The 62,151-nt window shown below is 41.1% G+C and overlaps 1 long non-coding RNA gene across 2 annotated transcripts; it reads left to right on the top strand.

Moving 5' to 3' along the window:
* Positions 1-16,087: 16,087 nt before the first annotated feature.
* Positions 16,088-39,768, top strand: LOC141417468 (uncharacterized). Of its 2 annotated transcripts, none has more exons than XR_012442032.1 (3): positions 16,088-16,399; positions 18,330-18,419; positions 39,637-39,768. It is a non-coding gene; the product is annotated as an uncharacterized lncRNA (long non-coding RNA). The 2 variants fall into 2 exon arrangements; XR_012442033.1 differs by lacking the exon at positions 39,637-39,768 and adding an exon at positions 22,060-22,179.
* The last annotated feature ends 22,383 nt before the right edge of the window (positions 39,769-62,151 follow it).

Here is a 62,151-nt window from a genome sequence, read left to right as displayed (position 1 = left end):
AATAACATGCCAGGACTTCCATCACTCATCTGTTCATCTGATTAAATGGCTTCAAAACTCCTTATTTGGACAATCCTGGCTTTTGCAGTGGATATGATTTCAGCCCACTCCAGTTAGCATAGCCTCCGATCCTCGTTTTTAACTTCCACTGGACAATGTGAAATAACTCCAGTTCCTGCCATGATCAAGATCAGGGAGGTCTACATGGCCTTCCTCCCAGCTCCATTCTTTTCTCCTGGTTTGCCCCAATTGCTATCATTCTCTGTAGGATTTTTCATGCTGTTTAAAATCCTTCATGTAACATAATTCAACACATGACTGGACAAACAGAAACAGACACATTATTCCAGGCTAAGAATGGACCCCGAACCCTTCTTTACATAGTACCCTTCCGTGTTTCTTAAACTTCTGGTGGTGTCTCTAGCCTACTCTCCAGGCATTTCCATCGCACCTCAGACACCAATATACAGGAGAGGTCACCACTCCCTTCGCATAGCTCTTCATCGAGACAAGTTCCTTAACCGTTTGGACATCTTTCCATCATTACCAAGTGATCATAACAAATAAATGCACTACTCATGAAAAGCTCCGGCCAGGATGGCTGGTTGATTCATCAGTGCCCGGTAAACCTGAGTCACTGCTGTGGAATCATGGTAGAGGGAATGGTATGGTTTCACTAATCCCTGGCTTTGCACCCACATATTCTTCTGCCTAAACATTTGCCTTTCACCCAGTAAATTTCTATTTATTTTTCCTAACCCTTATAGAGCAACTAAGCTTTAAACACTTGTGTGGACACAAATCATTTTCTAATACCTTGTACTCCAGTGATGTCAGACACCTTCAGTATTTATATTCCCCACTAGACTGGTAAAGTTGGGGGTCAAAGTCCTCTTAAGGATACCCTTGACATTGAGCACAAGAGAGATGGAAGGAAGAGGAAGAGAAAGGAGAAGAGGAAAGGGGAGAAGAGGGAAGGAAGGAAGAAAAAGAGGAAAGGAGCAAGTAAACAAAGGAATCCATCGTTTGGAGGCTCTTCTGTCCCTGTCATTCTTGGAAGCTCCCCAACAGTGATGCAATGATCTCATTTACAAATTCTGTCAGTGCACTGGCAGTCGGTTCCCAAGTTTATCACTCAAGGCATAAATAACTCTGTTTCTGCAAGATATTAATTCATTTTCAGTGACTGATTTCCTTCCCATTGGATGGTAGTGGCAACTGTTGACTAAAGCAAAATCACTCAACTTGGAGCCCCTGTCACTGACTCAGAAAATGACTTGCAGAGGAAAGAAGCAGCTGCTTTTGACATTGACACAGATGAGCCAAAATTTGGTTCTTTAGAAAAAAAAATTTATTCCAGTGCATCATTTAGCTTCATTGGTCAGGTTTTGGTGAGAACAAGAATGAAAAATGAGCCCTCGACTTTTTTTTTGGCCACCTTATCATCAAGCGCTCAGCCTAAACACCACTGACTACCCAACATAAGCAGCTCCTTGGTCCCTGTCACCACACCTGGCATGGTATTTATCTCATATTCCTAGGGCTGGAGACATGGCTCAAGTGGTAGAGCACCTACCTATCTCATATTCCTGTTTGGTCTTCTTTGTCACTCCTTCCTACTTTTTTTCCTCCCTTCCCTCCTTCCTTCCTTCTTTGCTTCTTTTCTTTCTTCTTTCCTTCCTTCCCTCCTTCCTTTATATATTGCAAGAACTCTTGCAAAACAGTTGAAGTTGCTGAGATACAAAAAACCATTACACAGCTTAGGTGATAACAAGAATTTGTTTTAAATAAGAACAAGAAAACTGGGATAATTGCAACTTGCCCACCACCTTCCTGCATTCATGACTGTTGACTTTCTGGAATAATATATGCAACTAGCAAACAAGTCCATATATTAATTTGCTTACTTGCAAAATAACATTTTCCTTATTACATAATTTGCTGCTTGCAATTTATGCCAAATGTGACCTGATTTTCATATTAGTGTGTTGATTCCTGATAAACACATAAAGTTATCCTAAAGAAGACATATATTGTGACTGCTGCTGTGTTCCCTTTAAGAATACACTAGCTTTCCTTTACCCAAACAAAAGTTTGTTAAACTTTTACTGCTTAACAAAATCATTTTATGCTGTTTTCTTTTTTGAAATTAGCCCTTTTCAACCTAAGAAGCTTGAAGGCAATAAAATATAACAGATCAACATTTTTTTCTAAAGGTTCAACACACACACACGCACACACACACCACACATACAACACACACCACACACACACACATCACACACCACACACACCACACACCTTCAGTGTGGTCACAGAAGAAAGAGTGTGGTCAGTTTTTCCTGGAGACATTGGAACAAATTCCACAGTATTTCTTTCTTTCCTGCTGTGAAGAAATTGCTCTAATAAAAAAGTGTGTAGTATGTGAGATGTGGTGTGTATGTGTGTGAGGTGTGTGTGTGTGGTGTGTGTGTGTGTGTGTGAGGTGTGTCTGTATGTGTAATGTCTGTGTGTGTGGTATGTGAGGTGTGTGTGGTGTGTGGTGTGTGTGTGTGTATGGTGTGAGTGTGTGTGTGTGAGTGGGTGTCACTTCTTGTCTGTTTTACATGTGGTCTCCTCCTCCTCAACTAGATCATATCTGCCTCAGGAGCTCTGGCTGATGTATTCATTTCTGAATCCACTATACCTAACAGTGTCCAACAAATAATGGTGGCTTAATAAATATGTTAGTTTGAATGAAATAAATAAATAAAGACAGAGGTGTACTGACTGGGCATGGAGGCAGAAGAACTGAGGAACAGTAAGAGACATTCCCGGGCTGGAGGGAAGTAACAGGTGACAGTAAGATCTTCAACACCACACTGAGAAAGTTTGGATCAAGTTTTATTCAATTCTGATGCATTGCAGAAGCATCTTCTTGAACCTGAGGAAACTGACTGTGATGAGGACAGAGACGTTTGTTTTAGTAACCACTACAAACCCAGTACCTAAAAAGCACTGAACACAGTGGGTTTGCAATAAATAGTTGAAAGCATAAATGAAAAAATAGACATGAAGCCAGGCGCCTGTAATCCTAGCTATTTTGGAGGCTGAGATCAGGAGGATCAGGTTCAAGGCCAGCCTGAGCAAACAGTTCATGAGACTGTCTTCAACAGCACAAAATGGACTGAAGGCATGTCTTAAGTGGTAGAGCACCTGCTTTGGAAGCATGAAGCACTGAGTTCAAACCCTAGTCCCACTGGGGGGAAAAAAAACAGCCATAATCTAATCTCCAGGGCACATTATTTGGCAATAGTTTATAAGACTGAGTACAGACAGAAGACAGCAGGACAGAGTTCTTCAGAATGTGGACCGGGGAGTGAATTACATTTAAGTAACTTAGTAAAATTCAGTTTCCTGTGCCTTTCCTGATAGCCACTGACTCATCTAAGACCAAGAATCAGGAAATAATGAAACTTTGAAACTGACTGCCGGACAAGTTATAAGAGATGCTAGTCCCAAAGTGGGATGTATGGTGGAGGGACTTGAAGTTGCCAGAACTTTACAAAGTAGAGGAAAGAGCGGAAATGATGACGTTCCCCACCTGACTGGCAGAGAGAATGATGTCACCAGTGCTAGAACACAAGAAGCATGTGCACTGGTGGAAAACGGCCTTGTCGTTTAAAAAAAAGTATATATATATATATATATATATATATATATAGTACTATATATATATATATATATATATATATATATATATATAGTAATGGATCCCCACCTTTTGGAAGACATCACACAGGCACATGTGAAGGCGAAATGTGAGACCAAGCCAAGAAAACTGTTCTGTAATAAATCACAAAGGTGTCTCCACTACCACCATGGTGCCAGGGTGCCAGAGACAAATCAGCCTCGCCCCCTGCCGGGCAGCCTGTATTAAAAGCGTGCAGGCCTTGGCTCTCATGGAGAAAGCACGGCATTCGTCCCAGTAAATGGCTATGTGCGATGGATTCCTGAACTTGGCTCCCTCCCAGCCACCAAACAGACGTGGCGTTGGAGCCATGCTAGAAAGCAAGAGAGGAACGCCAGGGATCTAATTTGAGGAAACATCCCATGCAAATGTCTCTGGTAAACAGTAACGTTTTAAAAAGTTGTTCACTTTCCCATAGTTCAGACTTTATTTATAATTCTTAGGCTTTAGAATGTAGAGTCTGCGCTTAGAACGAGATTTTTTTATGTAAAGATGGGCTGAGGCCAGTAGATGCTCCCCACAAGGAGAAAGCTTTAAACATGGGAGTATTTTTGGGACTCATTTGTCTCTGTTTCCGTGTTTTGGGGAACCTGACATTTAGAATACCCAGTGAACTGGGCAACCCGAAATAAATTATCCCTTCCCACCCCGATGAATAGATGCTCAATATATTCCTATAGAGTGTTCATCAGAACCCAACCCCCCTTGCCAGTTTCCAATTAGTCACTGTCACATGAGAAAAGCAGTGAAAGAAGGAAGGTCAGCTGATAGTAGCCACAGTAGAGCGAGCAAGCGAGCGAGCAAGGCTGCACCCACGCCACCACCACCACTTTGGAGGCTCTTGCTTTTATCTGAATTTGACGCAAAGCTAGACGCAATGTGTTAGGAGACGCCCTGTGGATTGTTCTACACACAATTCTGCTCTCGGCTCTAAGTTGATCAAGAAAAATGTTGACCTCAATTTTCTTAAAAATCTGAAAAAAATGAAACTCTTGGTAGTAAATTTATGCCACAAAACTTGGGTCACCCGACGATTGAGTGCAAGCCATAATGACAATGATTTGATAGTTCTTGTCAAGGAAGCTAAGAGCTGTCTTGCCAAAAATAAAAGTAAGTCAGCACACCTGACAGTAACAGTTGCATCCCCCCATCCCACCCCAAATGTCATGTTGGGTAAAATGCACACATCAATGAAGAGAACTCATTTGAACACTAAAGACAATCAGAGTTTGTGTCATCTATAGCCCTTCTCAGAACATCTTCCTTAAAGGAATTCCAGGTGTCAGCTGCCTGATGTAAGCTGATAAGCAGAATTGGAAAAATCCCACAGTGAGTATTACGAGAAGGACCTCCACGCGACTTCTTATGCACTCAGTGGACACGTGGCTGTGTCTGACTTTGTACCCACCTGTGGAGCCAGGCTGAGCTTGACTCCTCTGGACGACCTCAGGGTCACAGGCCTGGAGCACTAAGTAGAGCACAGCTGCCAGCTGCTGTAGCTTGGTCCTCTCCCTGCCCACGCATGCGGTTCAGGAGAGGAAGGAAGATGGGCCCCATCCAGGAGCTCGGGGACAATGTGAGAGTGACGGAAAGGCTGAGAAGGAAGGCCTTGCACTGCCCTTGGCTTGTGGAGGAGCTGACTTTGAGAAGATGAAGATTCTCCCCCTTCATCTCACCACAGACAACACCTCCATCATTTTTATCACTTTCTCCCACGTGGATAAAGACCTAGTCATCCACTAAAAGGAAAGAGTGTTTCCTTCATGAAAAGATATACTTTTGTGACTTTTCTACATGTCAAGGACAACCGAGCTCAGAATGCATAAATTAGATTTATTTAGAGTCTGAATTCATCAAAGACTAAATTATGATATTTTATTTCAATCAAGCTTGGCCTTAAAAACATGTCATTTTGTTTGGAAGGTACATTTTTAGTTTCGTAGATTACAAACCTTTTTAAAGTGATAAATAATATTTTAATCTTTTACCAAAGACCTACGAACCAATGACATGTCATGAATGGTTTTTTTTTTAAAAACTTGCAAATTCAACTCTCTTTAAATCTTCCATGAGATCATTTGCTCTTATTCATCAGAGCGACTGTGCTAGAATTCCTGGAAATAAATAGCCCCTAACTTACTTTTCCATTGTCCAGTCCTTCTTTCAACAATAGCTAATCAAATATGTTTAGACAGCAAAAATTAAATTTCATTTTTTACAGTCAACAACGGCACAAATACTTTTGTGTGCAGATGATCACAATGCTTTTTATAAGACATTTAAAAGTACAATATCAGAGACGTAGATGTGGGAGCCCTATCACTCTCTCGCTAATTTAGTTTAAAAACAATTAATCCTGGTCACTTCTCAAAGTCAATCTTCTAGGTCAGGAAAATTGAGAATGACTTAGAGAAGCATGATCCCTTTTACTAAATGTTTCAAATCCATGATCCATGCTTTCAGCTACCAGCAAGTGAAGAGGGAATTCTCTAGTAACAGTTCAGATCTCTCTGAGCTGTGAGACCCTTCTTGCAAACATCAAAAACTTGTGAATGAAAGGATGCCCACTCTCCTCACTTGGTGCCAGCAAATTAAATTGTAGCAGTGTTGGAGACTTTTAGCTGTCTTCTCTTCACTAGTCTTGACTTTTTTTTATTGTCAAGAAGATGGAGCAGAAATTGTGCACAGCAAGGTAGCAACCATCACTAATGGAGATCCCTTCTCAATCATTGGCCACTGTTCATTATTGAGGCTCCTAGTGTATTAAGAATTAAAGAAAGGTTACCTGCGTGGTGATGCACACCTGTAATCTCAGCTACTTGGGAGATGGAGGTAGGAGAACTACAGTTCAAGGCCAGCCCAGGCAAAAGTACGAGACCCTGTCTGAAAAGCAAACTAAAAGCAAAAAAGGAACTGGGGATGTGGCTGAAGTGGTAGAGCCTCTGCAAGCATGAGGCCCTGAGTTCAAACCTCAGTACCAAAAAGAAAAGAAATGTTAAAGCAAGGCTTGCAAATCGAGTGTGTATTTTTAAAGTTCAGTGCTGATGTTGAATCTGCACGATTGTGATACACTTATGAGCCAAAAACAAGACAAGTTTAAATTCTAGTCTGGTGACAAGGAGCCCAGGCCACACATCTCCCAGGTGGGCCCTCCTGTAACTAACTAGCTGTTTCACTCCAGTCCCATTCTTGCAGGTTCCCAGCAAGTTTGCCTGTCTCATCCGTGAATCTAAAATGCCCATGGGATGGACCTGCTGTCCACATGCCTGTCGCCCACTCAGGCCCCACAAGCTCTGGAGGTGAAGTCAGGGCCCAGCCCAGCTCTGCCCTAGTCCCCAGATCCAGCCTTCCTCCTTTGTCACGCGGCCAGCAACCCCAGCACTCCCCTTTGCTCGCTCTGTTCCCTGTACCTGGACTGTTCTCACTCTCTCCTGCCCCTTTCAAATTTCACCCAAGCCTTCCCCAGCTCACTGTGCTCTGGCCACCTTCTTTTCCGTCTTTCCACTAAGGTGTTTGTGAGTTTGCCTCTCGTCTTCCCTTGATGTCCCTTGTGCAGATGTCACTGCCTGCAAGAGGGGCCTCAATGGAGATCCACAACATTTGCATCTGTGTTTTTCCTTCACTTCTTTCCTTCCCCGTCTCACAGTCCCATTTTGGAACTTGGAAGACTCACTTTAATCTTGACTGATGAGCATTAAAACATGTCATCAAAGTCGGAAATCGTTGATAAGTACAATTATGTTTCAATGTTTTTAAAAACTCAACAGCATTTAGACTCCTGAAGAAAATAAACCTGTGGGTCACAACTTCCCCCAATCTCCCCATCCCTTCTCCTGAAATCTGTTTCTGAACACAAGATTAAAAGTGCCTTTGACCTTTGATTCAATTTTATGATTTGTCTCTTTGGTCTTATTGCTGCACTGTTTGGTTTTGGGTTTTTTCCTGCTGCTTGTTCGTTTCAGATTGGGAACGATGGGATTTTCCTGAGCTGGCCTGCCAGCCCCGGCACCAGCCACAGTACCTTAACTGTGCAGAAAAACATTTCAAGCTGCAATCTGCCTCAGAATGCTTTTGGAACCAGGCATATTTTTTATAATTGGAATGCTTTTTTTTAATTGTTGTGCTGAGTGGGGTTCATTGTGGCACCCACAAAAGTTCTTACAATATATCAAATGTGTCACACTTGAATTCACCCCCTCAACTATTCTCCTTCATCCCCCTCCCCCATCCCTGCAATAGTTTCCACAGGTCTCATTTTTCCATTTTCATACATGTATACACAGTATTTGCACCGTATTCACCCTCCCACAGCCTTTCCCCACTTCTTCCTCCTCCCACTGATACCAACCCCACCCACCCAGGCAGGACCTGGTCTCCAAATTTGTAAAAGAAAAAAATGACATTGTTTTTTGTTTAAGATAGCTATACATGGAGTTTCCTTGTGGCATTTCCATGTATATATGTATGTATATATGTGTTACAGCCCAAATTGGTTCATCTCCTCTATTTTTCTTCTTTCTACATTTGTCCCTCTTCTTATGGTGATTTCAACAGGTTTAAAAATTCTATATTCATTTTTTTTTTTGTCTTTTCCTTTTTGGTACTGGGATCGAACCCAGGGCCTCACGCATGCTAGGCAAGCGCTGTACCACCAAGCTACATCCCAGCCCCTATATTCATTCTTGTACAGGAAGTACATCAACCATATTCACCTCTTCACTTCCTGGAACCTAGGATATTTTGTAGGTTGTGGATTTTCCTCTGAAATTAGGAAACCTGATATATGCAAATTTGAGTTATTCATTCAGCATTTATTGAGTAACGACACTTCTCAGTATCAATTTCAGCTCTGAAGATGGAGAGTAAGATGAATTACCTCCCTGCCTTCAAGAGGTCTACCATCTATGTGAAAATTTGGCTGAAAACCAATTTCTCTTTCTGCTTCTCCAGAATTGCCCTTGGTGAAAACAGATAAATTCTGTGTATGATCTGAATTGTGCAGAAAGTAGGTATAACGAGAATAACAAATTAACTTTTGTCCTGAGAAGCATCTTATGGGTAAAAGAGCCATTTTTTGTGTTCGGCTCTTTAAGCATTCACTTGAGATCATCCCCCGACGATAAGTTTCTCGGTAATGAGCTTCTCCCGTCTCGGGATCAGTAACACCGTTATTTCAAAACGTTTTTACTGACCCTTGAAAAGTCCCCTGAAAATAATGTGCTAATTTTTCCGACTAGAAAAGGGAAGATTCATCCACTACTTGGGGTCTCATTTGCTGTCTTCTACCAAGAAAGAAAAAGATAATGAGCCTGGAAGTGTAAGGCTTTAAGGAGGTACAGTCCCGAGCGTTTACTATGAGAACCGGTGATCTCAAATAGTTATCTGTTGATAAGATCAGAATTATTCTCCACAACTAATGGATGTATCTGCAAAGTGGAATTTGTCTGTTAATGACAGAAAGACGTCTAAAGGTCTTTTAACACAGATAAATAAAGCAGTAGATCAACAGAAGAGAGCTATATTTTACAATAATCACTTGAAAGAGCTATTTCAGGTAATAATTACCCACTCAGGAGTGACAGGGGAGTTCCTAATGGTGAGTGCTGTAACACTTACCATGTAGCACAGCAAGCCTGCTCTTTTCCCAAGATAAAACCCGGAGTGTTCTTTAATGGGAAAGTGATGCTTTAGTTCTCTCTTTTAAAGTTTTATATTAAGTTAATAAAGTAAAATGTTTTCATCTCTAGAGTTTCACTCATTATTTTTCTAAGGATGATTTTTTTAAATCTATCTATTCTGCAAAAAAAAAAAAGCAGGCAAACAGTGGATCTGTTTTTTGTTCACATGGAAGTGTTTCTTCTCTGGACGTATTTCACTTCCCCTGGTAAAGTCATATCCTTATCACCATCATTTCAGCTTTTGGTGATCTTTTTTCCCTTAAATCTCTGATTTAAGTCAGTTTATATTTTGTGGCTTGTCTGACTATAGAATATCACTCAATGAAACTAGTCGCACAACCCAGAAAAAAACCCTAAAAATTATTTTTTTGGAACCAGTCCAAAGGAACTTAGAGGTCAACACCTACTTTGAATTGAACAGAGGCAGATGTGTCATTTTGCTTGTCAGTTTATTTACTTATCTACTCATTCTTCAATTTGTATTACCTGGCATCTACCCCACACAAACATTAGCTCCAGAAGCTGAAGTAAAGCTGACATGTCCACACGCAAAGAAACTCTCTGCATAGTGCAGAATGAGCCCTGGAAGGTTCTGTGTGCTGCCCTAGGGGCTGGGAAGGCTGCTGTGCCCTACAGCACTGCAGCAAGGCCCACTGAGTAGATTCCATTCCTCCTGAGATCCCATCCCTGTGTGTCTTTTATCAGGGAATTTCTTGACTCTACAGCTCTGTACAGACAGAGCTGACTTCTAAAGACAGCCCCTGGCATCACTTTCTGGTTTCTACGTGTTGCGAGAATCTCAAGCTGAGATAGGGGACACTGAGGCAGTTTAACAGAAAGCAACATTTTATGTTTATTGTACTGACACAGACCCAGAGAACTCATGTCCACAGGCTGAGCCCCCAGAACAAAGGGGTCTCCCCTCATATACCCTTGCAAGCAGGTTACAGAAGCAAAAAGCAAAGCTCAACCCACATAGGGCTGCATGTGACTTCACTGGCTATTTCATTCCCCCAGTGCTATGTGACCTTCTTCATGTTTCAGTTCTTTAAGTTTTATCTCTCTGCTTTGCCATCCCTTCCCCCTGCCTCATTATCAGAACACAGCCTGTCTGTTTCTCTTCTGGCCCTCTTCCCTGCAACATCATTTCCCCTTTTGATCCTCTGCCCACCTAGGGTCAAAGATCATCATCTTGATTTAGGGGTTTGTATTTTTATAGCATCATTACATGTGCGGCCATTCTGGGTTTGTTTTGTTTTTTATCGTGGCCTCCCTAATGGTCCTCATAGACCACAACACCAGGGGGACCAGGCAGAGTAACATCAAATATACTCCCAAGATGAGACCCATTGCCCCACTTTTCATGACAAATATAGCCTGTATTGTTTTTCTTTTACTCTGGGACTTTTAGTATCACTTACCAGCAACCTTGCTGACCTGGGAGTATATGAGCCGGTATAACATCTGACCTGTTGGTGGGTGATGATAACAAAGTATGGCTGTGCAGAGGTCCCAACAAAGCCTCTCTTATAACATTCAGGACATGGGAAAAACCTTGTAAGGGCCAACCCAAAAGGTAGGAGTCCAAGTGTGTAGAGGAGAGCGGGGGTGTGTCCCATGTTTTAACTTCCTCCGTGTGTAGACTAGTCAGCTTTTGGAGTGACTAGAGTGGGGCCGTCGTCCTGTTTTCCATGGTCCCCTCTTGTCTCCTGGGAAGCAGAGTCCTGCCAAGAAGGGCGCAGGTGTTCTAGAGGGTGATCTTGGATGGTGAGGCTGAGTCAGGGATGCATTCCCACTTGGGAGAGGCTGGCTTTACTGACTGTGGTGGATCCAGGGAGTGATTTTTTTGTTATTTTAACTGTGGTTGGGAGACACAAGACAACAAAAGGACCCCTCTAATGGGGGTTTTAAGGGTTGGACATTTTATTTTTTTACCCAGACATTATCAGTATATATGTCTAAGAAAACTCATTGTTTAAAGAAATTAAAACCACCATCTTTAAGTATCAAAGGACATGTTTAGAGCCAGTAAAAATAGTCATTTTGTCTCTATTTAAGTAGAAGATTCTGTTTTAAATTACGAGTTTGTGTCTCAGATGGCCACATGTGTATAAGAACCACTTCCTCAATCCTCTCAGCCTTGGTTATTTTTGAGAGGTCTGGCATGAGTGACTACATTTGAACTTTGACATCACTTCCCCCTTGTCTCTAAACTGCTTGTCTCTGAGCAGTCTCTTCTGCAGACCTGTCTCCCATCCAAGTACTAACCAGGCCCAACCCTGCTTAGCTTTTGAGACCAGATGAGATCAGGTATGTTCAGGGTGGTATGGCTGTAGACTGAAGATCTTTCTTGATTGGCCATTTTCTTTCTTCATCATGAAGATTTGCTCTTTCCTAGATTTTGTTTGTTTGTGGTTTTGGTCCCACATGGTGTGTCTGTGGGGAATAATGAGCAGATCAGGTGGGAGTCAGTGTCAACCAGACCCTTTTGACCAAACTTAAGCAACAAAGAGGCTTAGAAGGAGTGGCCCTTAGGCATTGGGCTTTGAGGCAAGGACAATATAAAATAAAATCCAACAAAGGCAGATGTCTAAAAAACTAAACTGGTTGACACATAAACACTTATTAGAGTCATTTTTTATGGACTTGATTATAAATGCCCCAGAAGGATCAGAACTGTAATGACAAAAACTTAAAAGAGCCATGGTTAAAATTTTGATGAACAATTTAGCAACAAATATAATAATATGTCAGTACCATTAACTTTTTGTTACTGTGTTTATCTAAATGTTGTATTTTAGAAGGCTTGATATACTTGAAAAACATAAATGTATTTAGTATAAGGAACAAGCAATAGCATCATAGCTCTATAGAGGTTATATATACATTTTAGTTTAGTTGTTCTTGAAGCAAAATCTTAGATTTTTATCAGTTGTAGGAGGAGAAGAACAGTTTTAGTAAACTCAAATAGCCCAGTCACAGACACATATAGGGTACCAACTATATTAGAGTCACCCAAGACAACAGTTGTTTAACCATGAGGTCATCTAGAAAGTTTTATATAAACTGTTAGAAAATAAGAGGCATGGAAGAGCCAAAGAGACAGCTCAAACATCAGCACAGGCTTTCTTGTTCAGGCAGGATCCCTGTGGAGGGGGACCCCAGCAAGAGAGCTAGAGCTCATTGCCATATACAGGCTCAGGATAGATATAGGGGGGGCTAGTGGAAAAGTACCAGGAAGGTCACTAAGGGATACTGTTGCTGGGCAACCAAGAAAGATAAGTTGTAGTTAGGTCACTATCTGCCCAACTGTCCTTGGCATCCATCCAGGGAGGTAAAGGTTACAATTGTCCCTTTGTCAGTCTTTGGGGTTGGGTGGGGAGTTTCTAGTAAGCCATCTGCAAGGGGGGGAAGGGGTCTGCTCCTAACATGGCTATCCTCATTGTTAACCCCAACATAAACCAACTCTTAAATGAGCATGACTCAGTTACCTTAGTAGTTAAAACCCTGACAAAAAGTACCAGAGAACATAGGTAAATATTTATGGAGACTAAGTGTGGAGTTAGGAAACCTAATGGCCAAGAATCGTGGCTCAGATGTTGATAAGGAATCACATTCCAGATTGTTGACATTAACAGATGGCTCATGACAGACAGCAGGATCCCATCAACCTGTAGTTAATGGAGTCCCTGCTAAAATAACAGGCGCAATTGGCCCAAAATTCCCTCTGCCTGCCATGTGGAAGGAGTAGGACTAACATCTCCACTCTGTTGACTCCAAAAAACACTGGAGGTCTTTACCTCCAGTGTAGTGCTCCTTTTTGAGTTGTTTGTTTGTTTTACATAAGTAAATCTGTCTCAAATCTCATATTAGTGCAACAGTACTCCCTGTGCTCAGATGTCTCCTGCTTCTCTGTGTTTTAATAAACTTATTGTTTTGATAAATTTGTGGATTAACCTGTATCACCAAAAATTTCTCACAGTTATGTTGACAAAACAAAAATCATTTTAAGACAGTTTTTGCAAATGTTATTAAGAGCAATATTTTTAAGATAGTCTTTTTGTTATGAGCTAAGAGAATTAAGTTTTAAATTTTGACCTTACAAAACCTTTAATGTAACTGGATTTTAGTCAATTTAATCACTTACATAAGCATTTATAAGCTCCATCTTTTTATGACAACTTACTCTGTACCTTTATGACAACTTACTTGTATCCCCTGGGGGAGCTTGTCTTTATTCTTTTTCTTACTTAGAAGTATTTTTTAACCTTTTATTTTTAAAAACTGTATATTTAATACCATATATATAATTGTTACTTGTTGAAAATAACTCATAAAACCTTTTAACTTAGAACTTTATATTTGTATGGAAAAAAACAGAAAGAACCTTAAAATTATTTTTGTATAAAAACAATATATAGAAAGCCCATTTGTTAATAGACCCATGTATTGTAAGAGAGAATTAAATCCCTGGTTTTATTTATGACAGAATGAAACAGGCTAAGATCATTTTTAACTACTCAAATTTTAAGATTCCTGTTAAAGGCTGTGGCCCCCATTTTTTTCTGTATTTTTTTCCTCCTCTGGTCTAAAGCAAAGTGTTAACCCCTGAATGCCTGCATCCTAGTGAGACCTGATTGAAATAAGTTTGAAAACCTGTTTTTTTAAAAGTAGCAGTAGAACAGAGTAACAATTTTTTACATTTACTTTATAAGAACCATCCTCAAGATGATTACATATTATGTGTAAAAAGCTTAAGCAGTTTGTAACAGAGATCTTTATAACAAACACCCTGGCTTTTTTTGTTACCTTGAATATCACATTAACGTTATAACAGCAGCTTAAGAACCACTTTGAAGATGCTTACACATACACACATATAAAAGTTTTATAAATTAAGTATGCCAGAAAAAAATGTCAACTTAAGTGTGCATAAGATGAGCTGGAATTCTAGGAGCAAATTAAATTTTGCCCAGTTCTTTAAACAAAGTAACATACACACACATACACACAAAACTAGAGTGCACTCTCAAAAAAAGAAAAAACTTGTAAATTGTACCCAGAGGGCTATCCAGTGGAATGGTGGATGATGCATCTGTTTTCTTGGGAGTCTCCCTCTTTGTAACTGAATTGGTACCCATCCCTTAACCTCGGTTGTGACTATTTCCCGGGAAAAGCTCAACCCCCCCCCAACTTGTGGGGGTGTCTCACACACTTTCACATAGCACAGTACTTCTGCCCTGCTCCCTGAACCTGAGAGACATGCTTCACCCCAAAAGGCAGTTACTAGCAATCTCTGGGAGGTTATCAGTCTCCCCTTCTGCCTCCAGAGGCAGGCCTGAATTTGAACCCAGGTTCTTACATCTGATGAGTGGTGCTTCCCTCCCCTCATTGGTTCTTGTGCCTCACTGAGTTCCTTTGTGCATTCAAGACCTTCACTCTGACTCCAGGGGAGAATAAATCCCTCTTCCTGATCAAGCTGTCCATTGCTACCTGGTGGGATCTTCTCCTGGCGGTCCAGGGGATGCACCCCAGTGACAAGTGTGGTGACAAATCACCATCTCCACAATCCCAGACGAGGCCCCAAGAAATGTTGTGGGAATCTCAAGCTGAGATACGGGACACTGAGGCAGTTTAGCGGAAGTAATGTTTTATTGTGCTGGCACAGACCCAGTGGACTCGTGTCCAAAGGCTGAGCCCTGAAAACAAAGAGGTCTCACCTTATATACCCTTGCAAGCAGGTTACAGAAGCAAAAATCAAAGCTCAACCCACATGTGACTTCATTGGCTATTCCATTCCCCTAGTGTTATGTAACCTTCTTTGTGTTTTAATTTTTTAAAGTTTTATCTCTCTGCTTTGCCATCCTTTCCCCCTGCCTCATTATCAGAACACAGCTGGTCTCTTTCTCTTTTGGTCCTCCTCCCTGCTACATACAGACCTCACCTGCTTCCCAGGTGAGGAAGTCCTACCAGTACTTCTATGGTAAGAAAGGAAAAAGCACAGATTCTCAAAAATCTTGGATTAAATATTGTTTATTTTTACTGTCCCCAGGTAACTTCTGTTACAAGATACCCACTAAAATTTCAAGCATGCACACGCATTTAAGACATTCATCTCGTAACTCTAGCCTGCTGGAGTGTCACACAACTCAGCCGCACTTGTCTGAAACCAGGTTCTCAGTACTGGATACTGTGGCACCCGAAGATGTTAACAAAATGTGTTGCTGTCATCTCACGGCTGTTCAGAGACCTGGACTCAAAATGTCTGTCTGTCCCTCTCCTATGCCTCCTTTTTGCCCTACTTCTAGCCCTTTAATGTCTGGTCTGACATTAAGAGGAAGGGGAGGAGAGAAGGGGAGGGGATTTTCATTTTAGCTATGTAACCCCCTCCTCACCTGTCTAGCAACACACACTTTGACATATTCAGCTCTGATGATTTTCATGCTTTGATTCTTACATGCCAAAGATACATAATATGTAACTTTGTACTTAAACTTGTATCATATGCACTTTGCCAATATAACCTTTATGAATACTGACTTGTAATTTTTCTGAAACAAGAGTTAGAGTCCTCACAGACGCTTTTTTAACAGTCTTCATTTAACCAATGAAGGAATGTAGCTGACAGTTTCGTGCTCCTCTCTCACCACCTGGCACTTTCTTCACTATTCATCTTTGGTTCTTTTTCGTTTTCTTTTTTTTAACTCTTTTCAGTGGCAACTACAATGGTGATTTATGAAAAGAATAACTGAAGAAGAAAGTCAAGGGCTAGAGCTGAGCTTAGGGAAGAAGCAAAGATATTTGGAGAAATAAGGTTTCCTGGCCAGAAAGCAAGTTTTCAATAAGTTAAGTTGTGCCATATTGAATTTGATGCTGGATCCCATGTACAACATGAAAGAATTCACAGAACTTTCCACTACCAGCAAAAGAGGAGCACTGCAGAGGACGTCCCATGTCCAAGCCAATCAATGATTGCACACTGGGGAAGAAGGTCAGTAAAAACTCAATCCGATTCCTTGGTGTTCAGAGGACATGTAACAAAAAGTATCAGTGGAAAGGGAATTGAGAGGCCAGAGGTCAGAAGAAGATTCCTGTATGTGTGAACTTGGAATTCAGAAAGCTGTCCTATAACCTGTAATCTTGGCTGAAGCGGGAGGGTCATGAGTTCTGGGCTAGCCTAGGCTACATAGTGAGACTCAATCTTAAAAAACAAGAAGGAGGAAGAGGAGGAACAGAGAAGGAGAAGATGAAGAAAATGATCTCAGATCTGTCTTTGAAAATGTCAGCCATCTACCACACCATTTAAGATGCTCAAAGTCGTATAACTTTAGTTACTCATTTTGAGTATTTCTTACTTTTATTGTGGAAAAACATAATGGAATTCATTTTAAATGTACAGTCTATGGCACGCAATGCATTCACACTGTGTACAGACCTCGCCATTGTCCATCCCCAGAACTTTCCATCATCCCAAACTGAAGCTTTGTAACCGTTAAACACTAACACCAGGTTTCCATTTCACTCTCCCTGTAGCTACCATTCTACTTTCTTTTCTATAAATCTGACTACTCTGCATACTTCATATAGTGGAATCCTAACACTTGTCCTTTTGCGTCTTTCTTATTTCACTTAGTGTAATGATTTCAAGATTCATTCATCATATAACATGTCAGAATTTCCTTCATTTTTAAGGCTGAGTAATGTTCCACTGTGTGTATATACAGATTCTGCTTATTCATCTTTTGGCTATTTTAAATAATCTTGCTATTAACATGGATGTTTGAATGTCTGTTCAAGTCCCTACTCTCAGTTTATACGCCCAGAAGTAGAACTGCTCAGTCAGATGACAATTCTATTTCGCACTTATTGAGGAATGACCATGTTTCAATATGATATTTTTGTAGGACAAATGTAGCTTATGTAATTATTTACAGCTTAAATGCAAATAACCATTAACTTAAGACTGTTATACTGGTTTTAGTAAAATAATTGAAACAAAATTCTTATCACCCTTGAACAGCCTTATTTGCCAGTGCAAACATCTCACGCAGTTCTGCTATTTTTAGTGCAGGATAGCTATCACCAGGGCGAGTGACGTTTGTGATGTCAGGGGGAGTGATGTAAGGGGGAGTGACAGTGACATAAGGAGGAGTGATGTAAGGGAGAGTAGTAGTTCCATTTTAAAGCTTTTTTCAAATCCTTTCAGATCAAAGTCTAACTCAAATATTTAGCATTCACTAAAGTTATAGGTTTATGACAAATAACTTTGCACATCAAAGTTATACAGGAATAAATGCTAGATAAGCTGTTTTGCATGTCTCATTAACAACAAAGCAGGTTGACATTGTCAGTGGTGAAAAAAATCATTGAAAAACCAAGAATTGAAGTAAAATTTGGTGAACATTTTCCCTAACTGGTTTTATTTATGCATCAAACTGCAACTCAGTAGTGACCCAGATTCGTGTAGTAATGACCTAATTCTGAGAAATATGCAGCATTATACTTTGAGATAGTGTAATCAGATTAAGAATTATATTCTTATGCTGGGGTCATGACAGGACCTTCTTCCAAGTTTAAAATCCGCCCAAGTTACTCAGCTTCAGGCTTTAAATCAACTTGGATGTTTAGATGGATAATTACATGTGGTTTGAACCAAATGTAATTTCACTTTTAGAGGACCTCAGTAATAAAATCCTAATGAGGTATCTGAACTTGGGAAAACACTTGTGTCATTTTTATGAGTGTAGGACAAACAGATACAAAAATACAGATAAGATTTCCTATAAACAGACAAAGGCTGAGTAGTGCTGGCAAGTCAGAACATTCTAAAATCCTGGAAAACTTTTCTACTGCCTTTGAAAAACACTGAAGCAATTATTAATGCTGCCTTGTGAACTGAAAGTCTTATTTTCTCATTGTAGATTTGGTCCAGCTGGCATCCCTCGAGAAAGAAAAATCGGTACTTCTCTTTAGAGTGCAAGCCTGAATGGCCTTTCTCCTTTAACCCTGAGGTGAGAGTCTACACCGCTGTAAGTACACAAATAAAATGGATGCCAACTTATAAAGCGAAAGGACTCATTAAATAAAAGTAACTGTAGTATACAAACATTAAAAGGAATCCAGGGTCCGTAATGAATTCAAGACTTGAGAATGAATCAGTGGGTAGCCATCGCAATAAAAGCAGAACTTGAACACAAGACCATACACATTCCTAAGGCTCGTGGTTGATGTGTTGAGGGTAATCACGGGAGGAGACACACAAAAGAGCTCACAATCATCAAAGTCAAACACTTTCGCATGTTTCGTGACAAACTCTTCTCCTGCTAGTAGCTTTATAGCCTGCATAACCTCAAGTTGCCAGTTTTCTACACCCAGACATCTGTAGTACTGATGGATAAAGGGCACAGAACAAACGGTCTGCAAAGAACCTCCAGAAATGACCTGGTCTGTCCCCAAAACAGAAGGATTTCTAACCACAAACCATTTTCTAATGACAAAGCCTTGGTTCTCTCACTCTGGAGCCCCTCAGCTCAGGAAAACCACCGTGTAGCTCCTTCTGCTCAGAGGGGCTTAAGTGCATTTGTCCTGCTTTGCTTCACGCATTCAGAACACAAACTACAATTTTAACTTATACCCACTTAGAAACTATTTCTGCTTATTTGTTCCTCAAAACTGTTGCGTTGGTTCTAAAGTATAAAATAAACAGGATTGGAGGTGTGGCTCACACAGTAGAGCTCCTGCTTTGCAAGCTCGAAACTCTGAGTTCAAACACTAGTCCCACCAAAAAAGAAAAACAGAAAGGAGGGAGAGAGGAAGGGAGAGAGGAAGGAAGGAAGTTACACCTAGGCTGCACCACTGCACAACGAAGTCCAGCCCAGGCATTGAATCCTGGACAAATGAGAGCACAGTGGTGTTAGCTGCACCAGGGACACACTTTGGGTTCCATGCAAACCACCTGAATAAGGTGTTCAGCCATAAAACCCGACTGCACTTTCCTTTCCTGAGTTGAGCATTTGAAAAAACTTCTAGTTTTGTAATCAGGGCCAAATGTATTTCATAGCCAGGGCTTACAGTAAAACTCAAACAGGGAGCGGGGGAGATCTGAAGCAAGTTTAAGCTGAAAGGAGAAATCCCCCGATCTCGGCGTTTTTAGGGCATGAGTTTGCACTCAGCAACAAATCCTTCATTATTCACACATGGAAGTATTTAACGATTAAGTCTCTAGGGTTTATTTGATAGAACGATATAAATTTCTCTTTTTAAAGGCACACAGCTTTTTAATTCTTTAAAGGACAAGTTACAAAGCATGTAAAAATATAACACAGTCTTTTAGTTTTTAAAACCTATCTATGATTTGCCTGTCCAATGGTTTGTTCTTGTGGCTATCAGTAACATGCAGACTTATCTGCTAATGGCTAATTACGCAGTTGTTTATCAGCTCATTTGAAACATTTTGAGATTCAGTCTAGCTCAGCAAATTACTGTGCTTAAAGCAGCTCTACATTCTAGAAAATTATAATATCCCCAGAGGGCCAAGAATTAATAATAAAAATCCTCTTTTGTAAAAGATTATCATTGCAGAGCAAATGAAGCAGATCTCCCCTGCCCTGCGCAGCTAATATTCTCATCCCCTGCAACTCTGAGAGAGGCAAGGGGAGCTCACTGTGCTATTCACTTATTAAGAGGTGCATTTATAGAAGTCGTGCCTGTATTGATTCCCAAGGATGCGCTGCTGAGAGCCATTGATCACAGCAGAGCGAGAGGACTCAGTTCCTTCCCCAGCACTTCAGAAACTCTGGGGAGTTCGAGTCTCACTCACCTCAGAGAGCCTGGCTACTTACCTGCTCTCAGCTTCAATCTGTCATCTGAAGAACAGGAGTAGCGACAAAAGGCAGCTTTGGTCATCTTGAGGATTCTCTGAGATAATGCCCGTAATGTACCAAATACAGCGCTGAAGATATTGATCACATAATTGGGTTATTATTATGCTTATCGTTATCATTGTGACCGCTTGTGGGTCAGGAATAAAATGAAGACATATGCATTTCATTAACCATTTGTCTAAATAGTTATGAAACTTCAATATAGATGTAAGATTAAGAGGTACTCCCTGCCCCAAAGCTTTCAGCCAAAAACGGTCAAAAACAGGTGGCCACCAGCGTCCCCTGTGAAATGACTGTGACTCACAGCAGCCAGCTGGACAGCATCTCAGTGACCGTGCCAAAGGGCTCCAAACTTTGCCTTCATGACTCAGATTCTGCCATAGGGTTCTCCCTTCCTTACCAATACATGAAATCATTGCATCACACTTTAAGAAAAAAAATCTTTTTTTTAACTGAGCAGATTCTTGGCTGGAGCACATGAGACTATTTGCTTTATAAAATTGTTTGCACAGAATATACGTACCAGTTCATTAATTTTGTCAGCTAGACCTGCTTTTTGACTTCCCAGTAAAATTTGATGTGTTATCTTTAGCTGATAAATATGGTTGAGGTCCTCATTTTTTGGTACAAACCACATTTTTCTCTATATATTCAAAGAATTTGGTTAATAAGCGCTCCCCAAACAACCTTAATAAACTTGCACCCTCAGCTGCCCTTGCAATGCACGGCTTCCAGATAGCTCTGCTTCTTTCAATTCAGGCAAACAACTCCCAGCTGCAAGCCACTTCATCTCAACGGGCTGCAGGCAGGTGGGTAAGCACTCTTTGCCCCAAAATGCAAAATCAAACTGTAAACACTGGGACCAACTCTGTGAGTTAGCCGCTTGGCACCTGCTTTGTACCCATTGTCTGACTTGTTTCTATTTTAAAACGTGCAATTCACTTTTTCCTGAACTTAAAAACACAAGGAATAACCTCGTCACCTCTGACATTCCTCAAATGTTTCAAGGGAAAATGAAATCTTTTGCAGGGGTTACATATACAGAAGAGTAAGATGGAAACAAAATAAAATTTCATGTAGGACATTAAAAAACATATCAAAATTTCATGTAAAATGCAGAAAGTAACAACTGTAAGGCAGAGACCGGCTAAGAAGAAATGACTCTGGACCGAACCCTCACCCCACAAACTGTGCTGGAGAGAGTGTTTTGAGCCCTGCTGTCACTAGATACTGTTGAAATGGGTTATTGTCATTCTGCTTATCACAGAGGTGGTTTAGACAATGCTACTGTAGAAGGAAGAGTTTCTTTCCCCAAAAAGCTTTCAGACTCTCAACCAAAGGCATCACCACAAAGCCAAGAAGCACCATCTTTCCATCACCACCATCACAGCTGGGGTTGTGCGGTTCGTGGTTTAATCTCTGTGTTCAGACTGCCACCTTCGTCCCAATGTCGTGTGACTAGCAGCCCCTGCATGGTGAGAGTTAAACACCACTCACCCAGCATCCACGACCTTTCCCCTCAGAGGTAAAATCCAGACACTGACACGGCTGGGGACAAGTGGGAAACTTCACTCCCAGCTAAATGGGTCGCTCTCTCAGCAGCCGTAGGAGGAAAGTTCGATTCCTTCACCCTCCTCAGAGAGCTAATTTATTCTCATCCTGGGAAGATTTATAAAGGATTTCATAAAGTGTTGCTAAACTGTGTAAATCTAGAAGGCAAAGTGACATTGTTAAGAGAAAGGTAACAGTTCACAAATCTCATTCGCAGCTTCATCAGTACATTAACTGCATGTTGGATGAAGAAGGAAGAGGAATGGAGAGTTGATGGTCTCTGTCTTCCACTGAAGTCAGTCCAAACTGACACGGCCACCAAATGACAGCATTTGGCAAGAAAGTACAAATAACTCGCCATTCCGTTCATCTAAGGGACGCGTTTCCTTCCACGCTAGTATCCTGAGTTCCGTGAGACAGGGAGGCCTTCTGATCAGTTAGTAAGAATATAAAAATCTCCTCCCTAACAACAAATATGGCAGGGTGGAGAGCGATAAGCACTTGATTTAAAAATACACAAAAACACAGGCATTTATAGGATGTGGCTCTCTATCACTACCAACTTTTGATGAGATTGACAGTGTGTTGATGACAGTGTGTTGATAAATTTCCTCAGCACAGTTTTTCTAATTACCTTTTCCTAGCAGTCAGCACAAAGAACAGACTCACTCGGTTCAGCTCAATTCCATAGCCTGACAGACATTGATATCAAAATTAATTCTAAGATGAAACTTCCTAAAAGAAAAACCTATTTGATCAAAGAACTATTGGACTCGAATCTCAGTTGCCTTTGCCTATGACATCCCATTTTTATTGTATATAAAATAATGCCTAGGGAGAGACTGAAAACCACAGAGAGTTAACTGGAAGCACCCGATAGTATCTACCCAGTGCCAGGAAAGCAGAAGATGTTTTTATGACATCTTCAGAACTTGAAGTTTGAATTACAGTTTCAGTAATCCTCAGTCCCCCTTTCTCCAGTGTCACTTTTTGGTAATATATTGCATACAAAAGACTTATGGTACCAGTTTTATAAGCTTGCAGCAAAAAATATTTTATTAAATTATTTATGTTGTAAAACCACTGTGAAAGAGGAGAAAAGGTTTTATCCACATGGAAAGCAGAAACCTGATTGTGATGGAGAGTAAGGTGTATTGTGCAGATTCCACCCAAGTTTTTCCCCTAGTTTAGCATATTGTAAATCTTTAGGATACCTTTCAAACCAAGGTCTGGGTATGTGAAGTGCCTCTGTTTATTGATTATTTAGACCTGACCAATGGCAAGAGAAATATGGAACCTGCATAGCATAGTGAGTCAAATGCAAATCAAATAAGAAAAAAAAAAGGGGTGGTATAAACTTAAGGTTAAGTAAAGATATGGATAAATGTAAAATGACTATTTTCCCCCCGGAAAAATTGTACTCTAGACATTGTCTGATCTTTGTACAATTTTTTCCTTACCTTATTTTGGGTTGTGGGTTGTCATGGTCTCCAGTGTTTGGAAGGCTACCATTTTGCTATTCTTTGAGAAAACTCCAGGCTGAGGTGTTTTGTCTCCTCCAGGACCCCTCCACATTCTCTCCATTAGAAGGTCCACTCTTCCAATGCCAGGCTTCCCAGAACTTTCTGTCCATCTCTTGCATTTCAGTCCCTACCCCTCAGGAATCTAAGCACATTGTGTGGCTTGGTCTGGGTGTCATCATTCTGTACTTGTACCCTCCCACACACCCTCTCTGTCCCCACAGCTGCTGAGCTCTGAAACATAGCTGCAGTCAGCCCCTGCCCACCCTCCTACACCTCCTAGAAGCAAAAGTGAGATCCTCTTGGCTAAAAAATCACATTTCATTTCTCTAAAGGAAATCAGAATAGGAAAAGCACATTTTTTGACCTAGAAAATCAAGCCACAGGGAGAATGCAAAGTCAATGGGGGAGTTAATCAACTCTTCAGTATTGTCCAACCCATAATTCTGACACACCTACTGCCTGCTCTGAAGGTATTCACTCCCTCTCATGGAGATCTTCAACAGCAAACTGGCCATATTCTCACTTTGATGGCAAAGTTACTATCATCAAGCATGAGGAACCATACATTAAGTCATTTAATCCTCCCAACATCCAGTTGAAATAAGTATTATTCTAATTTTATACATGAAGGCATTTAATTCTTATTCAAAATCACATAACTAAAAAGTATCAGAACTGAGATTCAAATTAAGTACCTGGTATTCAAGTGCTACCCAAAAATAATTTACTAACAAGCAGTGACTCAGTCTCTGAGTTACCATCACCAAAAGGAAGGACAGAGTAAGAAGAAGTGTGGGATGCCTGTATTCCTGTCTGGATTCTCCCCTTCACTCATTCATCATGCATTGGTTGAGTACAGGTGAAATGCAGACTCTATTCTTGGTCTGAGGGCATAAAAGTGACTAGTGTTTAGTTACTGCCTTCATTATCCATTAGGAAGGAAACCAAGAAATGGTGTTCAGTGTGATGTCGGAGTTGAAATGTACGTGTTACTATGGGATGGCTCAGTCGTCTTACTCAATGACTGCCTGTCTCGTGCAGAGCAGTACATCTTCTATGGGAGAATTCAGTACTGCTTCATCCTCAACTAGGAAGTGCCATAAAAGTACCTATCAGCTTCCCCTTCCCTGTGTGGAGAAGGAAACCACTTAGCTAGATCAGCGGCATCCATTTCTCTGAAATCAAAAGGTCTTCCTCTTTTCCCCAGAACCTCTAAACTTATGGCCAGGAGCACCCAGGTCAGTTTGGAGCAATCCGACTCAGTGATCTAGATTTGGAAGATAACTCTTTTGAGGTGCTTTCCTAACATCTGAAATCCAGGAAGGAAACTGCTTGGCTTTATTAGAATATCCTAGATCTTCACTTCTGATCCCACAGCAATGGGACTTGAAGTTGAATAGCTACAGACATAGGGATAACTAGCAGCGAAGCTACAGGCTCTTATGGCCATCCCTACTTCACGACCTCTATCACTGAGACAGTCCACCAAGCTGGCTGCATTGTGTAACTACGGCCCAGAAGTAGAGAACTACACAGCCCTTTTCCAACATCCAAAGCTCACAATGGCCTCCCTCTGAGAATGGGTCAGGAGGCACAGACACTTAGCATTCCTTAGAGAAACAAGAATCGTGAGCTTATATTCCCAGTATAGTAGTCACTCTAGGGACAGCCACTATGTGGGCTTCTTAGATGCAGTCTCATAGAAGAATCAAAAATTGAAGACACTAGTAAAAAAAATCAGTAATAAAACTTCATTAAAGACTCAACATGGCAAGACTGTCTTCCCCTTAATTAGGGGTATCCAAGGTTCTTTCTTCCCTAAGAGTGGCTAGTATATTTTTTTTTACCAAGATAGGAAAGAAACAAGGGCTTTTTATTAATTTAATTTTATTTTTGAGCTAGCATACATTAATAATATGAGGAATTTCATTGTGATAATTCCTTACATATGTACAATGTACTTTGAACAAGTTTGCCCCTTCCTTTTTTTTGTTTTGATTTGGACCCTGATAACAAGATCTTGAAAACAAGGTTGCCTGACTCATGTTGAACAAAGGCTGTTAGGCTGTCCAGCAAATTGAGGATAAAGGGAAGAGCATCTTCAGAGGCTTTCTGTGACTGGGGAGATGAGATCACAGAGTCAGAGAGCAGGGCACGTATATTATTGAACAAGTCACTATGGGTGCCCAGATTGGGTTGAACACCTCATAGAAACTATGAACCAGTGAAGGGTAATCCTCCAACCAGGAACTACCTACCACAGCTAGCATTTCTTCAGGGAGCCCATGTGACTGGTTAGGTACTATGCCAGGAGTATTTGTGTAATGAGCAAAAAATTAGAACATTATAACCTACACTTTAGAAAAGACCTGCAAGGCAAACAAAGAAAGAAGATGTACACACACACACACACACACACACACACACACACACACGTCTGGAAGAGAAACGTTTTTACAGTTCATTCTGCAAATGAAAGGTATGCAATGGCTTGGGGCGACCAATCAGAGATCAACTGGTTTGGACTGAAGGAAAATGTCGTGCAGAGATAAATCTTCTCTAAGTAGATACAGCAGGACTTGAAGATGTGGCTGCTATTGCTTACCACGGGAGAGGATAAACGCAGACATACCTATGAACAATAACTAGGGCTGCAGGTAATGTAATAACCTGCACCTTACACGTGCACTCAGACAGTAAGTGGTAATATATAAAGGGCACCAAATCTATGAAACCGACTTGGTTGGAAGTACTGGCTTGTTTCATACCAGCTGTCACAGAGGCCTCTCAAAACTTCCCCAACTAGTGGAGGCAGTGACCCGAGGCTGAGGGGCTCTGAGGCCAGGAAGTCATCCCTTGGGCCATCCCCATCTCAATCTCTGACCATTCTGATTAATCTATGATGACAAACCAGATTTGGATTGATAGAAATTACCTGTAACAAGAAACTAATTGTATATTTAGTAAGTTCAGTGAAATTTTCAATGGCTTTAAATTTATATGGAAAAGACCCTATTGACTTTTGAAATCAAAATTCATACTACTTTAGGGTAGTATTGCCTTGGGTTATAATAAATTACAGTGGTCTGCTTTCTCTCTTGGGTAATGTATGGTTTGAAAACCTCTAATCTGCTTACCCTTAAACTATGAATATTCTTTAATTGCTATTTATGGAGGCATTAAATCTATTTACATAATGTAAAACAGCACAGAACATGTACTCTGATACTATTTTCATACACCATCCCTGTTTAAATGAAGCAGCAAATCACAGCCAATTTCAAGCCACCTTACAAGCTCAGCTCACATTATACAGTGGCATGGAATAGTAGAAAAATGTCCCTAAAGTTGCATCATTGTCAGGATACAGGATACCTGAGAACTGCTGAGAGGCAGAGTAGATGAAGCAATGAGCCAGGGTTGAATTTATATTGCACTCTTCACACAGAGAGATTATCTAGGCCTTCAGCACTCCTACACATGACTCCAGGTGTAACATCTAACTCTCCACTTCATTTCCTTATGGACCATTTTTCTGGAAAGGAAGATGGAAAATTTTCAGCCAGCCATCAATGGACTGAGACCTACCAATCTCATTCCAGACTGAGCAGGTGTCTGAGACAGAATTTGAGACCAATTTACGAAGATGAAAAAAAAAAAAAACAGATGTCCCTCTACAAGAGCTCACATAGTCAGCATCCACTGGGTTGGTCTGTCTCCAAGAGCAAGCCTTCCTCATAAATCTTTGCAATTTAGGATTATTAAAATCTTCTCTGTATGAGAAACTGCTAACATGTCTAATAGAAGGACCTCACTAATCATTTCACTCTCAAGGAGGAAAAAGTCTAAAGGCCAAGGTGTGGATAACAGCTTTCTGAGGGAATGAATGTCTCAAAGATCTGTATTTCGTCAAATGCAGAATGTAGGAGAAAGCTTCACCTCTTAACCAGATTGAGAAACAGAATTTCTCAAACAATTTGCTGCTTTAAATGGGTAAGACCCTGTGAGATGTTCACCAGAATCCTCCAGTATGCCTGCATTAGTGACATTAAAGATTTCTAGCAGATTATTAATGTTTGTTCTGAATAGCTGTAGCACTGTGCCAAGCACAGCTCAGGGCAATAGGTGAAAGGGTAAAGATGCCTGGTTTAATAGAATTTACATGCTGTGTGAGTCTAAATTGTTTATCTGCCTGACAGAATTTTTGTAAAGCCAAAACTAAATATCCATAAACATAACAGATAAGCAGGAGAACTAAAAAGCTGCTTGTTTTGTTTCTTCAAAGGCCATACTTTTTCCCATGACATAACAGTAAATAGCAAGATAAAATGCCTTTGATATGTCATAAATTATGAGAACTAGACATTGGCTTTTCAGGATAGTTTGAGATATAAATACTTTGAGATTAATGTTGCAGATACTCTTCAAACATGAGCTAGAAATATTACCAAACTTGTAATTGTTCAAATAAATCATGAACGTGACATAAATTGAAATTAGAATGTTATTAGCCACATGTAGGAAACACGGTTCTAGAATAGTTCAATTTACTCCTAGAATACATTGGGGTGAGACTTCTCAAATCTGAAACTCATGATCGTGGACCCTGGAATATACTAAAGTATCTGAAAATCTGCTTGATTTTGTTCTCCATAGGCCTCACGTTATAAACAGTTCCTGGCTTTGTGGAATCACCTTATGGATTCAGGTAGTCCTTCAGCCACTACAGTTTAATGTTTAGTGCCTTACTCCTTACTTTTATTCTTCAGTGTACATCTCTGGTCCCTTGTCACAAAATTCCATTCCTGTGCATCACCTGTCCCCAATTGGATTTTCTCAGTGCCTCAGATTTAATAAACCAGGGGTCTGGAATCTATGCCTCATGGCCAAATCCACCCAGCCAATAGTTTTTGCAAATAAAATTTTATTGAGACTCAGCTACATCACCCACTTACATATTGCCTGTAGCTATTTTTGCCCTACAGCAGAGTTGAGTCGTAGAAACAGACACCACTTATCCCACAAAGCCAAAAATATTTACTATCCGGCCCTTTATAGAAAAAAAATTGTCAACCAGTTATAAAGTCAAAGGAGAGGTCAAGATCTTTTCCGAACAAGACGCAGCAAATGCGCTGAAAACTGAGCAATACACAGTAGGGGGAAGGGTAAGGAAGCATGACAGACGCAGTTAGGCAGATTAAAGCACAGCATATTTACAGGTAAAATGCCAAGGCAACAGCCGACTGAACAACGGGCAGACACTTAAACAGTGAAGGACAGGAACGTGGAGCAGGTCGTGTGAGGGGGAAGGCACTCGCGGGAGGGGAGGGTAAGCAATGACAGTGAGGGAGGGTGAATGTGGCTGACGTACTTTCTATCCATGCACGAATATGGAACGTTGAAACCTGTGGAAGTCATTTTAAGAAGGGGGAAGGAAGAGGAGGAGGACAATGGAGGAGATGATCCAAACTGGGGTATGTTATATGCATATATGGAAATGTCACAACCAAACCCCTGTACAACATTATAAACTGATACAGACACTTTTTAAAAGATCTTTTACCACAATATATCCATAATATTGCATGGCCTCCATTTTATTTATATATTGCTACATAACAAATACCCCAAAATCTAGTGTGCTTATAAGCAATAGCCATGGTATTATACCTCACGACTGTGTGGATCAGAAATTTAAGCAATGGTCAGATAAGAAGTTCTTGTGCCCATGTGACATGGAGAAGAGTCATCCACTGGAGCTCATGTAGCAGCTGGGTTTGCCTTGAGGACTCAAGGTGGCTTTACTCACAAACCTGGAGCCTTGGTGAGCGACAGATGGACAGCTGCATTCAGCTCAGCCCTTTTTGTGGTCTTGTACTCAAGGCCTTGCCACAGGATGGTTGAGCATCTTATCAGTCAATTCTAGGTGAAAGATACCAGATGGAACCTGGTAGTACTACAGGCTGGCCTCAAACCACAGCATCACACCTTCTACAAGCCAGCTTAGATTCAAGGGGACACCAGTTTTCAAGAGGAGGAATGTCAATAATTTGTGGCCACCTGTATTTGTTACTTCCTAACTGATCACCCTGCCTCAAATCTTTTTGCATGCTCAGGCCATATGTTCCAAAAATACCAATTTCTTTCTGTATGTTCCCTTCTCTGTCTTCTTCTTACATATTTGGTTTAGACTTCTTTCTCTCATGTTGTTTTTCACAGACTTCTTGGTAGCATGAGACTGGATATGGCCAATGGGAGACACTGGAGGGAGGGTTGAGGTTGAGGACTTTTCTCTCCTTCTGTCTATTTCATGTTCCAGCTCCAACTGGTTAGGCTTTCCCTGGTTCCATCTTTTAATGGGTGTCCCTGGTCTCCAGAAATACTGTCTCCTCCCTGTCATTCTAAACTAAGGGTCATTGGACACTCCCTGAAGTTACTAATCTCTAAGTTACTATATTATATTGTTTGTCGTCCAGCTCCTTCATTCCCTGTAAAGTCAATTCCCTATATTAAATTACTTCTATATAAAGTAAACTAAAGTGATTCTTTTCTGCTGATCATATCCAATTGACTCAATCCTCAACACCATGAATTTGCTGCAGGCAGCACAATTTTGTCCATAGCCTCTCAGCCCCCAATACACCTGTTATAATATTTTTTGGCTGGGATGTCTGATCTCATCCAAAGTTCAGCCCAACCTTCATCTTCCTCAGAAAGTCTTTCAACATCACTCTGGTTTCTACTCATCTAACACCATTATTCCTTGATGATTTCCACTGTGATACCTGTCCAGCTTATAAGTCCAGCGAGGAAGCTTGGGCTTATCCCCTGCTCCTCAAATCTCTCATGAGTGTCCGTGCATGGTGAGTGCTCAGTAAATGTTTCCCTGATTAATGGACCGTAACATACGACTTATTTGCTTCAATATAAAAACTTCAAGGTTTGACTCATTTCTATCAAGCAATCAAGCACTGGGACTGAAATAAACTGTGTTCCTTTTTTTTTTTTTTTTTTTTTTTTTTTTTTTTCATTTTTCTTTTATTATTCATATGTGCATACAAGGCTTGGTTCATTTCTCCCCCCTGCCCCCACCCCCTCCCTTACCACCCACTCCACCCCCTCCCGCTCCCCCCCTCAATACCCAGCAGAAACTATTTTGCCCTTATCTCTAATTTTGTTGTAGAGAGAGTATAAGCAATAATAGGAAGGAACAAGGGGTTTTGCTGGTTGAGATAAGGATAGCCATACAGGGTAAACTGTGTTCCTGAAGAGCATCCAAAGTGAACTTAAGGGTACTTTTTTGGTTTAGTGCTACTGTTAACTTTCCACCAGCTTAGATGGACATATTATAATGGAGAGGGGGACAGTCCTTTGGAGGTAGAGGGAAAGAGCAGACACAGAGAAAAACTCAGTGTCCATGAGGCTGCTAGCAAATAAATATTAAATGAAGAGAAAATACCCATACCTCAACTGGTGGATTTGTGTGGAGAAGCCAGCAACCGAAATGTTTAAACATGTCTTTTGGATATTTTTATAAAGTACAATGAATTCTAGTATTAAAGAACATTTACTTTATACCTTTATAATTAAGTCATCATAAAGGGGAGTTAGTTAATATAAGATTCAAGCTTTTGGGCTGGCAGAGTGGCTCCAGTGGCAGAGTGCCTGCCTTGCAAGCATGAGGCTATGAGTTCAAACCCCAGTACTATGAAAAAAAAAAAATTCAACCTCTTTACATCCCACGTTTCTTGTGCCCTGGGTCTATATGCTATTTGGTTTGTTAATCCAGAACTTTAATGGTGCTGGAAACATCAATGGTATTCAATAAATATTTCAATTATTTGAACCTATCCACTTGCCATGCTATTACTCCATATGCAATAAAACCAAATAAAAAAGCCAGATTTCTCCTGTCTAGTTGCAAAATTGTGTCACAGGACTATTTTAGGCAAAATCATTTGACTCTGGAGCTTATATTCTGCAAAATAACTTACTAATAAGAAAGTTTCCTATATTACCTATTGCTTCAGGAATAATTTTAAAGTGTGAATGTCTTGGGCCACAGCATAGTCCAGTTGGTAGAATCTGGTTTGACATAACTCAGCTTCTGGTGTTCCGAGATGACATCAAGCAGGCTTCTTTTCTTGAAGAAAAGAAGACAGACTGGCTAATTCTGAAAGTGAGTTTCCTCCCTGCTGCTGCTTCTCACATGAAGACAGTCATTTGAACGCTTTACACAAAAGGCCTCAAGCCTCCTCCTTCCCACCCCTTGACTGCACTGCCGATTGTTTACAGGGCAGACCTGCTCCGGACAGCTTTAATTACACTGCACCAAAGGCCCAGATAGACATCAGCAAAAACAATCCACAGGGCAAGGTGTTGGTCCAGTCAGTCACCTTCTGGCATGTCAGTGGCTTGACAGTCACATGGCACAGGCACAATGTGTATGTAGTTTTGTATTCCATCCCATTAGTGGCCATATGCTTGAGTTCAATGGCTACAAGAACCGTCAACAACCTGCCAGGGATTTAGGGACATCAATAATTTGTGAATGGTCATGTTTACTGGTCGAAGGTTAAGTGCTGTGCACATCAGGGGCGCCTCTTTTGGGATTTGAACTCTTAGCTGACTGTTAGGAACCTTATCCCTGTGCGGATTCCTGCTACACACTGCTTGTCAGTTGCAGCTGGGAAGCCTTATTCACTCTGGGATTTAAAGATCTGTGTCAAGCCAGATAGAATGGCGTCTTTGCGTTCAAAAACACAGAGGATATTGTGGATATCAAGGAGGTTTTCATCGTCGGTGTGAAGCACGGCTTCTTTCTGTCTGCCTGTTCTTTTGCGCAGTCTTTGTGAATAGGTTATACAGCATTCTTTTCAGAAAGAGTTTCCATTGAACATTTGTTCTGAGAACTTGCTGGTGAATTAGATTTCAACCAAAGTTGAAAGATAAATGTCTCCTGAAAACACGAGAAGTTCTGATGCGAGCAGCTTTGCTTCCCAGTTGCCCTGCCACAGTTGAGGAAAGGTGACATGAAGGAGTTTAACTCATGAATGGTCTTTCATTAAAATTTCTCAAATGTGGTTGTTTTAATACAGACAGCAACAAAGATCAAACCGAAGCTTCTGTTTCACGTGCTAACCTGTAACTTCCCCTGAGTCTGAGCCCTGTCTGTCTTGCCAGCTATTTGCTCCTTGAACTTGGCACAGTGCCTGGCAGTAGTACTTCTTGGATGCTTGCTGAATGCATGGTTGGGTGGGAGAGAGCAAGCAGAAGAGAGGAAGGTGAAGAAGAAAGGAAAGAAAAGATGAAGAAAGCACTTGGAAAAGCAGGTTAGCCAGTCTGACCTCATGCTGGTAGTTGCTCTCAGTGATATTTTCTAGAAGCTTTTTGGATCTGGGAGTGGGTGTTTAGTGATGCAGCTTATTTCAATAGTTGCAGTGGATCTGGGTTTCTGAGCTAGCTTCCATCATTGTGACCTGTGAGCAATAGTAGCACTCAGTTCCCTTGCTTGGGTTAAGTGACAGGAGCAAGGACAGTGTGCTGACTGGTTGCCCTGAGATGTTTTTCTACCCTATATCCAGATGTGAATCTGTTTGCAAGTGCCTGATAACTTCCGTACCTACGTGTATTGTGGTGTCCTCGAGGAGGACAGAGATTACTAAGCAGAGAGATTTGAATCTTTGTCTCCTGAATATCTAAGCCATCTGGAAGGGCAAGACGCTTGTCTGCCTCGCCATTGGTTTTTCGCGGTGTTTGATTCCAGTAATTCCAACCTCTTACCCTGGAGTAGTTTTACCCATCACATCATTGTCCCTGTTGACGTGTAGAAGTTCTTTTTCAAATTCTTGACTGCACAAGAGGCTCGGTGGACACTGGGATTGTGTTTGCTTGGGAAAATGCCAAGTGCTAATGAGTCTTTCGTTTGAAGTGATGGAAACTGAAAAGCGCCCGCTCCTTCCTGGCCTGATCAATGCCTGTTTCCGCTGTTGGACTTCATCTTTGCGTTCCAGCCTCAAGAACCAAGGTCACCAAAGGGTGGAGCACTTGGGTCTGGCCGAGCAGGGATTTGTTTGTTGAGCCATTAGAGAGAAAGTACTGGAGTTGAGTACATGCCAGCCCTGCTCAGATGTGCTGTTCTTCCTTTCAGAATAAAGTCCATAAGCTTAAGGCTTTTTCATGCTGATTTAAAATCATGACAATGAGGGAATAAATTTGTTGTTGAATTCTAGGTCAGGCAATAGGTACGTTGATGTAATTACCTGTTATTTTATCATTATTTTATTATTAAATAGTTGGTATATATTTTATTTATCCTGTTCAGTTTTTTAAAGTTTAAATGACCATGTATGCAGTCCAAATTTTAAAGGAAATAATGTGAAATGGAATGTAAGATTTGCTAGGCAGCCAAACCTTAAGTGATTCAGTAGGTGAACATGACCAAGTAGGCCTGAGTGAAGAGCAAGACTTCTGTGTGGCACTAATATCCCACACAGGATGAGTGCAAAGTGCACAGGGTGTTCCACCGAACCACATCTGGCTGAATTGATACAGAGCACCTTTTAGCAGTATTTTTAATGTATAGCCTATTTGAAGGTCTCAGATAAAGTTCAAAAGAAAAGATTTCAAGGTTTTTAAAATTTTAGATGAGCTTTTCCTCTCATCTAAAGTGTCCTGGGTTTAGAAAATCCATTAAAAAGTCTAGAGAGATGATAAGAAAAGACAGGTTTTACATCTGAAGAGTAGAGATAATTTAGTTCTCAAATTTGGGTTTAATGACTCACTTTCCCGTCATCTCTTCCCAAGCCAGCGTCTTCCTAGCTCCACTATCTCACGCCTTTGGAGACTTGGATGGTTCAAGCCCACCCAAATTTGAGTGTATGATAGGACCCTTGCTGTCCCTTTAACAATTATTACCTTATTGAAACATCCGAATACATAAACTAAGCTGCTTATCACACCAAACATGAAGTCCTTTGACCCAAGGCTCAGTATTGATCAGCCCTCCTCCTGTCAATATTTACCTCTAGTGTCAACAGTTTTCAATGCAGAATAAATTCAGGGAGGGATAGTCCTTTAATCCACACATTCCAAATGTCTAATTCCTGTAAATTACTATTTCACCCAGTTTAATAATTTGCTTGTTTCTTCCATGTTCTTAATGATTGGGCATCATTGTTGTTTTAACAAGAAGTGAGCTATAAATTAACCATACATTGGAGACAAAATTCATATAAAAATCTTCACTGATAAAATTAGTCTAAAAGGTACTTGAAGCAAACATCTCTCATAAATTCAGCAAAAGTGGTTGAGCTATTTTCTAATCCTGAGATCAGGAAGGAGGTACTTTTAGAAAGAATATTCAAGTGCTTGCTTTGCACTTGCACTTGCAGTAGTAGACGGTTCTTTTTTTTTTTTTAAGCTGTGGTATTTTTCAGATTGTCAAGTGTGTAGCAAAGAGTATTCTCTTGGCAAATTCTATGAATTTCATTACACTTCTTGACAATTTAAAATTCAATTATCCAATTAGAACTAAAGGTCATTAATCTAATGTGGCAACTTCGTGACAGTCTTAGTTACAAGAGAATTTCTCAGTTTAAAGAGGAAATTCTGCCTTGTGAGAAACTTTCATTGTATTTGGAAGTTGGATAATATTGTGAAAAGAATTGTATTTTCTCCTTGTGCCTTTGTTATTTATTAATAAAAAATGTACTTCAGATTTTTCTAACTCCTCATTTATAAGGTTATTATTTCACATCTTAACTCTCTACTTAGCATCATTAAACTAACAACAATGCCTTCTGGTTGCTGAGTTTTATTATCATTAGATGGTGTCTTAAGTGTTTCCAATGCTTTCCTTTGTTTTATTTCAAATAACCTTAACCTGAATATTTCCAGATACAGGAAATGGCAATTTATTTCATTCATGTTACAAGTAGAATTTTTCCTAAATTGAAAAACTGGAAAAATTGAGGACCTGGCTAATTTCTTAACATGAGTTTCATTTGGTTTAACAATGGACACAACTCAAAGAAATAAACTTTGCAGTAGATAAATTTATCCAACAACTATTGACTCTGTTTTTGCTCTGTGCAGAGCCAACAGCGAAAACCTCATTCTTTTTCTGGTTTTTGCATTTTTAGAGTTCCAGACTGGAAGCACAGATGGTCGTGATGGCACCTGCTCTGGTTCTGATACCCATGACCCATTTACCCTGAGGAGAAGCTGTCCATGTGGCATGCTGGCTTAGCACTTAGGCCAACAAATGAGAACTTCACCCCTCTGCTTGAGGAGGTGATGAGCTCTTTGCACTAACTGTTCTCAACCCTCTTCCAAATCTCTGTCTCACTGGTGCAAAAGCTGGCCGAAGAATTTTAACACCGTACTTAACAACAACTTGATTGTGGACTGGTTCTTCTGGACTGTTGTGCTCAGCAGTTACATCAGCGTTACCTTTCTTCCTCGCTGACCAGAGGGTTTGCAGATGCCCATTAGTCTTATCTGGCATTCTGTTTGGCTTTCTGTCCACTCAGTTGGTTCCAAGCAGGAAGAGACAGATGTAATGGATGTACTGTGAAGCTTTCACAATCTATTTTAAGGTCTAATATTGAGCAGAGGCTGTTCCTGTCTGAAGAGCAGATTGTCACTTCCATCCACTGTGTTCTTCCATGCATCTCACCTGTATCTCCTCATTTCATCTTCATGCCAGTTCTCTAAGGGGCAAAGCCATTACAAGGACGTGAACAAGGGTATTACGAACTAGAGAACCAGAACTTGGATCTGAGAAATCTGACCCTGGAGCTCTTGTTCTCAACCACTTGGTATATATTGTTTCTCTAAGATTGTCTTCCTGCAACTTTTTGTTAGAAGAATAAATCCCAGGTACATGAAAATAACTCTTGGCTGGAATGGAAGCCTTGTTTCAGTCTTCTGAAGACAGAGCTGGAGATCAGATGCAAGTACATTTACTTCTAACTTAGAAGCCAGTACACAGCATAAGAAGCTGAGGTGGTATAACTCTTTGTGCATTTTTGGCTATTCCACCCATTCTTTCACCACGTGACTGTTTAGATGCATGTTCTACAGCATCCCATAGCTTCCTTGACATGCTCACGACACTCTGTGCAGTGATTTGAGTATATATGATGAGGGTTTATCTTGAATAAATGGGAAGGTGACTTTCATTATTCTCAGTGATATAAACCATGAATCAATAAAGGTTCCTCTTAAAACTTCTCCAAGGAATGGCACACACTTTCAATTAACCTCATAACTTGTCTTTAACTGTTTGGCTCTGTTCCATAATCGACGGATGCTATTTTAATTCAGATGTAGAAAAAGAGACACAGAGACCAAGAGAGAAAATGTCTAGGTCGGAGAACAGTATATGTCAGCTTTTGGATATGTTTTACTCATCAGTCAGTCACTGTTTTGGCCCCAACACACTTTGGGGGACAAGGGACAAGACTTCTCTGAATGAACGTTATTGTCAGTTATTTTGAGATAAGTTTTGGGACTGGGGTTTAACTCAGGACTTCACACTCACAAAAAGCAGGCACTCTACCACATGAGCCATGCTGCCAGTCCATTTTGTTCTGGTTACTTTGGAATAGGATCTTGCAAACTATGTGCCCAGGCTGGTCTCAAACCATGATCCTCCTGATGTCAGCCTCTAAAGCAGCTAGGATTATAGCCATGAGCCACCAGGGCCTGGCTTATTGTCAATTCTTTAAAAATTGCAAAAATGACTCTTACCCTAAAAGCTCCATCAAATTGGTGATAAGACCCTTTTTCTAGACTTTTATACAGGGTCTAGACATTTAGGTCACCAATTATTTTTCAAGGAAAATCAATCAGTGGTGAATCAGTTAAGGCTCCAGAAAACATGGTCCTTAAGGAAGTGTTTGCCTAATGGAACTTGGTAGACTGAGAGCAGCCACTTCCATCTGCAAAATGGTATGGAAATGAAAATGAGGAAACAGGTACACTTAGAAAGTAAGCGACGTTGGGAAAATTATAAAATATATATTTTTTTATTGTTTTATTATTCATATGTGCATACAAGGCTTGGGTCATTTCTTCCCCCTGCCCCCACCCCCTCCCTTACCACCCACTCCTTTCCCTCTTCTCCCACACCCTCAACACCCAGCAGAAACTATTTTGCCCTTATTTCTAATTTTGTTGTAGAGAGAGTATAAGCAATAATAGGAAGGAACAAGGGTTTTTGCTGGTTGAGATAAGGATAGCTATACAGGGAGTTGACTCACATTAATCTCCTGTGCGTGTGTGTTACCTTCTAGGTTAATTCTTTTTGATCTCACCTTTTCTCTAGTTCCTGGTCCCCTTTTCCTATTGGCCTCAGTTGCTTTTAAGTTATCTAGTTTCTCTGCGTTAAGGGCAACAAATGCTAGCTAATTTTTTAGGTGTCTTACCTATCCTCACCCCTCCCTTGTGTGCTCTCGCTTTTATCATGTGCTCAAAGTCCAATCCCCTTGTTGTGTTTGCCCTTGATCTAATGTCCACATATGAGGGAGAACATACGATTTTTGGTCTTTTGGGCCAGGCTGACCTCACTCAGAATGATGTTCTCCAATTCCATCCATTTACCAGCGAATGATAACAGGAAATTATAAAATATGATGTGTGTGTAACACACATGCAACACACATGAGAGATATGTGTGTTATACATGTTCCTTCTTTATTATAAAGTCCAAATCCTCTCACACAGCATTCAAGGCTCCTCACAAATGGTTGCCAACCCACTTTTGAATCATACCTCCCAATCCCCTGCTGTGCATTTCACATCCTGCCATCACACCATTCACTTTGTCCCAGCAGCATAGCACACGTCGTTATCAGTGACTCTAGGCGTGTTTCCTCCTTGCCTTCACTCAGTTACTTGGCAACCTAGTTGTTTTTTGCACACTAAATGCCACACTCTCTTTTTATGAAAACTTTACAAACTCCTTTCCCTCCAGCCTCCACTCACCACACCCACCAGGCAGCAATCGCCTTTCCCGTAAGCATTTCTCTGCATCTTCTCTATGTTGCCATTTGCTTGTATCTCATCCATCCCAGACTCCCAAACATAGGGTCAACACTCAACCCTAATGAGCTGGTTGCTTCGAATCACAACCTGTTCCCCTGGCTCCTTCATCTCTCTTCTCCTTCATTCTTAGCTTTAGAGAGTTCTCCATGATGACAGTGGTGATAACTAGCATTTGCACAATAGTTCAATAAATTCCCAAGCACCTTCAGACTGTATTAGTTTTTTAGGGCTACCATTGCAAAATACTGTTGAGTGGGGTTCTTGAAGAACAGAAATTTTTTCCCAAGTTTCAGAGTCTGGAAATTCAGGAGCAAGAAACCAGAAGTTCGTTTCTTCTATAGCTTCTCATCCATTTGCACATGGTATCTTCTTGTCAAGTCCTCACATGGTCATCCCTCGGTTGCTGTAATGCCCAAACACCAGTCATGTTGAATTAGGTCTAGTCATACGACCTCATTTTATGTTAAGTACATCTTCAAAGGTCCTATCTCCAACCATAGTCACCTCTGAGGTACTGGGGTTAGAACATCAGCATAGGACTGTGGAGGTGGTGGGAAGGACAGAATTCACAGCATCCATTGTCTCATTTGTCCTCAAAAGTGACAGCTGTAACCAGTTTATGCCATCCTCACGGTGAGCTTCCTCAAAAGATAGCTCCTCTGCACCTAACTTTAGTTCTTTGGCTCTGTGGTCTAAACCTCACTTTTTTTTTTTTGAAAAGGGCTTGGTTCCTTAATGAGTGAATAAAACAAGTCTTCAGAATTCTAGGGTTTCTTGAAGTATGTCCAGAGCTGACTCCTGTTGTCAGCAGAAGAAAGTAGAAAAACCTCCCCTTTTCTAGCATTGAAAAAATAGGAAACCAATGTAAATTTTGTAAAAAAATCCATGCTTGAGTAAGGGACTTCGAGATGCACACATGAGGCTAGACTGGTGAGAATGAAAATTGGTACTTTCTGCTTAGCGGATCAGCCTTTCTGACCCCAGGACCCACAAAACACCATTGACGTGAATGGCTCCTTTCATAGGGAGAAAACAGTGACTTGCTAACTTTGTAAAAGAGTCTTACTCCCAGGCCAAGGTGGGGAGCACTGTGCACCCCCAAAGAAAGACTGTGCCTTTCTAAAGCCCTGCAAATTTCCTTCATTTCCATTTTAGGGAGGGGGTGGACAGTGGGGTGGTGGGCCAGAACTTACCCATTTCTTCTCCTCTGCCATGCCCAGGAAGTTGGCAGGTGCAGTCCAGATCATGTCAGCACTGCAGCAAGCTCCAGGTGGAAGACACAGTGGGCACTGACTGTGACCTGGGCATGTTGCTGGCCCAACCTCCGCCCACCCTGCTTCAGAAGGTGAGTAGGACACCTTATCTTCTTTTTACTAATGTGGGTAGAAATGACAGAAAAGATGCAATGATATGATCACGAGGCAATCCTTTCCATTCCAGAATTATTCCCTTCCCTTTGATGAGATAGGAGCATTTGAAATCCTCCTGGTGGGAAAGTGTTTGAGAGTGAGAGCTGCCGATTGTACCCTTACCAAACCCCTTCTCTTGTCTCTCCCAGTTTTTCCCTTTCAATTCCTCAGATACAGTCTATATTAATAAGGTGATGCCACTTACGTGTGTAAATAAATGTAAAGAGCTACTCAACGTTCTAGAAAGTAGCTCAACCATCTTTTTCCCACAACTTGTGCTAGTGTCATTCCTGGGGATCTTTGCAACAATGGATCAATCCAGAATATTGTTGCAAGAAATCCATATCCATTGAGGAAGGCATCTTCATCTCAGAAATTTGAGGAATGTTTGCCAGGAGATAACAGACCTTCACATCAACAATTAAAGAGCAAAGTTTTGCTCAAATTGTGTTTGGTTTGAGGTTCTGAAACCTTTTGAAAAACATATGTGAGTCAGTTTTATTTTCCTTTGGTGTTTTCAACTGTACCTCATTGCCAGAAGAACTTAGATTTTTTTTGCAAATACTAAAATTAGTGTTTGCTGATGACGGTTCTAGCATCCAAAACACAAAGTTGTGTTTGAAGACTATCAGTGCACAGATAGAGTTGTAGGCAGTTGTGGAAAAGTGGGTGTTCTTTCAGTACTTTATTTCCCTTCTGCTTACGTGAATCAGGCTGTGAGCATACCTACTCGTGTATTTTTTCTGGATCTGTGTTGTCTTTGTGCACCTCCACTAGTGGGTCTTGCACCCCTTCTTTCTCTTCTAAGCTTTTCCTGCTCTTTCCCCAGTTGTGGAGCAGTGGAAGAGAAGGGCAGATCAAAGCTAGAGTAGACCTTGCAGAGCCCAAAACCTGACTTACTAACTTTGATGATGGTTTCCAGGGAGTTTTTACCATGCACCTGGCTGAGTTGCCATAAAACCAGCTGAGCCAATCTGCCTAAGTAGGTTAACAGATGACACCAAGAGATTTTAAGTAGGAATGACTGCATTTTTCCTCTCACCAGTTACGTGCTTAGCACTGATTCGTTATTCTGCACAGGGCTGACTCACAGCCCTTGCCACCTTTCTCAGTGCCTTGACGGCATCGTCTCCTGGGGATGTGTCAGAAAGAAGGTCTGAGCACTTCTTCAAGGACACTCTCTTCAATCCATTATCTCCTACCTGTGTGCAATAGTCTGGTCTATCAAAATATGATGGTTGAATGAAACTTTCATTTCAGGTAATGAATGCATTGATTTAATAAAGGATTTGTACTACATGGTATTATAGTTCCCTAAATGAACACTGAAATCCTAAAATGAGAAGACTTATTATTGGTTCAAGTTAAATCATAGCCACTTTTTTGAAACTGCATACCCTTATAAGTTACCAACCCATTTGATACTTAAGGGTAAAAAATATGTTATATAAATACTTAACAACTTCCAGCCATTTTAAAGCCACCTGCTTTTCCTCTCACAAATGTATCTGGCACCAGGCAAACAGATCGCAGCCGTGGACATCTGACTAATTTATGATGTTTTTATATTTTTCTATTTTTGGCAGACTAATCCGGGTTGATATATTAGCCTAGCTTTCAGTGACGAATCTTGAAATCTTGCACTCTTGCAACCTTTTTTATCTTTTTTCCCTTCCAAATTCTAGAATATTTTTGGCATGTCTTAAAATTTAATTAGAAGACAAAAACAGGGAGAGAATTGAACCCTTATGTTTTGTCTGTCAGGTGCCCCTTGCAGAACTCACTTCCTGGAAGGAATTAGAAATCTGTTGTCTAACGTTGCTGTTCAACTTTGTGCTTTCAAACATTCTTCCTTAAGTTCAACAACTGCATTCTGCCCAAAACGTAATAGGAGTGTGACAAGTCAAATCCAGGCAGGATTAGAACCTGTAGCCTGAATTTGACAAAGAAGTTTGAGGTTTTGATCCACAGGGAATGGAGTCAAGACTGTCCTCTGTGCTTTTTCTGCTTCTACATCCTGAGTGAGCGAGAGGCCAAGCCCACCCTCACGCCTCAGAGCATCTGCTTGATCTGTTTTGTAAAGGCTACTTTTGGGGGTCGTAACTACTGGGACGCATACCCTATACGCTTCCTTCAAATATCCACCAAAGTGGCCAGAGTAGTGGGTGCATTTTCAAAAAATCTAATATATAAATCACTCATCAGATAGACTTCAAAACAGAGCATCTATCAGAGCACCCTGAAAGATTCATTAGAACTTTTTTTCTTTTTTTTCTGACATGTAACCAAGTTAAATAAGTGTGTGTCAGCTCAAAACTGAGATGGGAAATAGCAGTGTGCTTTATGGATTGAAAGCCAAGAAGGTGGAAATTCTAGTCTTGTCTTTCCTCACTGTCTTAATGGCCACAGTAACGTTTATGATGTATTCCAAACTACTCATTCCTCTGGTGAAGACAGAAAAATGTTTATAGATTTTGAACTTCTAAGAAAATGTCCCTAAGTAAATTCAATTGGCAAAAGTGAACCCTTCATTTACAAATGTAGAGTTAGTTGGCATGGATTTGTGTTCCAGCCTCATCATGGCTGGCCACTTGGCCTTGGATGAAGTCCCTGCAGAGGGCAGGAGGTGGTCTTCTATTACACAAAATGCCATGACGACTGAATTTTCACATGTAGATATGTTTCCACACTGATATGACTGTATCTGTAGAGGGAATTCCTACAAGCTGACCCCTTCAATCTTAAGTTAAGTAAATGTTAAATTTCCATATGGATCACTAAATAGTCCTCCGAAAAGGTTATACCCACTAACAGTGAATGCTGTTCCACTCCCCCAAACTTTGCCTACCTGTTCACTTTCAGTTTTAAGGTTTTGTCTTTATCAGTCTTGGAGATGAAAAATGGAACCTAATTTTAATTTGCATATCTTTAAGTAAAGATGGGCATCTTTTCATGTTTTGGTAGCTACTCATTAACTTATGCACACCCCATTCCCAACTTTTGGGTTGGATATTTGGGTTTTTTCTTACTGTTTTGTAAAGCTTTTCATAGAGGAAGATCTTTGGAACAATAGAAAATTTGAAAAGCAACTCTGATTAATATAAGTCATGAGGGATAGTTATAAACTTGAAAAGTTGTAAGAGCTGGCATGAAGGCAGTTCCCCTTTTCTATGCTTTCTTTTTCCACAGTTGTTTTCCATAGTCAACACCATAAGAAAACATTAAGTGGAAAATGCCATGAGTCAGCAATTCCTAAGTTTTAACTTGTCATCCTGGATAGTGTGGTAAACCTCATGCTGTCCTGCTCTGTCCTTTGTCCAGTGTACTTCTCTGTGTATGCTACCTGCTCATTAGTCACGTGGTAGCCATCGTGTTCTTCTGTTCTACTCTTGTGGTATCACAGAACTTGTGTTTAAGGAACTCTCACACCCCAAAGTAGTGCTGCCAGCAACTCAGCCATGCCAAGGAGAAGTTATAGTCAAAACTGAAAGGTCTCAAGGTAAAAATCCTGGGTGAACACAATATAATAAAGTATTGGGAGAGAGACAGGGATTGCATTCACATAATTTTTATCATAGTATATTATTATTATTCTGTTTTCATTAGTCATTATTGTTAATCTCTTATTGTGCATAATTTATGTTAAATTATATCATAAGCCTTTATGTGCAACATAAAATACATAGGTTTCCGTACCCTCATAAGCGTTCACTGAGGGTCCTGCAGTGTTTTCCCCAAAGATCCGGGGAAATTCAGTACTACCCTGAACAGGCAAAACCTCCCCAAGCATGAGCAATAGAAGCCCTAGCTGTCACCTCAGTCGTTTCCATAACCATCATCAAGATGGCCCATATCACATGCTCAGCAAAATGCAAAGATGTCCCAGATGTGATCTCTGCCTGTAGGTAAAGAACTACACACGTTTGAGTAGTCAGGGAGAGATCCAGATGCACAGAGGCACGACGCCTGTGAGAGAGACAGTGAACACACGAAGATGAATGGACTCGAGTTTTCATGAGGAAGCAGGGAAAAGGTACTCTAGCAACAGGTGGGCTGGGGTCAAATTATTAAAGACCATGGCTGTCTGATTTAGCTTAAATTTTAATGCTACGGGAGCAACTGAGTGTTTTCGAGAGGAGCATTACTAGAATAAAAATAATTTTAGGATGAGAGTTTTGACACGTGAACAATGAACAAGTAACCAGAGAACACTGTGTTGGAAAGGATCTGATGAGAATAGTCATTCCTTCTGTGGGAGAGAATCAGCTGGCTTAGAGAAATGGTGGCTTGCATTTTCTTCTGTTGGTCTGTTTTTGTGAGTATGTTTAATTGTACATAGCAAGGCACTTCATCACAACATGTCCACACATGCTTGTAATGTCTTCAAAGCTGCTACAGGACTGTGGCCACATAATGGTATCCAAGAAAAAAAGATTGATCCAGAATTGATCCAGATTGATTGTGGTAGCCAGAATATTCCAGCGCAGAGCCTTTTTCCAGGTCTGTGGCTCACTTTTCATGTACCTCACTGGCTCTCTACTGACGGAGGCCTCTCCTGTCGGATCTGGAATTCCCACCACTTTTCTTGCAGGCCTGGAGATTCTAAGGATGACACTGTCATTGTACCTCATCTGTCATGCTGGGGGTGGCTTTATCAACTCTCATAATTCAGAGAGCTGAGGAGGCAGTAGAAAGAGGTCAGAATGACAGGAAGAAGGTGTTGGTTTCATAGAACTGGCCATTCCTTGCTCATTTGATTTCTTTCATATGTTGCTAAGGGTTAGCTAATTGATCTGAGCCCCCTGCCCTGTAAGATACAGCATTCATTCAGCAAGCATTCACTGAGCACATACAGTGTCAGACCCTAACTGGGAACACCAGTTTCTGTGTTTATAAAAGAAAGCCAGGCTTCGCTTTGCAGAGTTTATGCTGGGTGGGAGGCATAGAAACAAGCCCCCATCCTACTGATCCAACTGCTGCTCCTCCACCTGACTAGGCTTGGCTCTTTCCTTAGAAGTTTCCTACAGCAATGCAAGCTCATTCCGCCACATCTCCGGTACACTTTGTGTACTCCGACGCTTACATAATCCCTTTGTGTACCAAGGAATATAATCTACTTCCAACAGACATTAAGAGATTGAAGGAATTCAAACAGTAAGTACTGGTAAGCTTGTTGCAAAATGCTACATGCACCAGTGGCCACAGAGAGTATCAAACAGTGAACCATGAAATAAAACATGGCACCCGCCCATAGCCTTCAAGAAGTGTAGTGAGTGCACTGACAGAGGCTAACTTTTTAATGCAGGTAATAAGTGCTAAGTAGAGACCACAGATAGTGGGTGCCATGGGGATTTAGAAGAGGAGGCATCAGTTTGGTTGAAGACTTGCCTCAAAGGATGTACTGGTTTAAATTGGTAAAGGAGATGGTTGTGTCACACAGCAGCCTGAGTTAGTGATGATGCTTTTCATTATCAAACGCAATCTGACTTGTGCAGAAGGACAGGTCCTGAGCTGGAGTCATGAAGTCCTGTGCTTTCAAGTGATCTCTCTCTCTCTCTTTCACTCCCACCCCCATCCCTCCTTCAGGCAACTCCAGACTTACATCCCATTCTCTTAATCCCCTAACACAAAAGACAACTCTTTACCAAAAGTTCTAAACAAATTACTGTGGTTTTCCCTGATTGAACCAACTTGTGTCATATTCCCACCCCTAAGTCAATCACTACAGTTGGAAGGATGGAATTCACGGATTGGCCAGGTCTGAATTATGTTCTGCCCATTCTCGGACTGGAAGGAGGTAGGGTCAACCCCATCCGAGCCATATCAGAGCAAGATCAGAGAAGGGGGCTCCCTAGAGAAAAAAGATGCAATTCGGTTACCAGAAAATAACAATAAGCATTATCATTTCAAGCAGTCCATGATAAAGAATTCATTATATACCACTCACTATTCTAATTTTTTTTTTTTTTTGCTGAGTTGGGATTGAACTCAGTACCTCACACACACTAGGCAAATACTCTACCACTTGAGCTACACCTCCAGCCCTCTATATACCTTTCATAGATCACTTATTTTTCCTTCCTAGCCTCCCTGTGAGGTAGGTCATCTTATCATTACAATTTTCTGATGCAAAAACTGAGATGTGGCAGAGCAGAGAGTTGAGCCTGGCCGTCAGGTTGACCACCTCACCGCCTTACCCACTGCATCCTATTAATTGACTGCTATAGGAGCAGAAACCTCGCTAAGGCGCACGCTCAGAAATGAGCAGAGTGAATCTGCACAACAATGAGAAGGCCAGCTATTCAGAAAGATGGTAATTTCAGCTGCACTTGCAGCCATGGAAACCGTATCCAGAGAGCTGGTAGGCGGGTAGTGTTTATCTTCACAAGAGGTCAAGTTCTGACCAGACCCAGGCAACCACTGACTGAACTTCCAGGGAGAGCAAAGTGGGCACCACAGAAAACCAAGTCCTCTGGTGCCCCCGAGGCCACCCCAGCCCAATCCTCTGGACAGCTTGTGGGTCGCACTTTTGTACAATACTGAAGACTGATTTCATATCTTGTTCTGATTCTCTCTCTCTCTCTCTATTGTTTTGAAATATCTTTCATGGAACATATATGGATCTTAGTTAGAACTAACAGTGCACTTAAACACACACGCTCAGACCATTGTCAACATGATCCTAGCAGGCAGCAGGTGCAGGTGTGAGCCTTTTTGCTGTGCAAACAAGGCCAGGTGAGAAAACGCCACACAGCTTTATAGAGTGACAGCACGTGCGCCTCAAAAGAAAAATGGGCACAGGAGGAAAAGTTTTGTTCCCTTAGACGTAGAATATGTTATCTTTTTTGTATTAAAATGGGAATTAACTTTAAATAAATAAAATTTAGCCTGTAGGCTTCAGAAAACTAATGCTGATTTTGACAGTGTCATTTCTCTATTCCCCGAAAGGATTATGGGAGTCGATGTGGCTCCCCATCATGGTTTTCCTTCACCGTGTGGAAAGCACATCATTTTTCTGTTTTATTGATTCCCCCTCACTTCCTGCATGCTCTTCTTACTAGCTGCTCCCTCTGTCAGCTCAGCTCCTGCACTGACTGAGAGGACAGAGCCAGCTTCTCCTGAGTCATTGGCATTGGGGGCCCAGAACTGCTGCTGTCCTGCTCCATACCAGGTGAAAACCTCTTCTATGCATGGTCTTTGAAAAAAAAAAGACAAACCAAAGGCCCTGGACCTACTTCAGGAAGAGATCAGAAGGAGTCAAGCATTCCCACTATAAGCCAGTTGAAGAATGCAATTCGCATTTGGTATTTTTTGTTTGTTTGTTTGGCAGGGTTAGGGATCAAACCCAGGACCTTCACATGCTAGGCAAGCACTCTACCACTGAGCTACATCCCAGCCCCAGCGAGCATATCTTTTTTGCTAAACTTGCGAACATGTGCCTCCAATTGGGAGGTGAGCATCATAGAGAGACAAAATTGGTTTTTTCCTTTCATGATTCTGTTTCCTTCAAATGCCTTGACTGAGTAGTCAAGAATTTTTTTTTTTTTTTAGTTTTGCCACTTTTCTTAGATTCTATCCCCATCATACCCTAACACTCTAATTGGCTTTGTATGGACAAACAGGAGTGATTGCTTCTGGCAGAATAGGATTTTCTGTCCTGTTGATCGATGGATTAATTTTTATTGAGCACAGTGTGCTACCAGCAGAACCAAAAATCCAAGACACAAGTGCAGCCCTAGGAATTGTGAAAAAGACAGACAATGTACCCGAGCCTCATGCTCTCACATTCCTTTAAGATGATTCTACATAAGCTAAGGTGGATGTGGATTCTGGAACAGCTGAGCAGACAATTTAAACACCGGAACACACCACTTAAAAACAGCCCGTGGACCAGGCAGCCAGTGGGTTAACTGTTTCCCCTGAAGAATCCGGGACATCATTTTGCCTGGGTGGGTGTTCAGTGCTGGACTTGAACTGAGTTAAGCATTTTTCCAGATTTTTTGTTCTATCCTTATGTCAAGATAGATTAAACTAAGTCATATTTTTGAAATAGGTAGTAATTGAGTCCCACACAGAAATACTTTCAACTGAAATGCAGCTTACTATGTGTAACTTAATTTTATGTAGGATCCATGTCTATGATGCAAGAAACCACAGGATCTTTTTCTTCAATACATTGATGTCCTCAGGGGACATCCCCCTTCCCTGACCACCCTCTTGCCTTTAATCAGGCACAGAAAGCTAGAGAGACACAGCAGGGTTTTCCTGTTTGCTCAAAGTACATTTTGCAGCTTAATTAAAAGCGGTTTCTTCTCTGTATCAGTGACAGTGTTTCTGACTGCCACTTCTCCACCCATAAAACGAGGAATATCGGAGGTGATGATCTTCACGATTCTTTCTGGCTCTGAGCCAGGCCTGACATGCAATTGTACACACTCACACATGCAGACACACACACATCCACACAACATATGCACACACAAGTACATTTGCACCTACACACGTGTGCACACACATACACATACATACGCACAAATACACATGCACATACACGTGTACACCCACAAGCACATACACACAGATACACATGCACACACAAACACACACATACACACACACACACATACACACACACACCTGCACTTTCCTGCATGGTTTCAGACCCTATTCTATCCTTACTTCTTTATAATAAAGGCTCCCGAGGAGCAGATTCATGTCTGCCTTGCCCAGGTAAGCTCCTAATTCTTAGCCCATGAAAAGAAGACAGTCAATACCTTTCAAATGAAAAGTATTTTTGCTGTATGAAGCCCCAAATCCTTATTGGAAGGAAGCAGAGTCCATATTATAAATTCTTACCTCACATTTAAAATGCTTGAATTTACTCTGCCTGTGTGACTGTGGCTTAAATTCTGTTGTTTCTTCTCCTTTTGTTTCTCAGTGAATCCATTCTCTTGCTGACTTTTTCATAAAAGGCCCCAGTTAAGAAACACACAAAATGTGCACTTGTGTGGATGGAGCTGGGGCTTCTCAGAAAGAAGTGACAAGGTTCTGCCACCCACTCAGGCCAAGTCCAGCAGGGAGAAGTCATCTGCTGCCACCAAACCTACAGCTGGCAGTGTCTCACAGCACAGGGAGAGAACAAAGCTCTTTGCTCCCTAGGCTGAAAATGTCGACCTGCACCCTCAAAAATGGGGCTCATCCTAAAGATCTGGGGAGGATGAGCTGACCCCTGCCACCTCAGTGCATGGATGGAGATTGTTTGCCATTGAGAATCCACAGCTTGGGAAAGGTCAAAATAACATTGAACAGGGTAAAGTGTGCTGATTTTATTTTTTTCCTAAAGAATCAGAATTTTTTTTCTCTAACATAAAACTTCCCTAGAGATTATGTTTGTGGGTAGTTAGCAGGGAGTTAAGGAGAGCATTATGGGGAGGAGCAGGGAGGAAGGGAAAGGAGGTGGGAGGAGAGATTTACTTGTAGGGTGGATTTTCCCTCTGAACCTCACCGACCTGGCCTCCTTGTGCATTTGATGGGCAACACTGCTCTCTCGTGGTCAAGCCGGCGAACACAGCTTCAGTTAACCCCTTAAAATGTTGAATCCTAGTGAAATTCTGCCCTTTATCTTTGTGAAATGAGAGGTATTAGATAAAAGGATTTGTACAAGGGTCAGTGGCTACTTGAGATTTTGTACTCGGTGTTAGAATTGCCTTCTTTTAAACATCAAGATGAAAAAATAGACCTTTTAGCTAACAGCATGGCTCCTTGGTCTTGTCCTTTCCTCGCTGATGTTTTCAGTGATGCTCCCTATGCACTGTTTGGAGACCTCCCCAGTATACCACTTGGCCCAGGCTTTGGGGCGGCCTGGGGAGCTCCTCCTGCACCTCCCTGGCTACTTGGGAAAGGCATGAGGTGAGGATTTGCCCTCCCTGCTCACTCCAGTGGGAGGCTTTTTCCTTGATTTCCCCACATGTCTGGTCTTTCTCCCATCAAGTCAAAGCTGCAGATAGAGCAAGTCCACTCCATCCAGTCCCACCCTCCTCCAGTACCCATCCCAGCGCTATATTAGCATCCTCCTGGCTCTACACAGCCCACCCAGCAGTCTTCAAAGCAATCTTGTTTGCCTGTTCACTGAGGTTTACTGCCTCCCTCCCATCACAATCCTGTCTATCTTTTTCACTGATACAGCTCTAAACACTAGAAATGTCGCACCTGCTTGGTACACAGTAGACTAAGCAAATACTTTTGAATAAGTGAATGAATGACAATATTTAACTTCTGACCCTTCCTTTCAAACAGAAGTCTTTGTCTCACTCCTTACCATTTCCAGTGCTACAAATGTCACTAAGTAAAACTCTGTAGGTGCCACATCGATGGAGGTAGTGGACTAGGACTGTAGGGTCCCAGGACTAGGTTTAGCCTAATTTTTTTAAGTCTGATCACTCATGGTTCTCCTTGTCTACCTAGCAAGAAAATCCTATTTCATGTGTTTTGAAAACCAGAGAAATATGCAGAAAAGAAATAGAACAGAAAAAGAGGGTTTGAAAATCTTCCCAGTCCTATTAATAAATAAGTGTTAATTGGCAGATTGGCAGTAAACAGATTTACTGAGAGACATGAACCATGAGCATATACACCGGAACCGTTTGTGAGAGCTGGGCATCGGGCAGTACCAAGATGTCATAGTGGCCACAGTGCAGTGTCTGCTTTCATTTCAGATAGCCTGTCTTCTCCCTTGTTTCCTTTTTCCTTCCTTTTTCCCATATAAAATACAATGCCCCCTAAGTACAAAATCTTTTAATTAATTTTTTCATTTTTATTAGCATGTATTTGTTACACAAAGACGTTTCATTACAGTGTTTCCATACCTCAATGAAGCCCATCACCTCCATCACTCTCAGTCATCCTCCCTCCCCCTTCTCGGAACAATTATGACGTGTTTCATGGATCTATTTTCACACCAGTGCAGAGAATAGCTCGACCATATTTCCTCTGCTACCTTCTTCTTTCTCCCTCCCCTCTCCTGCCTGTATCCAACCCCAAACAGAACCTGCTTTACATACATGTCATTAGTTATTTTGGATTGGATTTCACATGTAAGAGAATATGTGATATTTGTCTTTCTCAGTCTGGCTTATTTCACTTAACATAATCACTAGTTCCATCTATTTTCCTATAAATGGCGTAATTCCATTCTTCTTTGTGGCTGAATAGTACTCCCTTGTGTATATATACATTTTCTTCATCCATTCATCAAGTGATGAGCACCTAGCCTGATTCCATGTTTTGAGTATTGTGTGAACAGTGCTTATATAAACACAGATGAGCAGGTAGCTTGTGTGTTGACTTACATTCCTTCAGACATACGCCCATATGGTAGTTCTCTCTTCAGTCTTCAAGGAGCCTCCATACTGATCTCCACAGGGAGTGCACTAACTTCCATTCCTACCAGCAGTGTGTAAGGGTTATTTTTCCATATCCTTGTTAACATGTGTTGTTTGTTTTCATTATGGGCATTCCGACTAGGGTGGGATGGACTCTCGGTGATATTTTGGTCTGCATTTCCTTCATGGCTAAGGATGTTGGACATTTCCTCCTACATTTTTTAGCCATTTCTATTTGTTAGAAAACTATTCAATTTATTTTCCCGTCTGTCCTTTTGGTATTTAATTTTAGGGTTCTTCCCTCTTACACTGCTGGTGGGAATGCAAACTAGTACAACCACTCTGGAAAAAAATTTGGAGACTACTTAAAAAGCTAGACATTGATCTACCATTTGATCCAGCAATACCACTCTTGGGGATATACCCAAAAGACTGTGACACAGGTTACTCCAGAGGCACCTGCACACCCATGTTTATTGAGGCACTATTCACAATAGCCAAGTTATGGAAACAGCCAAGATGCCCCACTACTGACGAATGGATTAAGAAAATGTGTTATCTATACACAATGGAATTTTATGCAGCCATGAAGAAGAACGAAATGTTATTTGCTGGTAAATGGATGGAATTGGAGAACATCATTCTGAGTGAGGTTAGCCTGGCCCAAAAGACCAAAAATTGTATGTTCTCCCTCATATGCAGACATCAGATCAAGGGCAAACACAACAAGGGGACTAGACTTTGATCACATGATAAAGCAAGAGCACACAAGGGAGGTATGAGGATAGGTAGGACACCCAAAAAATTAAATAGCATCTGATGTCCTCAACGCAAAGGAACTAATGCACAAACTTTAAAGCAACAGAGGCCAATAGGAGAAGGGAACCAGGAACTAGAGAAAAGGTTAGCTCAAGAAGAATTAATTTAGAATGTAACACATATGTACAGGAAAGCAATGTGAGTAAACTCCTTGTATAGCTATCCTTATCTTAACTAGCAAAAGCCGTTGGTCCTTCCTATTATTGCTTATACTCTCTCTTCAACAAAATTAGACATAAGGGCAAAATAGTTTCTGCCTGGTAGTGAGGGGGTTGGAGGGGAGAGGGAGGAGGCAGAGGGAAAGGGAGGGTGCCAGGGGAAGGGGGGAGAAATGACCCAAACATTGTATGCACGTATGAATAAAAGACATTTTAAAAAGACAAAAATAAATAAATAAATAAAACAGAGCATGACTGGAAAAAAATTGGGGGTCCTTTATATATTCTGGATATTAATCCTTTATGCAATGAATAACTGGCAAAGATTTTCTCCCATTCTGGAGGTTTTCTTTTGATTCTGGAAATGGTTTCCTTTGCTGGGCAGAAGCTTTTTAATTTGATGCAGTCTCATTTTTCAAGTCTTGCTTTTATTTTCCCAGAAATGAGGGTTCTATTCAGAAAAGTGTTCCTATTCCTGTGTCTTCAAGAGTTCTCCCTATGTTTTCCTCTAGCAGTGTCAAGCTTCTGGTCTTACATTAAGAACTCTGATCCATTTGGAATGGATTTTGTACAGGGTGAGGGATAGGGGTCTAGTTTCAGACTTCTACACATGGACATCCAGTTTTCCCAAAACCATTTGTTGAAGAGGCTGCCTTTTGCAGGTTTCCGGCACCTTTGTCAAGAATCAGATGGATGTAACTGTGGTCTTATTTCTGGACCTTCTGTTCTGTTCATCTACATGTCTGTTTTGTACAAGCACCATGCTGTTTTTGCTACTTTGGCTCTGTAGAATGATTTGAAATTAAGTATTTTTAATTGACCTGTTTTGGCTAAGGTTATGTTAGGGACCCAGAGTCCTGCCCATTGGGCCTCCTTCACCATTCTGCCCTCCCTTCCTCCCTCTGCCCCTCCGAGTAGGGAAGCCATGCATTCCTCTGAGAGGTGACAGGGCTCTGAAATACAGATGGAAACCAACATAGTCAAGATGGTTTCCATAGCCTTAGCTAGTCTACCATTCTATAAACATCCTAATATTTTAAATATTCTTCTACCCTAATATTAATTGTTACTGTTAAACAAGCTAATTTGTGACTTCCAAACCACATGCTCAGTCGGTAAGCATTTGGATTGTATTTTTACAATGTGCCAGACTCTGCTAAGTGCAAGGTGTACCTGTGAAGTGTGTACCTCCCCTCACAGAGGTTAGTGTAATGGGAAATACTTATAAATAAGTTCTTATAGTGCAACATGCCCAATGTGAGGAGAGGCTACATACAGAGGGGAACACAAAAGGGGGGGGGGTGCATCAGGAGCCTAGTAGACCAGGGAAGGCTTTTTAGAAGTAGCATATAGCTGTAAATGGGTGAAGAGCACAGGCCCAGGAGGGAGTGATCATGAAGCATCGGAGAAAGTGGGAGGAGCTCTATGTCAATGGTACGTCAAGTATGAGAGGAATAGAACAGGGAGGGGAAGGAAGAGTTGAACAGAGTCTACACCTTAGAGGGTCTTACCAGTCATTGCAAAGAGTCTGAAGGTTAGCTGGAGCGAATACAAAGCTGTCACAAGATTGTCATTAGAAAAATGACGTGATCAATTCAGCTGTAGTATGGAGAGTGGCAGCAAGATTGATCAATACGTTCAATGATGAGAATGTCATAGTCAAGATGAGAGATGCTGGTGGTTAGAGTCAGGAGTCCATCAAGGAGGAGAAAATGGATGACTTTAAGAGATGTCCAGGAAGTAAAGTCAGGAAGATTTTATTGAATATGGGGCAGCGGGAGAGGGGAAGGAAAGAAAGATGTCCAGGTTCCTTGCTGCTGAGTAGATCATGGCCCCAGTATGGACGTACTAATATAGGCAGAGAGATGATTAATTGCATATTAGACAAGATGTAGGAAAATGTGTGGGACAATTAAGTGAAAATAATCAGAGACATTTATGTGGATTTGAAGCTCAGAAAAACTGTGGGATAGGTAGATGGTACCTGAATATATAAAAATACAGAAGCTTGTGTAGAGAAAGAGGGCACCAAGAATAGAGCTCTACCATACCAAGTCACATAAGGGGCAAGCAGAAGATGGGCCGTGAAGGAACAAGGAAGTCTCACTTTCCTCATTGCATGAAGGCAGTACTCAGAGCATCTCTTGGGAGTAGATAGTTCTCTGTGTGTCTCTCATGTTTCCACATATCCTTTAAGACACTGACTGCCCTTTGTTCCAACTGTCTGCTCATGGATTTTGTATGACAAACAGTTTTGAAATATAGAACTAGTGTTTCCTCCAGAGCCCTTGCTGCCCATAACAAAAGATTCACGTTTCCTAAGCTTAGGATTCTTCTCCTATTACATAGTCCACTGTGTGCTAGCCACCCTCATGGAACTTCAGTCCAAAGAAACCTTACAAAAGTGCTGACATTCACACTGCTGGTTGAGTCGTCAGTAATAATGACTTTTGTCTCTATCCCAGAAATCTCTTGTCTTCTGCCAGCATAGAAACTTGGAAATAGAGCAAAAAATCAGACCCTTCACAGTTCTTGAAACCTTATAGGATTTAAAGATTGAATGAGTTTGTTCATATAAAATGCTTGGCAGAATTCTTCATACTTGGTAAACTCAACAAATGCTCACGCTCATATTATAACCATCAAAATATCAGCATGCCCTTTGTGGTGCACATAAATGAAAGTGAATGTATGCTTGAAGTCCCATAAGCAGAAATTCAATGATGTGGGTTAAGGATTTATGTTTCCAGTGTATGTTTGGTATATCCCAGGTAAAAGTCCCCACAGGGAGGTGACGTACATAACTGTTCTTTGCCATCAACTCCTTAATGCCTGTCAACATTCATTGATAATCAACATCCATTTCTCATTGCAGCCCCTGACAGGACAAGTCTTAGGAGGTGTACATTTTATGTGATTGGAAGAGAGATTTTTACATGAGGTAAACAGACTTGAGTAGGAGCCAAGAGTCTTCTTATGAGGTGCAGGTCTGTGTCTGTCTTTCTTAGTAGTTTATTCTCGACATCTAGTTTAGGGCCTAGCAGGCAGTAGAGACTCAGAAAATATTTTTGAATGAATGAATGCTGTCCCAGAAATTCAAAAGAGCCTTTTTTTGCTTGACCATTCAAAAGTAGGTACCTGAGCCATTGAAGTATCCTTGTCCTCAAATTATCCCCAACAAAACCAGCAACACTTACCTACTGAAAAGATACTCCATCAAAAGTCTAAGATAAAAAGAAATGATAAAATAACAAACAAAACTTTTGACTCACTTCGGCACACAAAGAGAGTACGTAATTGTCATCAGTGTATCACTTAATATTTTAATGAGCTGAGCAACTGACATTTTGACTGAACACATGCCTTTGGTGGCTCTTGTTGCTAAGCAAAAAAGTATATAAAAAGCTTGTTGTCCTTTAAAAAATAATTCCATAAAACATAAATGCATCCCAACTGCCAACTGGATTTGCACAGAGATGATTCCTGTCATCCTCCTTCCTTTATAAGCCAAAGCGTCTCATGCTTTCCCTCCTCCCTCCCCCAGAGCTGCCGAACGGGTCCCTCACTCTACGCTGGTTCCTGGATTCAGGGTAGACCTCTCTGAGCCAGGATATGTCTTCTGGGACAGGAGGTACCATTTTTAGCTATTTCTGTCCTCTCTTCTCCACAACCTTGGCCAGAACCTTAATCCATTTCTTTCAGTTTTTCTCTTCTTTCCCTTTAGCTGGCTCCCTTTCTCTGTATCAATGTGTTTCCCCATTTGTTCCATGTTCTTCTCTCTATTCTTTCTTTTTTTTTTTTTCACCTTTTATTTTCCTCTTTTTGGGGAGGAGTGGGTGCTTGAAAACTCCAGGATGATCAATTGGCAATTGGAGGGAAGCAGGGGAGACTGGAAGGAAATGTTAGGGTGTAATAAAGTAAATATTCTCTAAGCAACATGCCAGCCCTTGGAGCACATTACACTATCCCCATCACACAGATGGGACCATAAGGGTGGACAGGTTAAGGAAGCACCCCAGGTCTGGTGGAGGATAAATGGCAGCACCAGATCTCACTCTTTCCACTCTACACCCACTACCTCCCTGAGCTCAGATTTGAGAGCTGAATGAGTTACAAACTACACAAGTAAATACAGAAGACTGAATGTTTGGGGAACACAATGGCCACAGGGAAGTAACCAGGAAGCAAAAAAAAAAAAAAAAAAAGAGTAGCTAAGTTAATTAAAAGGCTCCTATATGACAGTCGGGGAGTGCAAAAGCATGTAGGCTTGTGTTTAGGGTGGGGGTTACATGTCGCTTCCTTTTGCAGTACTCTTCAACCTCTCCAAGTCTCTATTCTCTCATCTCTAGACTGAAATAACGGACATTTCACAGTCCAATAGCAAGAATTTTTGAACTGTAACATGAAAATGCTTTGTCAACTGTGGAGTTCTACACAAGTATCTTCCTCCCCCTTGGTATCTTTCTCTCTCTCTGACACAAAGTTGGTATCAGAATAAGGACTCAGGAAGGAAATTAGTATAGATGACATTCTGGAGACTTGGAGGAATTCTTGCAGCCGCCTTGGGGCAAGGGGTTGTTCTTTTCCAGCCTGAAGTCTTGGAGGTTTGTGGGGCTCATCCTGTCCCAACAGCATAGAGAAAACAGTTTTGCCAACAGCACTTATCAAGCATTTTCTACTAGAGGAAAGGCGCACCTCTAACCTCTAGCATTTTATAGATTTTATGAAATACGATATGAACAGAGATGACTAATAAAAGGAATACCACACTCTGTGTCTTAAAAGATGAACTTCAAGAAAATACAGAAAACCTCTGGAATTTGTTTGTCAGCTGCAGTCACCTGAGCTGCTGTAGGACACAGTGTCAGCATGGGACATGGACTGGGTGGGGGCACAGGCTGATCAGATGAAGAAGTCGCCTCTGACAGGACACGATCTCAAGAACCACCTCCCTCTCTCCCCAGCACCAATGGGTTTCAATACAAGAAAAAATTGGGGGCCACTTGCAAGTCAGGTGATACTTGCTGGCAGAAAACTCAGTCTGGCACATTTCAAGGACCCCTCCCCATCCCTAAAACTCTGTTCTAGGTTCTGAAAAGGAAGTGATAAGCAGGCCAGGCAAGTTGCTGCTCTCACCAGCCTTATGTTCTAGGGCCCTGTTGGGTTGAGTCAGAGAGTGTAAGTGATGGGATAATTTAAGGTCAAGGGCTAAGTGACACATAGACACTTGGTAGGACTTGTCACTTGGGTGAATAAATCTGTGAGCCATAGGATTCTCTCCAAAACCACCTTAGAGCAGTGAGGAAGATAAGCCACCTGTGTTCACTAGCAATTTAGTACACCATTTCAAATGCATTCAGTCATTCACATTCTGAGTTCACAACCATGCATAGACATGCACAAGTAATTGGGACTCTTCGGCCATCTCATTTCAATATTGCAGGAAAACAAGTTTGGCCTGTTCTGTAGCGTCTCTTCCTCTCTAAATCCCATAACGCCCTTGAGAAAAGCCTGATCTTTCTTGCCAAACTACAGACCTGTCTTCCAAGTGCCTATTCATCCTCCTCTTTTATTTTAGTATTTTTTTAATACTGTAACAATTTATTGGTGCTTTTCAACTTTTAATATCTTTTTTTTAATATTCGTTTATTCACATGTGCATACATTGTTTGGGTCATTAGTATGTTTTAAAATGAAGAGAGCTTATTGAACTGACAGAAACGTTTAATTCATGATTTCAAATAGTGATAGGACAAGATTGAATTTTCGAGTGGTTTGTAGGTTTGGAAAGTGGGAAACAGCCCATATGAGAAGCTAGCAAGGCTAAGGAAGAAACACAGGCGATAAGACAGAGAAATAATCTCCCACAGATACTAAGTAGGAAGCAAATAGAAGCAGCATGCAGAAGAAGAAAGACAAGCATGTTGTATCTGGCTGAAATTGTTGTCAATCTTTTCTTTTTGAAAAGATGCTTTAATATGCAAGAATAAATGCAGGTGCAAATGGGATTGGTGCAAACTCTTGATCATTGATGCACAGAAAGACCACAAGGCTCTAACGTGCTCTCTCTCTCTCTCTCTCTCTCTCTCTGGTAATGACAGGAAGAGATCTAATCCATTTAAATTTTTGGTAGCGTCCTTCTGCAGGAAAGTAGCTCCATAAATCTTTTATATAAACAATCTGCCATCATGGGTAAGATTCTTGAAAAACAGACAGAGCAAATCTTTAAGTTGATGGGATGAGGTTGGAAAAGTGGGTTGGGATCCGTGTGGCTTGATAAAGGGCTGACTTCTCATCCTCAGCCCTCCCTTCACCCACGCCCATCTCTGCTTCCCAGTGATTCCTGTGGCCACCCACGTACCCTAGCAAAATATCACATTGACCTCTTCAGCTCTGTGTGAGTTGTGGAGCCAAAAAGTTGGCAAACCAAATTTTCTAGCTATTTCTTGGTTTGATTTCATACTAGGTCTTTGCTTTAAATTTTCAAATTTACATATATCATTCTAGGTCACAAGTGAGAAAAGTAATATGGTTAGTATAAACTTTATATTCTATAGTATTATTAATATAAACTTTGATAACCCTATGGATTGATATGTTTTGTTTTGACTACTAAGGAGAACAAGTTTTGACTTAATCTCTTCCTCAAGATGAAAAATGTTATCATGAACTCTAGATCCAGTTCTTCAAATGGGACCCTTGGCTCTGTTGGGAACACTTGGTAAAGTGAAGTATTTCTGGATTATCAGGGGTGGGAAACTGGGACAGGGAACAGTCTAAACACAACCATTCCTCTAGCTCAGCATCTTTGTCAGTCAGAACCAACTCAGTGGTAAGTAGCTGGTTCTGGAAAATGCAATTGGATATTTTCCTGAAGAATGAAGCCTAGAAATTTCTCTTCCCAGTATTCAGGAGGCAAAGGCAGAGGACCATAAGAGTAGGGATATTTTATCTCCAGTGGTTAGCACAGTGCCTGGAGTGGAGGAAATGCTGGATGTGTGATATTTTCAATGGGCACATGTGCCTTTATCCTTCATTGACATATTGTCAGGCACTAAAAATAGCAACCAAGCCTTCATTCAAAGTTTTCAACTTCCCTCAAAAGTGAATATTTCACCTTCATCCTAAAAGGATGGCAGGATGAACTGACTAGACTTTCATGCCCCAACTTCTCTCTCCTTAAAGGTAAAGGATCTCTCACCTACAAGACCAATGGCGCAGAGCTGCCCTGTGCTGCCCTTGGCTTGGATCAATCCTTTTCTCTTCCATAGCTTGTCACAACATCTTCAGAAGAATGCTGACGTGGAAAGGCCAGAGAAAAGAGTATCTGGAAAGAGTATAACCCACCTATTCATCCTCAGAATCACAAAATGTCCAGGACAAAGTACAAGGTTGATTTTCTGTTTCCTCATCACAAATAATTATCTGGGGCCATGTATGGAATTAATAATTTCTAGAGTAAGCAAGGCATGTACCTTTTTATTGCATCTAAGAGCTTGGTGTGATAGTTGACAAGTCTCATCTGTGGACTAGGACTTGAATTACATACTATGGGTTACCAAGCAGGAGGATTCACACTTGAACTATTCTGGTTGTGGCGGCTTAATGTCCACTTTGTAAAAATCCCAGAGATGGGATTCTACATTGCTTCTGCACACTCTAATATGAACAAAATAATAGCCATTAGAGAGCCTAGGAGAAGGAAAAGCCACTCAGATTCCTTCTCTACTTTGTTCTTCTGTAACCCTTTTCCTGAATTAGTTGCAGCGCTTAGGAAGGGTTATAAGCCGTAGTGGTAAGGAAGGGTGTTGAGGATCAACTAGTCATTGCAAGATTTCAAGAAACAAAATGTACTGAAGTGAGTTCAGAATCTCAACTCCACACAGCAGAATTACCTTAGGGCTCCACAACCTCTCCTGATGGTTTTTGTTGTGTGGTCTGGGAGGGGATCCATGCATCTGGAGTGGTAAAGGGTGTGTGCACATCCACCCATCCCTCAGTGGCTTCCAGTCTCTCCTCTGCATGTGTTTCATTCTTGCTTGAGGGAGTTGCTTCCTTGGACGCTGTACCATCATACCAAAGGACTTATGGCTTTGGCTTGATAGGGTTCTACCCAATCCTGGCCCCACTGTGCAAAATAGTTCAGAACTGTCTCCCAGTTAAAATTACAGGGCAAATATGCCTGCTTTGCTGCACAGCAAATGCATGGGTTCTTCTTTGATCTTTGTTCAAATATTGGCCCCCACTCTCAGAATGTGATTTATTTACTTAAGCAGGCTGTTGTGAGCATTAAATACAGATTTTCCATTGCAGAAATCACAGTGCCTGGCATTTAGTGACTTAGTCTCCATCCATCTTCCAACACAGTAGATTTGCTGTTTCAGTCTCGGAGTGACAGGAGTCACTCCACCCACAGTCTTTCACAGACCTCCTCAACACACTCACATGAACCAGAGAGATTCTGGTGAGCACTGCATGTCATGGGGCTGAGTCCTCTCTGCCTCACCAGGGCAGCTGGTAGAGAAACTCTTCAGACCTTGTTTCTCCTGGCAAACTTTGCACATCTGGAGCAAAACCTTCTCTTCTTATCTTCTGCCATGTTGTTTAAAGCTTTTAAGAAAAAACAAAAGCAGCAAAGAGAAAAATTGGTTTCCATTCAGACATAGCTCCTTTTGGGTGCCCCAGGGGACAAGTGGCCACCTTCTTTTGAAGTCAGATAGCTGACTCTTTATCATGCTGACAATTTCTGGCTGGGAAGAACATCTGAAAGATATATTTCCAAAGGTAAGAGTTGTAGCAACTCTTTGCCTGCACATTCGTCTCCATTCCCTTCTGTTTGGGAGTTCCTCCACTCAAACCTCACACTCCAGGAACAGCAGGTCACTGCGACCTCCCACTTCCACTGCTCAGCTTTATGAAGGACCCCCTGAGCCTCCCACCCCACCCAACCCCACTTCCGTAGGTGTTTTGGACCTTACACTTTAGACATAAGGGAAAAGTCTAATGTCTCAATGTTGACATCCACATAGCATTTTGGCCCTTATGGAAAAGAATAAGTCATCAGAACCACTTTGAAAATGGGAACTGAAGGGGACTGCCAACCATGTGAATTTTGGGGACCTAACTTGGAACCCCAGAGTGAGATCTGAGTGATGCTGTAGGTAGACATTAAAATGTGAATGAGTTGTGGTCCTGTCCATGACTTTGAGAGAACATAATGCCCTGATTTCCAGAAGGCCCAGATGTGAGCGTTCTCTAAGAAAAGGAAAAAGACTTTATAGAATTAATAATCTTTAAATGATGGTAATAGGAGCTTGTTATATTGAGCATTTACTCTATTGAGGTGCTGGATAAAGTGCCTTATGTGCATCATTCCATTTAATCCCAGCATCAATTCTAGGATTTCTTTTTTCTTTTGCTTCTTCCCACCATGATTTTTTCATTTTCAAGATGACAAAACAGAAAATGGGAGCAGTGAACCAGAGGTATATGGGCATCATTTGTAATAACCACAAACAAAACAACTTGACTGTCCATTAATAGAGAGATACCTTTTTTCCTTTTCTTCAATAAAAATTTTTATTAGTGTATACCAATAGTACAAAGTAATGGGTCTCATGACATTTGCATACATCAAATTGTTTAGTCGTAAATACACAAAACATCTACCTTCTTAACCATTTGGAGTATGCAGCGTAACGCTATTGGCTACATCCACAATGTTGGGTGATCATCACCATTGTTCATCTTGGGAACTATTTTGTCTAATAAAACAAATCAGTTGACTGTACTGGTGAGGATGTCATAACTCTACTATAGAAAATTGGGAACCTAACTCTTCACCTTTAAGGCTTTGTAAGTGTGGAGGTAATTTGTTTTTAAAGTAATTTACTATCCAGAGGGTAATATAGAAAGTTATAAATGTAAATCTTTGTTTTTCTTTCAGGATTTCATTTGTAAATAATTTT

The sequence above is a fragment of the Castor canadensis genome, chromosome 2 (genome assembly GCF_047511655.1).
Source record: "Castor canadensis chromosome 2, mCasCan1.hap1v2, whole genome shotgun sequence".
Lineage (NCBI taxonomy): Eukaryota > Metazoa > Chordata > Mammalia > Rodentia > Castoridae > Castor > Castor canadensis.
This window is presented reverse-complemented; position numbering and strand designations above follow the sequence as displayed.